Consider the following 71481-nt stretch of genomic DNA (forward strand, 5'->3'; position numbering starts at 1 on the left):
GCCGCACTAGGGAACCGTGCCTGACCTTGGGCTCTGCTGGGCTCTGCTCGCAAAGGGGCGAAGGGGGGCTACCTGGGCTGGCTGGGACAACCCAGGCCAAGCAGGGTTTCACTCACAGCCTCTCTACCCAAGAGACTTTCAAAAAGTACTTCTTTCCCCTTGCTGAAGTGTTAAGCCCTGAGTTAACAAGTCCAGTAAAGGGTAGGGCAGAGGAGAGGGTTCCAATGTGTTCCCAGACGGGTTATGGGAGAACAGGACACCCTCAACTCCATCATCGGCACAGGCCACGAGCCCATTCACCACTGCCTTGCGCTGCCACAGGGACCCTGACCAATTTTGCATTTCTCTTTCTTCCAGTCGAGATCTTGTTTCTGTCAAGATGAACTATTTATCTGTGTTGCATGAAATGTCACAGACTGTAGGCAACACCAAGACAAACCCACACACAAGAAATAACCCTCTGGGGGTGCGCACACACGACTCCCCAAATCTGGAGAGGCTGCGAGTGATGACTTTTCTCAGCCGTGAACTTACTCTTGACGAGTACTTAACCCAAAAGGTGTTTGACAGCCCACACCCCTAGGGGCCTCAGTTTGTCAGAGCAACTCATTCTCGAGCTGATTTGCCAAGTGAATCCGTGGACATGCACGGCCCCTCCCCCAGAGGCCGGGCAAAGGTGTAAAGGGTAACAGGGGGTTCTAAGTTTCACCTGGTGGCCTTAGACGACGTTTAATCAAGCTACGAAATGCTCAAAGCATCCAGTGTTTAAGGACTCTTCTGCTCATGTGTGTGTATGTGAACTAAAACTTCAAAGCTATTTGGTTTTTTATGTAAGATTAGTCATCATGCAAAACTCACTGGTCAAGCAGTTAATAAAATACATGTATCCCACGGGAGGGTTTTGTACATTTCAGTCCTTACAGAAAACAAAGCAATTATAAATCCTGCACGGTCCTGAAAGGGAAGGAGTTCCTTCGCCTCTGAAAGCCGCCAGTCCTGCCAGCCCCTCGGGGCTCATGTGTTGTAAATTCTCGAAGCCCTTTTAGCAGCAGTTTGGGCGTCCGTGGCATCTTCTTCCTCTTCCTCAGTTCGCTTGTGTTTCAAAAACAAGTCAGACTTCAAGAAGCGGCTGTAGCTGTCATACTTCATGAGGTTGAAGATCTAAAGGAGGAAAGGAAAAAGGAATCTAAGGTTGAGAGGCTAATCGGACCATGAGTCATTCTCTCAAATGTGTATCAAATTCCTATCATGTGCCAAAGAGGGCAGCTACGTGAAAAACCCACAAAGCAAGTAAGTCTGGTGCCGGGCAAGGAAGATTTCCTGGGTGGTTTTGATCATTAGGAGACAGACTCAGCAGAATATAATAGTTAGCCACACGAACGAATCTAACTCTATCTTCCTTGGAAGTACAAATGCACACAGCACTGATTCACACCCTTGTATCAAGAGGTCCGTTACGAATCTCCACTCTGTTTGGTTAGATAACGCAGATAGATAACAAATAGGGATGTATTTCTCCAGAAACTTGAGTTGGCAGAACAGGAACCATTCCTGAAGAAGGGGCGGTGACTGGAAAGGTCACTGTCATCTCAGATGATGCCAACTTTGTTAAGAACCCCCACCCCAGAAGTCTGGCATCCAAAATCTCAAATTTGCCTGTTATGATGCCAAGAAACAAAATGGGGCTATTTGAAGGCAGGCCGGGGAGTGAAATGACGGTGTTAGCAAGGAGAGGCTCCGGGAACAGGCCCTAATTAAAGCAAGCAGCCGCTGGCTGTGGCAGGCGGACCCTGGCACGCTCACACAGCCCAGGAGCACAGCTCTGGGGAAGCGAGGACTCTCAGATACGAAGGGAGGACCCCTCACGGAGCCTAATTCTCCTGGATTATCAGGCTGCGTCCTGCCCCGCAGGTCCTCAGAGAACTGCCCCCTCTTCTTAGCCATGGTCCCTGTTCCCAGCATCCCCTCCCCTCCACTCCCACCCGATCCTTTGCCCCCCTCCTCCCTTGCCCTACGAAATCGGTGGAAAAAAAGTGAAGCATTTTCCGGCTGTTGCAGAATACGGTCTCTTGAGAAATCTTCCTCCTGTTTCTCTCTCTCAAACCTTTCAACTGAATTTTCAGGACCTTCTGCAGAAGAAAAATCCACACCGTGCACCCCGGTGTCTTTGCTTCCTGCACTGCAATGGGCTCAACAAGTGGGAAGTTCCAGGGCTGTCTAGAATGTCGCTCACTGCCAGGCGGGGTTATCAAGTGGGTGGTAAGACCCTGACATCTTTTAAATTCAACCTCTCCCAACACACACGCAAACTATTTTGAAAACTGAATGTCGAATAGAGTTGAAGAACTCAGAACATCTGCCTGGGGGACGGGAGACCTGGAACCTTCTGCCTTTATACCGTCCTTTTCCTGAGACGGCTTCACCCACAGGAGAAGCGCCTGAATCTCTCTGCTGCCGTCTGAGTCCACTGCTCAGGGAAAGATTTAGGACTTTGTGTTTTCCTTAAACTCTTGCACTATGGCCTGCCCATCCCCAGGTGCCCTCCAGCCCTGCCTCGGATCTGCAGCTGTTCAGGAAGGACACGCCCCCGTGAGTCCCCACCTTGTGCCTCTCAAGACCGTCACCTTTTATAGCAATCTTGCAATCTGAGCCTGATGGGCTGACATTTGGAGAAATCATTCACTTTAAAACAACAACAACAAAAAACAAAAACCCTCCCAGAAAACACAAAAATCAGAGCCAAGGGCAAGGCGAGGGATGAGGAATGCCATTATCGCTTGGCGGCCTCCCACGAGTGTGCCGTGCAGGTGGGACCGCCCCGAGGCACCTGCGTGATTCCGCTCCCCCCTGGGCACAGAGCTCCTAGGGGGCCTCCCTGACGTGCCTGCCCTGGTGGTCTGGTGCGAGGCTCAGAGTGTCTCACGAACACCGCCTCGTGAGGACCCCTCCTGGCACCCAGCCCTGCACCCCCCCCCTCCCACTCTAGGTCCGCAGCAGATGGGACCCAGCACTGCCAGCAGGATGCGGTTGGACCCAAGTGTCTCGTCTGAAGTCTCCGTGTGTGGGAGGACAGCATCCTGTTTGCCTGCCGTGCTCGGAGGCTCACACTTCAGAGAAGAGAAGAAAAAGGCCCCCAGGGACGGAGCAGGCAGGGGACAGAGGGGGTCGCTTCAGCTGAGGGGGGCTGCTCCAGGGCAGGCAGGACTCAGCCTCCAGGAGATCCCCAGAGGCCACAGGCTCTCGGCACTCCAGGGTGCCAGTGAACGCAAGGGGACAGGGCTGCAAACTATTTAACAGGAGCATAAGGGCCACTCCCTGCCATGGGCAGGTGTGAAATGCCCAGGAAGGCTTTTGGGCTCGGGTTCCCTCTGCCAGGAGCCTTCACCCGCCTCCTGGAGCTATGCAGTCACCAGGCAGTGACCGCGGCCATGAGACCCCTGTAGGAGAAGGAACAAGGAAAGAACCACATTTTCCGGGGCTGCAAGCTGCTTAACAGCTCATCCCTGCCCCCAGCAAAGGGTCTCCTGGGCACTGGCCTCGGAGTGCACGGAACAGGGGGCTTGAGCCCCAGGGACCCCCATGGGGCTGCTGAGTGAAAACAGCTGGAGGATAGAGAATGCTCCTAAAAATCCCTTCCCAGAAAGTGCCCAAAGGCAGTGTCTCCAGCTGTGGACCCCAGGCCACAGCCTCACTGGTCACAGAGCAAGTGGCCGTGACTGGGGTCCTGTAAATCCTCGCCCAGTGAATGAACAGAAACCATCCAATGTGCAGCAACAGAGGGCTGACAACATGCGGGGGGGGCGGGGGGGCAGGTACCATCCCCGCCGAGGGCACTTTCCAGCCCAGCACCAGGCCACGCACGGAGCATCCTCTCTGTCGAACCCTCACTGAGACCCTATGACACCTGCTTGCAGAGAGAAGAGACAAGGCCTCAGAGACTCGGGGCTTTGCCCCACAGGTGGCATGTCCATCTGCTGGGGCTGCCATGAGACGTAACCCAGACTGTGGGGCTCAAACAACAGAAAGTTCTTTCTCACGGTGCTGGAGGCTGGGTCTCTAAACCGAAGAAGTTGGCAGGGCGGGCGTCTTAGGAGGCTTCTCTCCCGGGCTTCACATGGCCCCAACTTAGGGTGGCTCGACTTACAATTTTTTGACTTTATACAACACACATTCAGTAGAAGGCGTACTTGGAACATTGAACTTGGATCTTTCCCCAGGCAAGCGATAGGTGGTCTGACCTCTCTGGTGATGCGGACCTGCCACCATGGGCGCCAACAGCTCACGCTGACAGCCATCCTACCTCCATACAGCTGCTCTGTTTCCACTTCCAGTACAGTATTCCATAAACGACGTGAGATATCCAACACTTCGTCTGTGAAATAGGCTTTGCGTTGGATGACTTCACCCAACTGTGGGCTAATGTGAGTGTTGGGAGCACGTTCAAGGGGGCTAGGCTGAGCCGTGAGGTTCGGTAGGTTAGATGTGTTTAATATCCTCTTTAACTTGCAGTATTTTCCACTTACTGTCAGGTTGTAGCTCCATATTGAGCTGAGGAAGATGTGCACATGGCTGTCTTCCCCCTGTGTCCTTACTCGGTCTTCCCTCTGTGTCTATGTCCTAAACACCTCTTCTTAGAAAGAGACCAGTCATACTGGATTAGGGCCCACCCCCAATGACCTCATTTTACATTCATTATCTCCTAAAAGGCCTTATCTTTAAACACAGTCCTGAGGTCCTGGGGCTTGGGACTCCAACACCAGGTTTTGGAGAGGACACGGTCGGCAGAAACCCAAGAGAGATGGGTGGGATGCGGATGCTGGCCACCTTGCCCCGAGCCCGTACTCGGAACTGCTAGGCTGTCCCACCGCTCACCTGGCAGACCAGGAGGCAGTCACTGAAAATGAAGTCTGCAACAGGAGTTAGACGTGGAAAGAATGCAACATGTGAATGTTACATGTCTAAGCACTCAGTTTTAAAAATGTGCTGAAATGAAAAACAATGATCCCAAACGTGTTTCTCAAGAGTGTATCTGTGTAGGGGCGCCTGGGTGGCTCAGTGGGTTAAGCCTCTGCCTTGGGCTCAGGTCATGATCTCAGGGTCCTGGGATCGAGCCCTGCATTGGGCTCTCTGCTCAGCAGGGAGCCTACTTCCTCCTCTCTCTCTGCCTGCCTCTCTGCCTACTTGTGATCTCTCTCTCTGTCAAATAAATAAATAAAACCTTTAAAAAAAAAAAAAAGAGTGTATCTGTGGGGGCACCTATTTGGCTCAGTCAGAAGAGCGTGTGACTCTTGATCTCACGGTCATGAGCTTGAGCCCCGTGTTGAGTGAAGAGATTACGTTAAAAAAAATTTTTTTTAAATGTATTTGTATGTGTAATGGGAACAAATATCCCTAAAAGTCACTGTAGTGGGTTGAATGGGGGGCCCGCAAAGTGTACGTCCACCGGGAACCTCAGAACGTGACCTTAGCTGGAATAGGGTTAGTTGAGGATCTCGCGATGAGAACGTCTTCCAAGGAGCGGTGTCCTCCTGAGACGAGGAGAGGAGACACGGAGGGACACAGAGAGACGAGGTCCCATGAAGGCAGAAGCCGTGATCAGAGCAAAGCAACCACCAGCTAAGGAACACTGGGACACCAGCCCCCACCAGAAACCAGGAGGGAGCAGGGAAGCATTCCTCCGTAGAGCCCGCGGGAGGGGTACAGCCTTGCCAAAACCTCGATTTCAGACTTCTGGCCTCCTGAACTGAGAGAATAGATTTCTGTTGTTTTAAGCAACTCCGTTTAGAACCATTTGTTAAGACAGCCCTTGGAAACCAACAGTCGACTTCTTGATTTCCGCTCACTCCTACTTGAGCGCAGAAAATGGGATGGCCCTCGGTATTCCAGAAGGTCCCTCTCTGATGGGGAGAACTGGCCTCACGGGGCCTGAATGGAGAGTATCACCTTCCAACACACCTCAAGTTGTCCGCGGGAGAGAGAAAGCAGGAGATGGAGACAAATCGGGGCTGGGGATGGGGCTCCAGTGGGCAGACAGCATCCAAGCAGAGCGACGCGGCAGACAGACTGTCCTCCTGAGAGACAGGCAGTGGGTGGAGACAGGCTGCAGGCTCTGGTGGCCCCACATCTGTCTGCGGCCTGCCTCGACGGTAAACTACTCAGCACCGCTGTGTTGGGCCCACGCCTGCAGGCAGCTGGAGGGGAAACTCTCCGTGATCCGGGCAAAGGGAGCCCTCCTGCCCACGGGCATCGGTGGGCCAGGTCGCGCCACCCAACCAAGGTCCCTCCGTCCCCAGGTTCCAGGGTGCTACTGATTAGGCTTGGCCTTTCTTCGAGGGACAACATCCACAAGGTGCTCCAACTGGAGGCTGTTCCAAATCTGCCGTTCCGAGAAAGGACGCCCTTCCAGAAGCACCTTCGTCCGTGGAGAAGGCAGGACACTTCACCAGGCTTGAAGGCCCCTCGGTGGGGATTTCATCTCTGTCTTCAGAAGCGTGTTTCAAACCTAATCGTTGAACGCCTCTGAGACAGCAGGGACATGGAAAGACCTCCGTGCGCATCCCCCCTCCTCTCCACACCCCTCTGCCATGTTACTTCAGCTGGATGCAAGGGGGAAATAAAGCCTTTAATGCAGCAGGAAGTTCTCATGAGATTTCGTATTTGCTTCAAGAACCGGGGTCTTGAAAGAAGGCAGCAAGCGCCATGCCTAACTGCACCTTCTGGAACGTGCTCTCTGCCCACACACGCAGACCACACACATGCTTTCCTACCCACGGGTACCGACAGAAAGCATGAAGACAGCAAGCTCCCTCCCTCTAGCCCTCAGGCCATGGAATGACCAGAGGCCGTGAGGCAGGGCACATACAGGGATGTCCCCACCGTACAAGTTCAAGACCGCCTCCCTGTCTTCTGAGTGGGGTGCCACTCAGAAGGTCTGAGGGCGGCCGGCAGAGAGCAGCTCAGCTCAGCTCAGCTCTTGTCCCAACCAGCCAGGCTGTGGAAGTTTCTCTTCTGCTTCCCAGACAGGCTGCCAGAGACAGACGCCATGCCGGGTAAGATTGAAGCTCCAGAAAGAAGGTGGGCATGGACCGAGAAGGACTGCTCCCTGCTAGAGGGCGATACCCCTCACAGGCCCATGGTTCTGGTGCTGTCCCATGGAGCAGGGAGCACTTGGTCCACTTTTTCCTGGAGTCCATCACACTCAAATCCCAAGCCCAAATGATGTGCTTTCTACGTGGAGAGAAAGTATTTTCTTTTGCTTTCTGCCAAGGAAGAGACTTAAAAGTTATTCTAGCATTGCCCAACCTTCTTTCCCTAAATACCTTTCTAAAGGTATATAAAAAAAAAAATCTCAAAGTATTTCAAAGGCTGTCTTTCCTGCCCTCCTGAGGAAAACAGCTGTGGGAGATGCAGGGAGCCAACTTTTCTTCCATTTGAATGAAAACCCACAACCTGCCCTTTCGGGCTTTGCTCACTGGAAAATGCCAATTTCGGGACTGGATTTAATCCAGGGGCAGGTGTCAGCTGGCACCCACGAGACAGAGGCGCCCAGAATCCCCAGGCCCAGCCATCACTGTGGACTCGGAGATCCAGGGCATGGGGGAGGGTGTGGACCCCGACCTGCCCCCGGAAGCATGGCAGCTCCTCACCCACCGGCCCACCCCTTCGTCTTGATGTCTAAAAAGGAAGTGTTTCTCTCTTCTTGGGTTCTGGGGAAATTCAAAGTAAAGACACTGCCAACAAGGGGCCGGACGCATGGTTCCTTTCTCTGTCAAGGATGTGGCTGGGAGCACTGACATCTCACTAAAGTCTTTTCTACTTTTTTTTTTTTTTCCTTTTAAGCATCAGAGATTGAGAACTTCCTCTCCGGTGGAGAAGGCTGCCTCCCTCCTGCTTTCCCCAGACTAGACTTAGCACCAAACCTGGGCGAGAGGGTCCTGGCAGCACTCGAAACCTGCTTTAGGTATAGGCACTGGCTCCCTCGGGAACATTCTCTTTCATGGCCCCAGAAAACAATGATTTCAAGGTGCCACGTGCAATGAACTTGACCCTCCCGTCGCCTCCAGTCTCCTCGCTGGCCCAGGGGGAACCGACCTGGCTATTCTGTGGAATTCAAACCAGAGGCTTCGGGGCGAGAAAGGTGTGTAAAATGGTGTGGAGACACTTCTAGGAGCAAAGTTGTGTTTTAAATCTTTTGACATGGCATGATCTCAAGTCACTGAGCAGATTTCAAGGCATGCCATTCTTACCCCTTCAGGGAAGGGTCTGGAAGGATACGAAACACATGGGCATTACTGCTAGGAGGGAGAGGGAAGGCACAGCCTAAGGGGTTTTAACGCTTTAGTTCAGACCCTCCTGGGTTATGTGAATTTTCTTTTCTTCTCAACAACAAACATGTAGTTATTTATCTACTAAAAATCATTTTCAGGGGCGCCCAGGAGGCTCGGTTGGTTAAGTGTCTGACTCCTGGTTTCAGCTCAGGTCATGATCTCAGGATCGTAAGATGGAGCCCCATGTCGGGCTCTGCGCTCAACACAGAGTCTGCTTGAGATTCTCTCCCTCTGGTGCCCCCAGCCCCACTTGTGCTCTTTCTAAATTAATTAATTAATTAATTAAAATCTTTTTTAAAATTAATTTTTGAAATTAACCTGCTCAGGGGCACCTGGGTGGCTCAGTCGTTAAGCGTCTGCCTTTGGCTCAGGTCATGATCCCAGGGTCCTAGAATAGAGCCCCGCATCGGGCTCCTTGCTCAGGGGGCATCTGATTCTCCCTCTCCCACTCCCCCTGCTTGTGTTCCCTCTCTCGCTGTGTCTCTGTCGAGTAAATAAGTAAAATCTTTAAAAATTAAATTAAATGAACCTGCTCAGAATCTTAGGTGACACAGTAAGGGGTTGTGCTCATGGCTCTTGCTGGCCAAATGGGCCCCTGGGCCAGCCTTCCTCCCTGGAGCTCCCAGCCATGTGTCCAGCCCGCCGAGCCGACAAGGCCAGCAGGGACGGACGCTGTCATGTCTCGTACAAAGGAAAGCATGTTAGGCTGCTGTGACCAATTTGATCCCTTCGTGTTGTAGCTGACTTGGTGCCTGAGGGACTGACAGGAATGTTCTAGAATCAGCTAGGTCAGCGGGACAGAAGAGCCTGGCGGGGCCGGGGAGAGGGATGTGGGAAAGGAGAAGGCAAGAGCCCTGGCAGGTCTTTCAGGGCCAAAGACGGGGCTGCTGTGAGGCGCGCGTGAAAGGAAGGTGGCGGCCCAGGCCGGGAGGAGGAGGGCAGGGCCAGGCGGTAGGGCGGAGGGTCAGGAGGACGGCCTGGCCGTGCAGGAAGCCCCACGCCCACATGGGTTCCCCTCTCCCAGCGTGGAGACCTCGGGCTAGTCGGGTCACCTGCCCCTGGGGTGAAATTTCTCACTTGAGAGCGAAGGCTCCAGGTCCGGCTCCAGCTGCTTTCAGGTGTGGATCTGAGGCTCGGGGAGGGTGAGGCACGGCCACTCTGCCACGGATCTGGAAGTCCCATCAAGCCGGGGTTTCTCAACCTCAGCACCGTGGCCATTTGGGGCTGGATAATTCTGGGTAGTGCGGGGCTGTCCCATGTGTCCCATTTAGCAGCATCCTGGCTTCCACCCAAAGAGCCCGGTGGTACCCTCCACCCACCCCCGTTGTGACAGCCAGAAAGCTCTCTCCAGACAGTGCCTAGGATCCCCTGCAAGGGGGGAGGCAGAGGGGAGCCAAGTCGTCCCCGGTTAAGAACTACTACACGAAGTTAAAGTTTATCTTCATGTGACATTCTAAAGGACACGCACAGCCCCACCCACGGAGGGTCCTGAGTAAACACACCGGGGATAACGAATGCATTTCGCCTCCCAAGTGTCTTATCATAACCTCCATTTCACAAAACAGGAATCTTAGGTGACGCCCAGAGAGGGACTGCATCTTACCCAAAGTCTCCCAGCTACCAAATTCTAAAGTCAAAGGAAAGGGGGAAATGTTGGGTCTAAGGAAAAAAGGATGTGGCTGGCAGGGAGCGACTTTGTAACATCAGGGCACTGACTTTGTAGACGGCGTCACCGGGCAGGTCCGAGGGGCAGCAGAGCTGGCCAAAAGCCCCATGGTACAGAGGTGGACACAGAGGTCACACTAAGAAAAGGGGCTCACTAAGAAAAGGGAAGGCCGGACTGGAACAAGAGCCCCCACGTCCCCCTCCCAGCTAACCTGACATGCAGAGAAAATGACGGGAAGTCTGAGCTCAGCATCCAGGAAGTGATGGGCAGTGCGGGAGGGAAAGAAGGCAGGTGTCAGGCCATCTGGGTACGAATGATGAGCCATGGTCAGGAGGCTGTAGGGTCACAGCTTGAATAGAGATGGCTCTGCACCGAGTCATCACCATCCTCTTGCACAGCTCGAGGCCCAAACCTTATTAGCCCGACTGGCACATTCTATAAATAGTTACCAATCAAAATCCTTGGAAGTAAACTGCTTACCACAGCTTCAAGGCCTAACCCCAGCCAGTCCCTCCTGACTTAGTTTCTACCATCTTCCTCACTGACTATATAGTCCAGCCATACTGACCTCCTCTAGTAGATCCCCACCCCAGGGCCTTTGCACTTCCTGTTGCCTCTCCCTGAAAGGTCTTACCTGGCTTCCCCTTGCCACTCAAGTCTCAGTCACCTCCTCAGGGAGCCCTCCTTGACCACAGGACCCATAGTAGGCCCCTCCCAGTCACTCTTAGCCAACCACCTGCTGTATTTACTTCATAGCATTTATCTTTTTCTGTCTTTGTGGTTGAATGGCAGCTGATTTCCTCTCTGCACACACAGCTCCTAGCATGGTCCCTGGTACATAGTAGGCTCTCCATCAAATGGTAACATAAGGGAATGAGTGAAAGAACAAATACCAGCAAACCAACCAGAATGGAAATAGACCTGCCAGCAGAGGGTTTTTTAAGGGGGGGGGGGAGAAAAGACACTGCAGGAAATTGCAGTTCATTAAAAAAAACAGTTCTTTGTAGGGTCGCCTCCTCCTTCCTGCTTCCCACAACTTAAATTTGTCCTTTGATTCTAGGCTAAGGTTCCAAGGAAACAGCCACAGTCCAACACCAACCCCCACCCCCATGCCTGCCGCCTGCTCCTGGCCTTCCCAGCATTGTGTTGAGCACACAATGTTTGCATGAACTGAGCTAAATCAGAGAATGATCTCTCTACTTCCATAAGTTTTCAAAGGGATGGAGTTTTAAGCCCCCAAACTTCTCTTAAGATGTCAAAATGTTGGGGCACCTGGTTGGATCAGTGGGTTAAAGCCTCTGCCTTCGGCTCAGGTCATGATCCCGGGGTCCTGGGATCGAGCCCTGTATCGGGCTCTCTACTCAGTGGGGAGCCTTCTTCCTCCTCCCACTCTGCCTGCTTCTCTGCCTGCTTGTGATCTCTGTCTGTCAAATAAATAAAATCTTTAAAAAAAATGTCAAAATGTTGGGGTGCCTGGGTGGCTCAGTCATTGGGTGTCTGCTTTGGCTCGGGTCATGATCCCAGGGTCCTGGGATCAAGCCCCACATCGGGCTCCCTGCTCAGTGGGAAGCCTGCTTCTCCCTTTCCCACTTCCCTTGCTTGTGTTCCCTCTCTCACTGTGTCTCTCTGTCAAATAAATAAATAAATAATCTTAATTAAAAAAAAAAAAAAGATGTCAAAATGTCTAACACATCCTTCACAGAACACGCCGACCACAATTTCAGCCTGATGCTTTGGGGGATCAGGATCACAAATGGTGTCACCGTCCCACGGCACAGGGATGCCCTCGGTGTGGTGCGTGGGGCTCGGGGCCCCCTCGGTGGCTCCAGATATCACTGCGGTTTCATGTTTAGTTTCATTTTTCTGCCTCCGCTCTGCCTGTCACTTGTCACTTCTTGCTGCCCATCCCTGCACGGCCTCCACCAGCATTTCCAGCCCGCCGTGACCTGAGACGCCGAGACTGCTGGAACCGCATGTACAGCAAGAATAAACAGGACTTGGATGAAGACCCAAGAAGCCCTGCTTCAGATCAGACGCACGGACAAGTGGTCTTCTAATTTACTGCTCATGGAGGATCTTCCCACCCTTCTAGGCTCTGGCTGTGACCTAATGTCCTGCCCCCCCCACCCCAGGAGGGCTGAGGCTCCCTGATGTCTCCCTGCTGGACGGGGAGCGGAAGCAGGAGGCTGGACAAAGCCAGAGCCACCGAGTGGGGCAGAGCTTGAGTTAGGTGAATTCTCCTGGTTCTACGTAGGTTCCTCCTGGCTTCAAACTCCTGCACTTAGAAAAACAGCGTCCTCCAGGGGGGTCTTTTGGAAGCAGAGAGCCACAAGCCGTGCTGAGCACACATTTTGATGGTCACCAGCAAGGCTTTTGATGGGCAGAGTTTTCCCGAAGTGGAACAGAACGCAGAAGCCCTCCCCAGGGGCTCCCTGTGTTATCAGCTCAGATTCCAAATACCTTGTTTCCACCCTGTTGTGCCTTTGGAAGATGGTGCCTCTTTCTCCCTCTCAAATAAGTGAATTTTTAGCAACAGGAGACACAAGTGCTTTCTTCACATTAAGCACTTTGAACTGCACTGTGGCACATGTATACTTACAAGAAAGAGAAGGATGGAAAATCTAGAAGTCAAACATTATCTATGGGTTTTTTTTCCAGGTATAGAATTATGAACTTTTTCATCTTTATATTTTGATTTTCCAAGCTTCTTTTGTTAAGCATGTATGACTTTTTATAGTTAAATAAGGGTAATTTAAAAAATATTTTTCTTTGGGGGCACCTGGGTGATTCAGCCAGTTAAGCATTTGCCTTCGGCTCAGGTCACGATCTTGGGGTCCTGGGATCGAGACCCGCATTGGGCTCTCTGCTCAGCAGCGATCTTCTTCTCCCTCCCCCTCTGCATCTGCCCCTGCTTATGCTCTCTCTGTCTGTCTCCCTCTCCCTCTCTCTCTCGAATGAATAAATAAAATCTTTTAAAAATATTTTTTTCTTTGTCATTTAAAAAAAGATTGGCCTCTGTCCCTTGTGTTTCCTCCTTTCCGTCCCAGCAAAAACTCCCAGCATCTGCAGCAAGTGGAGTGTGGCTGGTCACAGGGGTCCAGCTCCACCTTGAGACGTGCTTCAGGCCTAACTGCAGGACATCTGGGTCCTTGGGAGCCTGAGGTCCCAGTGAGTGGAGTGACGTCAACCTACTGCATTCCTCCCTACTATCTTGGCTTCTGTGGCCCTGGAAGATGGGGTGGCCGGTATTCTCCGGGCCTTTCCAGTCCCTCTGCTCCAGCTGCTTTGAAGAGCCATGAGGGGCCCCCACGTATCCAGGCTGTGGGCGTGGCAGAGTGTGTGGTCTTTGAAGGCAGGTGGACGAGAACACATCTGGCCTCCAGCACCTCCTGCTACCTGTGTAACTCTGTACTAACAAACCAGTAAGTCTCCTTGAACGTTGCTTTTTGCATCACCAAAATGGGAGTAATAATAATGCATGCAGAAGATTAATGAGATGGGACAAGCCAAGTAGCCATGAGACGCTGAAGGTACCCCTGAACAATAAACACTGCTCTTAGTGAAAATATCCAGGACACAGGGGGTTCAGTCCAGGTTCTCAACCCTGCCTGTACTTTCAAGTTCCCTGGGAAGCTTTAAAAGACTCTGAGGTCCATCAGGCACCTCGGTGGCTCAGTCGGTTGGGCATCTGACTCATTGGTTCGGCTCAGGTCATGACCTCATGGGTCATGAGATCGAGCCCTGCGTGGGGCTCCACACTTGGCAGGGAATCTGCTTCTCCTTCTCCCTCTGCCTTTCCCCCCAGCTCGATCTCTCTCTCTCTCTCTCTCTCTCTCTCAAATAAATGAATAAATCTTTAGAAGAAAAAAAAAAAGACTCAGCAGTCCAGGTGGGGGCAGAGATTCTCATGCAGCTATGGACACAAGAAGTGCCTTTTCACCATACATTCTACTTCCTTTCCAGCCACAAGTCCATGTCCATGGCATCCTTCCCATTGGCTCAAAACCACCGCCTCCAGGAAGCCCTCACCAAGTCACCCACACCCACTGGAATTCCTTCAACACCTAAACTTGGTTCAGGATTCAATTCACACGGAGTTTGCACTGCGTGCCCTATTGCCACCATGTCAACTTGAAAACATTCTCAAACCACTTTTCACCTTTGTATTTGCTACCAATATACTTGTTTCCTAACCTGACACTGAGCAAAGATGGATGTTGTGGATGCCGGCACAGGCTCTGGGCTCTCTACTCCAGACGATCCAAAAAAGGCCAACTGAGGCACTGTACCAGTTCCCAGAGTGTGGTGCCAGGACCTGAAGCAGCAACGTCACCTGGGAGCTTGTTAGGAAGGCAAAGTCTCAGGCCACCTGGGAACCATTGCACTGGCAGGTTAATTCTGGGGGTGAGGCCCAGCGTCTGTCTGATCAAGCCCTCCAGATGGGTCTGGGCTTGCTCACCTTGGAGGGCTGCTGAATGAAGCTAAAAGCTAATTTCCCCCTGGGAGTCAAGGAAGGCCTTTGCTCCCTCGCCCCAGAAGGCGCCAGCAGAAGTTCGATATTGGTCCGTGTTCCCTCGTCGACAAGTGTATAGGTAACATTTCGTAAGCACACTCTGAAGAGTCACATCTGCAAACTCATGTCTAAAATCTCTGGAGTGCAGTTTCGTCCCTTTTCCTATTACCACTGGCATAGCTCATAAAAAAGCTTGCCAGAAAACTAATGTACCCCTTAGAGGTCCATTTCTTAAACTCAATTTGTCCTGCTTTAAGTGGAATAGAGTGCCCAACATTAACCTTTTCCTTAAAACTCAGGAGCCTCACTGTGAACTCACTCACAGCCTAGGGCCCCCAGAAGTGGGTGGCTGTGCTTAGATATTGGCACAAAAACAGCCCCAGGGTGTCTACCACTGTGAGTCCTTGTGCTTACTTTCTAGATTTTTCTCTCTGTTTCTACCTTCAGCAACTACATGTTTCTTCCTCAGTGTGAGTCCCTCGAATAGCTCCAGCCTTCCTTCTAATCTGGGTTAAGAAGAAAGATAACCCTGCTGGTTCAAACTGTGTGTAGACCAAAAATAGGCAGGCCTGAGGGAGCCTCCTACGGGTCAAATCCCAAGCCTGGCATTCCAGTCCCCTCTCGTTCACCAACCACAGCCCTTCAGTGCGCCTCAACTTGCCCAGCCGGAGAGATAGCTTCTGGGGAACCTAACATTCTTCCAGCCTGGGAATAAGTGTCACATCCAGGGGCAGGGAGGCAGTCAGATTACCTGGTCCTGGAGTTTCTGGAACATCAATGGGTGCGGTTCTTCTAGTATCTTCTCATTGAGCCGGGATTGCCCCTCGACATTGACTTGTGACGAGGCCTTACTGGACAGAAAGGTCATGTAGATCTCTTTTGCCTTTTCCTGCATCTGGAGGAGACACGGGGAGCCTGTTATCTGGGAGCCCAGCCCTTCCCGCCTGAGCCCAGTTCTCTACACCACCAGACCCAGAAGCTGCGGGAAAAGCAGCCCCGTAGCCCTTTGGGGCTCTGGCTGCCATCCCGGGGCTAAGCGCTATGTGGGAGGGCTCGTGCTGGGCCCAGCCCCTGCCCCCATCCCTGCCACACATCTGAAGCCACTTGTCCTGTCAGGAAACTTCGACATTATCCATTCAGAAATGAAGACAGAAAGCATCCCGGCCCAGAGTGGATGGTAGTCTGCGCCATTCAGGACCATCCTAGGAGGTCCCCAAATGAAGGAGAAAGAAGCCCGGCCCTAAAGGCCCCACACTGCATGGCTCTATTCCCATGAAATATCCAGAAGAGGCGGATCCACAGAGACAGAAAGCTGAGGGGTAGCCCCGGGTTGGGGGAGGGGCGAGGAGGAGTGACTACAAACGGGTAAGGGGTTTCTCTGCAGGGCAGTAAAAGATTTCTGGAACTGGATTGTGTGAAGGTACCTTATGCCGCTGAACTGTGTACTTTAAAATGATTTAAAACGGTAAAGCTGAGAGCCCTAAAAAAATGGTTAAGGGGTAAGATTTGTGCTATGTGCAATTAAAAAAAGTCAAGTTTGGGGCGCCTGGGTGGCATGGTCAGTTAAGGGTCCAACTCCCGATTTCAGCTCAGGTCATGATCTCAGGCTCAGGAGGTGGAGACCCATATTGGGCTCTACCTTGGGTGTGGAGTCTTAAGATTCTCTCTCCCACTGCCCCTCCCCCCTCTAAAAAAGTAAAATTAAAATTAAACATAGAAATAAACATAAAAAAACATCAAGTTAAACCATGCACAGTATGCCAACCAGTCTTCGAGAACCTACTATGCCCTTTACAGCCATGACCCCATTTCCCTGATCCCCTGAGCATCCAGCAAAGGGCCATTTCCTGGTGACGCCACTTCCCTGATGAGGACACAGAGGAAAGGTGATGTGGCTTATTCCAGTCTTGACTACCCACCCCCACCTCGTCCCTGTTCCACACCCGTGAGATACATCATCCCCTCCAGGGGTCCAGTCGGTCCACATTCCAGGACAGGGAATGTTTTGGTGCCAGGATATGAGTCTAAGCAAAGGGGAGAAGGCTTGCTGCTGCCCTGAGTCCCGAGTGCAGTCCTGCTGGAAAGCATCAGTCCTAAGTGGAGACAGGCCCTTAAAATGCTTCTACGCACAGTTGGGAAAGATACGCCCACGTGCACTCAGGTTGCTGCAAAACCCTGGAGCAGAAACACTTCGCGTCCGAGCTCGGTCTCAAAAACAGCACGTCTGCTTGCAGCAGCTGTGGAAGGCCGCCTGGTCCTCCAGGGCACCCCCAGAGGGTTCTGTTTCCTCCTAGAGAAAGGAGGCACCTCACTGGCGACGAAGATGGGGGTCGGTTCTCTGAACATCACACACTTACCCAGTACCTCGCCCCACACCAAGTCGGGAGACAAATGCTTCTGACCTGCAGCCACGGAGCCATGACCGGTTGGGGGCGGGGGCAGGGAGGCTTCCTGAGGCTCAGAAAAGTGCCATTGTCTTCAGAGAGCCCACCTGGGACCCCTCACAGGCTGCCGAGCTCGGCTCAGGGAAGCCCAAGCTCTGGAAACTTTCAGACTACTAGAAACCACCGGAAGACTCCAAAGGAGCCTTGAAAGGAGGGGAGTTTAACTGATTTTGGTTTCAGGGACTAGTTGATAAAAGACGCCATGACAGTCCTACCCCCCAGAAAGAAAGTCTTGACAGTATGGGGTCAACGTCTCAGGCCACAGTGTCATTTCTGGATCAACTATTGCCAAGAACTGGCAATAATTGATGTCCAACTCAACAACACAGGAGCCTCTCGGGGCTTCTCCAAGGGGCAAGTCTTGAGGCCATCGCAGAGATCCAAGCGCTCTGGAGCTTCTTGCCTTTCCAAGGCCCATCACCACTCCATGAAGTCATGAGCCTCACTCCCACCACCCCTTCTGTCCGCGAGGAGCAGTTTTGGAAACCACTTCCTGTCTTAACAATACTTCATGAAAATACAATTTCAGCTAGTCTGATCAGCAAACTCCATGCAGAGCTCTGGAAATAGAAATCACTCTGGGGCTCCCTTCCCCCTTGAACATTCACACAGACACACACACACACAGACACACATGTTTTCCAGATGAATCCAGGCTATCTTGGGTGGTTCTGCAAAGGAGAAGTGTAATGAGTAGCTTGAGGCTTGGAGGTGGGGGGCAGGGCAGGAGGAAAGGAAGCAGGTTGGGGGCCTGAAGGTATGCTAGCCTCTGGGGTGCTAAGCCTCACTCACCCTGAGGTCCCCAGCCACCCCCCCTGAGTCTGTCTGGAAAGATTGTGGGGTCCTCGAGGCACACAGTCTGGGGCCAACCTGGTCCATGGCTTCCCCCACCCCTGGCTGAACACACAGAGGGGACTGGCTTCAGCCCCAGAGCTTATCTGGGCTGGAATAGGAAGCGTGACTGAAAAGGGAAACCCTTAGACTGGAAACCCTTAGACTGCAGACCACAAGCCAGTCACGGGAAGGCCTGATGCCCATGCCGAGAACTCTTAACAAAAAAGAAGAACCGGGTCTCTTGAGTTATTTTGGTGGAGTTTCCATAGCTTTGTTAACCCTATTCTAGCTCCCGCCGGGACGGGAACAGAAAGTGGTGGAGCGGCCCAGGGCTACAGTTCCAGGTATGAGCTGGAAGGATGGCTTCCCTTCCCCAGCCCTGCCAGCCTCCAGCAGGGCACCTGCTCCATGGAGAGCAGACTGGCCCAGCGTCCGACCCTGCCCAACCAGAAGGTGCTGGAAAAGGATCCCCGCCCCCGGGGCGCAGGTGATGACTCCTGGCATCAACCTGAGGCCCGTCTGTGGGAGCGTTTGCCCCCAGATGAGCTTCTCCCAGACGCTGCTTGAATCTGGGGCTTTCCTTCCTGCCTGGTGATGCGTCAGCCCTAACAAGACTCAGGCAGAAGTCAGTGCTCAAACGCTGCTCCCTCAGCAGATGCGTGTTGAGAAGCAAATCCGCTTGAGTATCGGCCCTAGACACAGCAATCAACTCAGGACAACAGAAGCATCAGCATTCCAGAGCTCAGAAGAGGGTTGTTTTGACTGCCCTCGCTCCTCTCCCCCATCCATTAAGGGCACTGAAGCTTTTTCCATGGGGAAAAGAAAACCTTCCACTCCATGTGCCCTTATCGCTAATGACCTCCCCACCCCCTGACTTCTTCCTGACACATCTCAAAGGAAAAGAGTGCACTTTCCATCTCCATCATCTCCGTGCCCCCCTCCTTGGCCTCCTCAGTCTGGCTTCCACACTCCCCCTGCCCACCCCCACCGCCGGCTCAGCCTCCCAGCAGCTCCCAGACGTGTGCTGGTGCCTCAGTCCCTCAGACCTTCTTCTGGTCTGCTCTCTGGCCCCTGCCTGCTCTCTCAGCATCCTCCAACACCTTCCTGTTTCTGTCTCCTCTGTAGGTTCCTCTCTCTCTGTTCCCCCATGATTTCTGGGGTCCCCAGTCCGCTGTCCTAGCGGGGATGCTTTCCTAACCACGGGCTCTCCCAAGATTTTAGCCCAACCCTCTCTCCCCAAGCTACTAACCATGGAGATTTCTAGAAATGTGGGCTTGGATGTCCCACAGACACCTCCAACTTAACACCAAAAAGCAAAGGGGCCCCTCCTGGCCAGTGCCGTCTCTACTCCGGGAAGCTGGAAGGCACCGGTTCTCAACACCGGTCTCACCCCAAAACTGCGCCTGTCACCGAGATCTGTGCACCAGGTTCACCCGGCCTCCCGCACACGCCTGCACAGCCGGTCCCCGTCCACTCCTGCCCCTCAGCCAGAGATGGACTGCAGGAGAGGACACAGGAGAAAGTTTAAGGATGGAGCCACTACCTTTACTCATATCAGCTTCAGAAAAAAGAAGGAGGCAAAGAAAATATCAAGTAGACGATGCAAGAATAGTTCTGAGAACTGGCTCAGGAAATGGAAAGCAGTTGGAGGGACGGCGGACGGTTCTGCCAAGAGCAGAGACAACAAAGGTGCACCTGCAGGGGTGGGGAGGGCGTGCCAATGGGAGCGTCTGCAAACAGCAGGAACTTGGGGGTGTCAGGTGCCCCAGACGGAAGGGACGAGGAGGGCCACAGAAAGAAGCCATGAGACCTCCCCAGAGCCCCGATGCCCCCCAACCCAGAGCAGTTATCCCCCTCCCTTCTCTATGGGAGACTAGAGTTTTCTCCACTAAAGAAACCGACTCAGGGAAGCCGCCAAACAGAGGCACGAGGAGGGCAAGGATGAGACAGCAAATGGTTAAGCGGAACCCTACCAAGGACCGGACCCCCAACAAAATCCTCCCAGCCCCGCACGCTGGATGTCCGTGTGGTTTGTATGCATATCAGGTTTGCGGCCATCGCAGAGAGACGATGGGGCCCCAGTCTAGAGAAAACAAAAGCAGAAAAAAATTCCACAGAAGGATGTGGAAATAAAGTTGAAATCTCCAAAGGAGAAGTAGGAACCAAAAGCCAAAGAGATGAGCAAAGTAAGAGGGAAACAAGGTAAAAGTGAAGGTCTCGCTCCATCCAGGAGAGCAGGGCCGTCCCTGGGAAAGTGGCCAGAGAAAACAGACGGAAAGGAGTGACCAAAAGTCATGACAATCCTAACACCCTAACATTGCCCAGAACTCTACATTTCCGGATTAGAAGGCTCCACAAAACGCCCACACAGGGGATGAACCCCAATCCCCAGAGCTTCTGCCTCTACAGCTGTAGAATATTTGTGATGAAAAGAAGAGCGTACGCTCTTCCAGAGGAAAAGAGCAAATGAAACAGAGTTTACATATAAAATACTAATTCTTAACACAAATGGAAGACAATGGGGCAGTGGGTTCAAAGGTCTAAGGCAGTGTCAACCTAGAATTCAATTCCGTTCCATCACAGTATCAGTAAAGTGGGAGAGTAGGGAAAAAATAACATTTTCACTCAACCAGATCTTTAAATGTCCACAGGCCATGTCCTCTTCCTCAGGAGGCTACTGCTGGCTGTGCTGCCCCAGCACGAGGGAGCGACTTGGGACGGGGGATGTCCTGGGTCCCCGAAGCAGGCGAGGGGCCGAGGGAAGGCCTGTGGGGGCCGAGGAAGGCCTGGGGACGCCCCGGTGGCAACTGCGGTCAGAGCGCCCCAGGCAGGTCCCCGGGGGAGCCCCAGCTGCACAGGCGAACCGAGAGGCCTGAGCCCACGCGACACCGTGTTGGGAGGCGTTTCAGAGGCCGCTGGAGGTTGGAAGAATAAGAAAAGCACAAGAGGGGCGCCTGGATGGCTCAGTGGGTTAAGCCTCTGCCTTCGGCTCAGGTCATGATCTCAGGGTCCTGGGATCAAGCCCCGCATCGGGCTCTCTGCTCAGCAGGGAGCCTGCTTCCCCCTCTCTCTCTCTGCCTGCCTCTCTGCCTACTTGTGATCTCTGTCTGTCAAATAAATAAATAAATAAAATCTTAAAAAAAAAAAAAAAGAAAGGAAGGAAGAGAGAAACCTGCACTGCCCCACCACTTCCCCACCCCCATTCCTGGCTTGGTTTTTATAAATCTGTACAAACTGCCATGTCCCTCTCCACACTGTCACAGAGTGAACAAGCCCAGTATGCCATGCAGCTGAATGAATGAATGAATGAATGAATGAATCAGGGATACCCAAAACCTTGTTGGAGCTTGTCCTGAGGTTTTATCACTCATAAACACCACTCGGTTTGAGAAGATAGATCCATCTCTCATTCTAATTCATGGGGAAGGCACTTTACAGGAAAATTTCAAGCCATAAAGAAACTGGGAATGGAGAGAAGTGCTTTGAAAGCTGCCTGCTGGGTATGAACCCCCTGAAAGGTACAACCACCGCAAGAGCCCCAAGGAGGGCGGGGGTGCGGGGTGTCGCCCTTCCCAACTTCCTGAAAGCCGGATCCCTGTCAAGACCTTCTCCCTCCCTTGGCAAAGCACGGGCCAGGGCAGGCAGCAGGGGCACAGCGTGGGTCCACTGTTTGGAGCTTCTGAGAAACATGTCTGTCCCTAGGGCCATCACCGTGGCAGGAGGGGAGGGGGCCAGGACCCACCCCAGTGGGTCCTCAGGTGTCTGCTGACCTGAGTGGGGAGAACAGGAAGTAAATGACATCAGGCTGCTCTAGGCACTTGGATACAGTGGGGAGAAGACCAAGATCTCAGACCCCCAGAGCCTGCATGGTAGAGGGAAGACAAGACAGTACAGAGAGGAAATAAAGAAACTCTACCCAGAAGAGGTCAGATAAATTGGTAAGGACTCTGGAGAGATGCAGCGCGATAATCCTAGTAAAAGAATGAAAAAACAAGCCAGCACAGGGCCTCTTTGAAATAACAAATGGACACCTGGGTGACTCAGTCGGTTAAGTGTCCGACTCTTGGTGGTGATCTCGGGGTCGCGGGATGGAGCCCTACGTCAGGCTCCATGCTCAGCATGGGGTCTGCTTGAGAGTCTCTCTCTCCTTCTCCCTCTGCCGCCCCCCCCCAACTCGTGCTCTCTCTCTAAAACAAATAAATCTTTTTTCAAAAAATAAAGTAATGGAGGCAGCATGAGGTTCACACCGATCCCTCCACTGCCTCCGTTCACTGTAGAGGCCCACCCTCGACAGACTCTCCACCGGACCAGACGAGGCGCGTCTTATTGTGAAACTCGGTTGGACTCACTTCTCCTGCCTCTGTCCTCCTCCACTTTTTAAAATTAGTGTTTCAGAGCTTACTCCTGGTTTTACTTCCCCTATAGCCAGACCCACCAGAGAACACACAGACTCTGCAGTCTGAGCCCCGGGTCTGTGCTCTGGCCCCGACAGCACCGAGCCAGGCAGCGTAGGCAAAGCTGTTACGTGTTCTCCCAAACCCCAGCCCACACCTCTGGAAGGACGGGGGCGGTCATGAGGCTGAGCGCGATAACCCAGACCGAGATCAGGGCCCCACAGGCCCCACGGAGGCTTGCTTCCTTCCCAGCACTGCTGTCTTCTCAGGCGGCTGGGGGGTGAGGCCCTCACTTCACATTCTAGGCTTCAAGACACGAACCTTCACAGGGTCATATGCTGGGTGTCAGGGGTGGGGGTACAGCGAGGGGTTCTCAGATTCTGGAAACACTGTCTGTGGGATGAGGATGGGCCAGTATAACCCAGCCCTGTAGCCTTGTAGTGTTCACCTGGACTCAGGTTCTCTGGGTCTGACCTCACCTCCCTCCCAGCCTCAAGCCCAGCAGAGCTGGCCTGTGCCTCAAGCGCCACTCTCCCACCACCTGGCCTTCCTTTGGCTCTTCTCTCCAGGTTGTCCTCTCCCCATGCTGTCCCCACACCCAAACTCCCCTTCAGGTGTCTGCTTCCCCACCGACCCCCGCCTGGGCTTCCAGAGAACCCCCACTTTGCATTTCTCTGCTCAGCACACTTGCAAAAGCTTGATTAAAAAGCTGCTTTCCTTCTCGATGCCTGTTCCTTAAAGAAGCTCATCTGTCTTGTCCCCGCGTGTCTCCCACACTCGTTACAAGGCCTGGCCCTGAGCAGGCCCTCCACAGGGATCTGGTGGACTCTGCTGAACCCAAGAACACATGAGCCTGGTGTGCAGGGAGAGCACCCAGGTGACCTCGGAATGCTGGTCCAAGTCCCAGCTCAGCTGTGGGGGCCTCAGCTTCCATGGTGGCGGAGTGGTGGAGGGAGAGACGCCGACCCGTAGGCCCCTCTCACCCTTGACACACAAAGAATATAGCAGAAGAACGGATATCAGTTTGCCTGCTCGGCTTTCACCTAGGGTTTTAGCCCGAGGCTGGACAAATCAAATTGCATAGTCCAGAATTTCCGGACAGTGGCCCCCAAGCCCTGCCCTGAGTGCTGGGGCCAAAGGAAAACAATGAGCACTTCTGTCCATAGGGCGGGATCCCAGCTTTCCAGGACTGGCGGACCCACCCACTCGCTTTACCCTAGAGGCCATTCACTGCCCAGGAGGCTCAAACAAAGTCATCCAGGGACGAGAAGCCTGAAGGAATCAAATACCAAGGGTCTTCCCTGGAAGCCTTTCTAGGCTGACCTAGGAAATTTGAGCTAAAAGAAATCTATCTTAGCATCCATCCTTGCCCCCACAGAGAGGAAGGCGGTAGAAGGAAGGTTCCCTGCTCCATCTTGGGGGAAGTGTGTCTGAGTCAGGAAAAGACTCTGAACAAATCAATGATGAACATTTTCCAAGCTGTTGTCTACAAACATGTAACGGCCGCTGGCTTCGCAGAGTCCAGGTTTAGAGATAGAGGCTCAAAAGCTGGCAGGCCATGAGCTACATCTGCCCATGGATATGTTTTGTTTGGCAGGCAAGGTTTTACGTTTTCTACAAATTAGTTCCAACATTTATAAAATCTAATGGTTTCCTAAGAATCCAAACATCCAGCTTCTCTGGATAACCAGGCAGCACTGGGCGGAAGATGCCTTAAGAAGAGTCCAGTCCCTTAGGGTTCTGGGGGGCAAGGGTGGGCAAGCGACTAAGTGGGCAGAACTCAAAGCACAGAAAGACCAGACAGCCACAGGCCGCAAAGTGTTGACTGCCAAAGTCAGCTACAGAATCAGCCACAGCTCCTGGAGGCGGGGCCGGCTATCCACAATGGCCCCAGTCCCCACCACTCCTTATAGCCTCACACCAAAAGCTTCACGGATTCGTGTTTACTCACTGGCCCTTATAGGCATGTAGCTGGTAGCCTCTTAGAAATACACATGCATAGACCTCATAAACACACCCAACCCACAGGCCTTCTTCCCCATAATCTCCTCTACCTCCCCTTTGCACCCAACCTTTAAGGACAGAAAATTTGCTGACATCAGAATTAAAGGCTACCTCCTGCAAAGAGCACACATTTACCCAGGAGAACAGTCAGAAACTTTCTATGCGGGACGCCTGCCAACTACAGGATGTTTTGTAAGATACGTTGAATAATTGACAATCTATCTGATTCGAGTTGCACTTTTATCGCCACACATCTGTTTATCGTTTTACTACATCCGTACAAAATGCCGACATGTCAAACTCTGGGGAAGCATCCTCATAACTTATTCATGAAGAAAAAAAATCATGTGCAATGATAAACTTGAAATGACAGAAATCGTTATTTTTACTTTAACTATTTGTCCATTGGAACAGCTCCATTTAAAAATTAACACACTTTGGGATGTCTGGGTGGCTCAGTCAGTTAAGTGTCAGCCTTCGGCTCAGGTTGTGATCTCAGGGTTCTGGGATCAAGTCCCGCATCAGGCTCCCTGCTCAGCAAGGAGTCTGCTTCTCCCTCTGCCCCTCCCCCCAGCCCGTATGCGCGCTCTCTCTCTCTCTCTCTCTCTCAAAAATAGATAAAATCTTTAAAAAATTTAAAATTAACACTTTGAAAAATTATTAATATTTGATCAATGCATAATTTGAAGCTTCAGTCTTCCCCAAATCCAATATGGTTCAGATTTCTTGAGGCAATTTCAAAGTCTGTTGGAAAGGCAGTTGTAACTTCATAATGAGAGAGAAAAAAATGATCAAGAACTTGAAGAACTCAAGAACTGATTACAGACTCGAAGACATACCTGCTTCTTATCCTGTGTTTTCTTAAAATCTTCGCAGGCTAGCCAAAATAAAACATTTTCTTCACTGAATTCCTTTTTTAAAAATTCCTATGGATAAAAAGAGGAAAAAATATCAAGCAGTGTTCTACTTTAAGGAAAGAAAATAACAAGTAATTTCCTTCAAGGGCCAGTTTGGCAAAATGGGACTAATGAATATGGTTCTGTCACCCTTCGAAAACTCCATCCTGAAAAACAAAGCGTATGTTTAACGTTAAAGCTAGAATTTCATATGCATTTGAATTTACTGACTCGGACATCGTCAGGAAGACTAAAAATGAAACAAGAATTTACTCAGAAGTCTAAGATGACAATAAATTACCAAAGAGTAAATTTAAGTGGGAGATATATTAGTTCCTTCCAGACAGTGTTTAAACAAAGTACATTCCTCTAAAATCAGCCCCATTTTTTTTTTAAACAAAAGAAAAGAAACAAATTAAGCATGTCTAAAAATGCCACAATGAAAACTATGTTAAGCTGGAGGTGTGTTTTCTTTGGGCAGGAGTGGGGGTGAGCAGCACGGCCTGCCATCCCACTGGGTGCAGAATGGGGTCCTCCCTGAGATCTAGACGGTGCCCCCAGGGGCCAGATGTCCAGGAATGTTAGGAGCCCAGCCCCCCACCCCCTCCCCCGGTGCTGCAACAGGGACCAACAGCATCAGGGCTAACGCTGACCTGAGCCAAAACTTAAAGGCAGAAGGCGGTGGGACTCGATCAGATATAGGGCCCTCTTGAAATTCACATGTGGTTCTTCTAACCGACCCCTGGGGTTTCTGCCAGCCAGTGGGTTCTTTCTAGGCAGCGCCGACACGCCCCATCCATCAGCCCTCCTCTCGGAGTTCAACTTCACTTCTCCAGCCGTTGTCCTCCTTTCTCACCGGGTCCATAATGAATCCCGAGAATCCCAGAGAACCAACCTTCACATCAGAGACCCAGACCACCCCCTCCCAGGGGTCACAGAGCTGGAAAGGCTTTGGGGATTCTGCCAATAAGCAAAGCACCTCTTTGCCCATCACCCCCTCTCCCTCCCATCCAACTACAGAAAAACCAGAAACAGCCTGTGCGTGCCCCTCCGCTCTGGCCCCAGGCTATCTGGGAGAGAGTCTCTCCCTTGGCCATAACAAGTGAGAAGTCCTTATTCTCAGGCTGGAACACACAGAGGGAAAAACCAGCCTGTGTTCCCCCCAACAGGTGTCTACCCTTCTTCACAGGCTGCACCGATCCCAGTAAACAATGAAAAAGGCAAACCCTAAATCTTTTCACGCCTTCTGGGTCTTCGAGCAGATTCTCCAGAGAGGCTGCCCATTTGGCTGTGCTCTTGGGGTTCTGTTGGCTGCTGCTGGGACTCCCATCGCTGCCGTGGATGTCTGCAAAGCAAAGTTCAGACTGTGTATTTGGCCCAAAGATACTTTCACGTAAAAATATATGCAAGTAATGGTCACCGTCATCACCATTGTGGCTAATACAGGTTACGTGCCAGAATCTATGGCAGGCACTTAACACGGGGAACCCATTCTAGTTCCCATGACAACCTTAGGAAGGAGGCACTGCCATTTCCTCCATCTTACATGTGAGGGAAACTGAGGCTCAGAGCGATGACAAGGGGGCCTTGTCCTTTCCCACCACTCTCCATCCATCCTTCCCCCACCCACGTGTCCTCTGGCCAGCCCTCAAGCCTCCCAAGGACTTCCTCCCAAGAACCCTGCCACAATGGTGGCTGCTTCCCCATTATGCTTTGGGCACAGTCTGGTAATTATCGCGCTGTCTTGTGATGATTTGCGTGACTGACGCACTAGTCCAAAAGCTTCTGTGTTATCTTTATGTTGTATCCGCAACACATGTAGCTCATTGCCCGGCACATAAATAAAAGTGTGCACTGGGGTTGGGCCAAGGGTGGGAAAAGGGAGACACTGGCTGCAGGTACATGATTTTAGGGGGTTGCTAAAAAACTCAGGCATCAAGATAAATGGTATTTTCATGCAAGATTTTGAAAAATCAAAATATGCAAAGAATTCCTTAATGTGGGGCACCTGGGTGGCTCGGTTGGTTAAGCATCTGCCTTTGGCTCATGTCATGATCCTGGGGTCCTGGGATCAAGCCCCATGTTGGGCTCCCTGCTCAGTGGGGAGCCTGCTTCTCCCTCTCCTTCTGCCTTTCCCCCTGGTTATGCTCTCTCACTCCATCAAATACATAAATAAAATCTTAAAAAAAGAAAAAGAATTCTTTAACAAACAAAATACCCAAATTGTGAATAAAAACAGGATTGGTATTACTGATTTTTTCCTTTGTCTCCAATACGGTTCAGCATCACACCATTACTACGTGTATAGATTGGATGGATGAATGACTCTCTACCTGCACACCTGCTGCCTTCTCTTCCTCAAGAGCAGAAAAGTCTCTTGACTATAGGAAAGGGGACAGGGGACTTCCAACTAACACACTTTGACTACTTGCCTGAGAGGAAGTGACAACACAAACATGCCTCATTTTACAGAATTTGGTCACTTCCTGGAGTCAAGGGGGAAAACAAAAACATGGAATGTAACTTCGGATGGGCCCAGGTTCCAAACCCAATTCGGCCAATTCAGACTGTGTGGTAAGGGGCAAAATTCTGTGTGCAAGATAATCTTCCTGTCTCGCTGGTTATCCAAAATACTAAAACGGGAAGCCCATCGGGCATCTAGAAGCTCACAGAGGACCCTCACAAATGTTAATTCCTCTCCCCTCTTCCCTAAAATAATGATGTATCAAGTGAACTCTTTTTATAGCTAATACTTCTCTCCATTGCCTTTTCTCATTCGAAGTGGATGCCTATTTCTTTTTTTTTTTTTTTCTAAGATTTTATTTATTTGACAGAGCTCACAAGTAGGCAGAGAGGCAGGCGGGGTGGGGGGGAAGCAGGTTCCCCACTGAGCAGAGAGCCTGATGTGGGGCTCGATCCCAGGACCCTGAGATCATGACCTGAGCCGAAGGCAGAGGCTTTAACCCACTGAGCCACCTAGGTGTCCTGTAGATGCCTATTTCTATAAAGAAAAGTTTGAATGTAGGAGAAAATACGCTTTTAATTTAAAAAATCAGCAAAGCAGACCATTTGAAAAGGACAAATGAGAAAAGTCCTATGAATATTAATTGTTGCAAACCACTAGGACGCCGTACAGTTTTAAACGTTTTTGGAAGAAAGTTGTATCCGGATACATTGGCCTTCACAGTAACTCAGCTGCCATGATCTTTCCTGTTCTATTGGGCCAATCCACGTGTTAATTTCTCCAGCGGCTGAGACTCTGTCCCCCAGCATCTGGGAGAACCACCTAGATTGTAGACATTCGCTGGCTGACTGGGGCTGAAAAGCAGAAGCCAGAAGCCCGCCAGGGAGTGGGGACTGTGTTTCAATGCTCACTGGTGATAGAGCACATAAGAGAATTTTCGAGACCGATCTATTCCTTTCACAGAGAAGCAAACTCACTCAAACACAGCACAAATGGACCTGATTCTTCTTTAAAGTGAATCTTCAGTCCGTGGATATTACATTAGTTCCCCTGCTCTCTTCGAAAATGCTAGAACGGCAAGCCTCCAAACACAATGAACACTGGGTTTCTTCCCGACAAAGTAAAAATCGAATCAAGAGATCACCATTATAAAAAAGTTCTGCAAGAGGGTTCATTCGGCCAAGCATTTCACCAACTTATTCCTGCTCGTGAGTACAGCCTCACAACTTGCTACCCTCCCTCAGGATATCGTCTCTGAAGTAAATACACGCAGAGACACAAGTGGGCTGCTCCCGGGAGCAGTCTTAGGCAGCCAGAAATTTCTCCTGCTGTCACACAACACCTATTCTGCCCGTAAGTTTCCAACCTTGGTCTGAAAGGGTTTTAAAGGTCCTGACATTCTTTTCAACAATAAACCAGATCACATCTTAGTGTTTGCTGCCACACTATCTTGCAAATAAATACACTCAGTGGATTCCCATTTAAAAATCCAAAAGAGTGCTCCTTGGTTAAATAGGAGATAAGCTTTCTGACCCCACCATTTGATAACTGCCACCTCCCCCAACCCTTAATTTATACTCAAATTACTTTGCATATTAAATTTCTGTGCCAACTTTCACTTGATCGAAAACTCTTATAACTCAATACGCACTAGTCTGGTCTAGTCCCTGTATTTTATAGACTGAGAAATAGAGGTTCAGAGGGTAAAATGACCTACCCAAGGTGACCCAACTGAAGAACAGCTCGGTGGAACCAGTATTGGGACTTCGGTGTGAAAGTGACCATCCCCCCAAACCAGGGCCACCCACGCAGAACCCCAGGTCTGCTCCAGAACACAGCACCTGGCAAATAAATGGCCCTTTCTCTTGGTTCTTGACTGGGCTATCCTCTCCCTGCCATCGAAAGTCATGAATTGCATTGGCCCCGACACGGTTACAGAAGGGCACAGAATTTCCAGGGCTGGCTCAGGAAGTCCACCGAGATGCAGCTACTCTCCACAACCACGGCCACTGGAGTCTGGCTCTGGTGCCCTGGATAAGACAAATTCCTTCTTGCCTTTTTGTCCACCTTCTGCCCCCCCACCCGTACTGTGGGAATCCACCCGCACTCTGTCTGATGTGTGTTTTTGCTTTTCCCAGGAGTATAGGTTAGAATTTTTCCAAGACTTCCCGACTGCCTTTCAGTAAGAGCTTTTGCCTACGCCTTTTTTCCTTAATCTTTCTTGATTGGTATCAGTATAGGTAGATAGCTCTAAATAGAACCACATTTGCAAACTCCACTCATTTAACGGTGCATCTCTTTTCCAAGTTATGCTCCTGACCACCAGTGAGACTGAGCAGAGCACCCCCCACCCCCCGCCATCTGGCACTGCCCTAGAGATCATCCCTCAACGCGGGCCATTTCTATTACCTCAGGAGACTTTCCCTACTTCCCAATGCATGTAAGTAAAGGCTCCTAAGACAAGTTCACCTGAAATGTTACAGTCAGTCCAGCAATTGTAAGAAAAAGGAATAACCTTTCTCTATAAAAAGGTTTACTTCTTGAACTTAATAAAGCAAAGCCAAGAGTTCCCAGCTTCCCAACTCCTGGCACCTGGAGCCATAAAGGTATAATACTATTCTTTGCTTTTTTGTTGACAAAAGTTGCCATTTTAGATGGATTACACAAGAAGTTAAACTTGGAAGGCACAGGTGGAAAAAAAGTCAAACATACTTTTCTAGCAGCTTTAAGATCACTCAAGCTAGTAAGGAGTTATCGCTGATGACTTTTGTTTCAATTTTGTCCAGCTCTGTTTATCTTGTCTTGTTGTTTAGTTTACCTATTAAAATATTTTTGCAATGAAAAAAAATTTTTTTAACCTCCTGCAGTCTTTAAAACATTTTAGATCAGATTTTTGTAGGCACAATACTTATTTTTCTTTTTTTAAAAAAAGATATTATTTATATATTTATTTGAAAAAGAGAGACTGAGATAGCAAGAGAGAGCCGAGCAGGGAGGAGAGGGAGAAACAGTCTCCCCACTGAGCAGGGAGCCCAATGCAGGGCTCGATCCCAGGACTCTGGGATCATGACCTGAGCTGAAGGCAGACGCTTAACCCACTGAGCCACCCAGGAGCCCTCACAATACTTGTTTTTCAATAGATTTATGCTCAGAGCAATCTATCATTAGCTAGTAACAAGAAGGGATACTGACACATTGTTTGTAGTATGCTGGGGACTGCTTCAAGCTTTTTCTGTGGGTTCGATCATTCACACCTCACAGTGAGCCTGTGGTGTGCTTAATATCCCCACTTCCGATGGGGAAGCACAGACGAGGCACAGAAACTTGTAAGCGTCGCCCAGCTAACAGAGGGGAGACCACGCTCCGAGCCCAGCTCCAGAGCCCATGCACTTTATCGTAAGGTTCTACTGCCATTTTTGTTTTTAATATAGCCGATCTCCACACTCACAAAGGCCAGAACATAACGGCCTTGAAGAGGAAGACAACTGCACCGTGGGAAAAGACTGAGAAAACCAAGAGGGAATTCAGCACAGACAAAAACCCACACCAGACCGGGCCAGAACCATCTAGCATGCAAACACAATGTACATACGCTTTCCATTTACATTTATGCTGTTCTGTGTGGTTTCTGACTTCAGCAAAAGCCATTATTTCACAGATACAGATGGCTGAGGCTGGTGGCTTGCAGCATATTTCGTAATGCATTATTTATAGATGCTATGATGTCATATCTACCAGAGACTTTCTCCAGACATTAATTCCTTGGAAATCCATACTCAAAAGACATCTGTAACACTCATCGGAGCTGAAGGCTTAGAGCGAGGATTCCTGCTATTAGTCTGCAGGAAGGTCTAGGTTAATGATCCTGCATAGACAATTTTCCCAAGTCAAATAATGTCCTAGTAAAATCTCAACACCCACCTTCCTCAAAGCAGAATCAGGGTACATCATCAAAGAGCCTATCCTAAGTACCCCCAAAACTTCTAGCATTATTAAAGAAAACGTATGAAATATTCAAGCCCAGGAAGAGGCAGAAATGTTCATTCCCAATTCTAAAGCAGTCTGGTGCAACACACACACACACACACACACACACACACACACACCGAAACTCCCGTAAACATTCAAGGAAAAGTGCACACCCCAAGAACCTTATGTAAAACCTCACATCAGGGGCGCCTGGGTGGCTCAGTCAGTTAAGCGTCTGACTCTTGGTATCAGTTCAAGTCACGATCTCAGGGTTATGAGATCGAGCCCCGTGTCGGGCTCCGCACTCAGCACAGAATCTGCTTGAGGTTCTCTCCCTCTCCCTCCACCTCTGCCCCTCCCCTCATTCTCTCTCTCACAAATAAATAAAATCTTTAAAACCTCATATCAACAATTCCGCATCAAACATATTACTTTTTTTTTTTTTAAAGTCATCCAAACTTAGAAGCAGAGAATCAGTTGGTTACAACTGGAGATGTATGTAGGGCTCTGGAGAAAGTGGGTCACAGAAACACTCTATCTAAACGTTACTTAAGTGTTTACTGGCTCCAGCATCTAAGGTCGGAGAATGACCACCCTTCGAGCACGCAGTTCCCTTGGTGGGGAGGTTTGCGTGAAGTGCAACGAGCAGAATATAATAATAAAAATTGGAAAAGTTTTTAAAATAATCATAATAGCAAGCATCAAAGACCAGAGAAGGCGAGCAGGCTACAGAGGGTTGGCTGGACTCAGGAAAGGCTTCATGGCGTTTTTTAATAAGAAGCCAGAGACCTCAGAGAAAGTCAAGGGCTGGGGCGGTGCCTCCCGGGGCACCGGTGCACCTTTAAGCGGAGGACATCTGCCAAAGTGGGGTGGGGGCTGCTCCTTACGTTCCATGCTCTGGGGTCCACCTGAGGAGTCTCACGAAGCCCAGAAACCCACTGCTTTCTCAGAGACGTTTCGTGGGAGACAGGCCGGGGGCTGTGGGGCTCCTGAGCACCCTTGGGTCTGGAGGAAAAACAAGACTCCACATCCTCTTTTGAGTGGACTAAACAACAGATGGCCACTGGCTTCCAGTTTCTACCAGAGGGAAGGAAATCAGAACGCCAGACTGTTATTTGTAGCCTCCCTAGATCTCTACTTTCTAGGCAAAGGCCCAGAAAAAATAAAAATTACCCAGGAGCCCTACTCTGGGGGTGAAAACGAAGACCCTGTCCTCATTTCCCTCACTTTCCAGAAGCCCTGTGCCGCCGCCCCCCTCCCCCGGGGGGCCTGACACTCACGCACAAATGTGCCCTCACTCCCCCCGGGGCCCCCACGGCTGGGCGAGTAAGTGATATTCTCCCTCCAGCGTCCGAGAGGCTGTGCGTTTCTTGAGGAGGAGCTGAGTCCCCCCGGGGGTCCGCCGTGTCTGGCGCTCATGTTCACGTTTACGTTGATGGATGTTTTCTGATAGATTGGGGGCGAGACAGCGAGCAGGACGGCTGTAAAAATAGCTCCGGACTGAGCACTTGCTATAGATCTGGTCTCCATGTCACAGCGACCCTCTGAGGTTGGGCTCGTAAGGGGCCCATTTTACAGACGTGGAAACTGAGGCACGGTGAGGTTAAGTAATGTGCTCCAAGGAGAAAGCAAAGAAGTGGATGAGGTGGGGCTCAGCCCCAAGTCCTCGGGCTGCAGAGCCTGCAAAGGCAAGAAGGACAGTGACAGACGCAATAAGTGAAAGGCGAGGCCCTTTTTCTCACGGAACTTAAAATTAATTGAGAAGACGAGACCAGGAGTTCCCAGATGGCTGTCTGCCCACAATGCCACAGGATGGCATAAAGTTTTTTTCACCAGTTCATGAAGAAATGAAAATAAGGGGGTGCCTGGGTGGCTCAGTGGGTTAAAGCCTCTGCCTTCAGCTCAGGTCATGATCCCAGGGTCCTGGGATGGAGCACTGCGTCGGGATCTCTGCTCTGCGGGGACCCTGCTTCCTCCTTTCTCCCTCTCTGCCTGCCTCTCTACCTACTTGTGATCTCTGTCAAATAAATAAAATCTAAAAAAAAAAAAAAAAAAAAGAAATGAAAATAAGGATAAAGAAATATTTACCACGTAAGCTGTCTTGATATGGTCAAGGCGGTCCTGGGTTGTTTTTAGGAAAGAGATCATTATATTTATTTACATGGTACAAAATTCAAGAGACAGTGGGAGCACAGGGGAGCACGACTTCCTGTCAGCTCTGTCCCTCAGTCACCCAGTGCCTCTCCCTGGACACAACAACCTCTAGAAGATTCCGTGGATCAGGATATTTCCTTACATGAAATTCTGTCTTTACTCTCTTGGGTATTCAAATGCCCTTTCATTTATGGAATGATAAAGATGGTTGATGATGGCATTGTTTTTAATGTCCTGACAAGAGAAAGGAAGAAAGGGGAGGAAGGGAAGAAGGAGGCAGGAGAAGTGGAAAGAGAAAAGCTGTCAGCTCCATATTCATTTACATATTTTAACTCTAAATATATTTTAACAAGATGACTAAATGGACATTGTGTGAACTCATGCAGGTAGCTCTGGGCTTGGGTCAGAAATTTGAGTTCTCTGGTCTGTCCCTTCTGAAATGGGTGGTGGCTCCAGAAAAGACCCTGCCCCTTGGCCTCTGTGGCTGTCCACAGAGAGACAAAACAGCCTGCATTTCAGGGGCAGAGAGAGAGGGAGGCAGGAGTCTGGGGAGAGAGGCCCTGCTGGGGCAGGGGGAGACCCATCTTTGGAAGAAGACTCAGGACATAGGACACCCCTAGGAAGCAAAGGGGCAGAAGCGGGAATGCACAGCCCCCCACGGGCAGAGTGAGAGCAGGGGGAATGGGCCTGGGGCAGAAGGCAGGCCCGAGGAGGGGTCCCAGAACACCGTGCAGAGGGAACAGCACAGCTGACCCACAGGCACTCTGCAAAGCCCTGGAGGGATGGGAACCGGCTTAGAAGGGAAATGAGTCCCCGGAAGTCTGCAAGGGGCTGTTCCCCCCACAGGGGATGCCTCCTGATGGCTCTTATCGGGTAGCTGCTGCTGCTGTCGCCTGCCCTGGGGCCCCTCGGCCCCCACCACCCCTCTTGGGGCTGCTCCAGAGGAAAGCTATCTGGGGGAAGCAGAAGACAACCAGTGAGAGTAAATTTAGTACAATTTAAACAGCAACTTTCTAAGCCCAGCGCCCCAGGCCGAGGGGATTACTCAAGCACAGCAGGACGTGTGCCTCAGTCTACCCAGGAAGCCCCAGGAAACGGCCTGCCTGGCACCTGCCAGGGTTCCCCAAATTTCTAACAGTGCAAGAAGGAGACATCGGTCATGTGCAAAGCCAATGAAGAAGGCAGAGCTGCAGCAGGACCTGATTGCCGCTGGTCTACAGGCTGCCCTTGGTGGCATTCGGAGCTAGTGGCATTCGAAGCTGACATCCCAGACACAGCCGGCTTGTAGGCTAACCATACCAGTCTAAAACAACACCCCTTGGCCCAGCCCGGCTTCCCTGTCCCCAAACTGCTCTCCCTGAAGCCACAGGCCAACAGGGCCCATGATGTTCCCCAGGGAAAATTTTCCCAGAGGCCAAGACTGCTGACTGCGGGGTTGTTAAAACAAAGACCTTAAGTTGCTATGTTGACTGTCATCTTTAAATAAAAACTTGGGCCCAGCAATAAATCAAAAACTGGTCCCAAGGGTTTAATGGGCTAGTGTACAACCGGCCCCCGGGGGGAGAGCCAAGCCTGCCTGGCAGGATGGGGATTCCCCCCACGGATCGCCCCTTGATCTGCTCGCAGAGGGAAAACTGTGGCTTCGGCTTTGCTTTCCGGGGGAGCAGCACCACAACTACCACCGACGGTGTGAGTCCGTGTGGGGGGCGAGGGGGTGGACAGACAGACTTCAGTGGCACAAGAATCAACTAAGGCATTTGTTGAAAATGCAGCTTATTCTCCCCCCACCTCGGGTCCCCAAGGTGGAATCAGTGGGTCCAGGGTGTGGCCTGGAAAGCTGCATTTTATCCACGGCCTTCGCATCCCCGGCGGGTTCACGAACATACTTTGAGAAATCCCCTTAAGGAAAATAAGGGAGTCCCACTTTGAACCTTGGAATTAGGGGTTAGGAACTCCAAACTCAGAGCTTGAAGACATGGTCTCCGGTAAGTTTTTGCTGAAAAGCAGGAAAAGCCTATACAATAGAAGGTTCTGGGAGCCAGGACTGAAACTGGGTCTGTATCAGGGGACTGCAGGGCTGGATCCAGCACTTGTGGGGCTGGAAGCTTATACAATTTGGAGAGCCAGTTTAAGGAAAATAATTCAAAGTTACCAAGTCAAAATGCAGTACAGGGTCCCACGGATCTCTTGGCAAGCTTCCCAGTACCTCTGCCTCGGGGCCCACATGCCCTTTCTCACTTGACTCCTTCTTGTCGCACTGCTGTATGGTGATGCCCAAAGGGCAGGGCCTCATTTGCCCTTTCCCATCAGTGGGGTACACTCTAAACCTAAAGATCCATTGTTGTTTGGGTTCTCAGCGGCCAGGCACCCCATGCCAATCCATGGTGCTTAACTACTAATCTTTCTATCTGTCACCTAATCTCATGTTGTAAGGCTGAAAAATGATGGCCGCAAAAGAGGTACGCTCCACTAGTGTCTCTAAATTGCCCCAGTCTTTCTGGGGTACAACCCTCATCCCTATAACACCCCCCAAACCAGGGATACCCCCAAATGATGCGAAGCAATGAATACCCAGGCAGAGGTGTTCAGAACAGCTCTGTTTATAACATGAAAGGGGGGAAACTGATCATTATTCCTCACGTATTACATGCCAGACATTGTACTAGAGACCTCGTATGTTGTGTGTTTAATCCCAAGACTCTATGAAACCCACTTTACAGATGGGAAAACAGATGCAGAGGTGTGCCAGGAAACCAGCTCTCCTAGATAAAAAAAAGGTTTAATCTGCAGTCTTTGCCCATTTCCATGGTAAAAGTATCCACCAACAGCCAATTTCAAGCTATCTGTGATTTGGCACCCAGTTCTCAAATTTCCCAATAATTTAGCAATTGGCTCAGAGGTCAAGTAACTTGCTCAGGTCACTGAATGATAGAGTCAAGGTGGGAACCAGGAGCTGAGCTGGAGTCCAGGCTCTGCCTACTGCACCACAGGCCTGTGCAGAAGCACCAACAGGGAACAGCTAAAAGGAACATCCCCAAAGGAATCCTTGGACCCACAGACAACCCAGAAAGAAGTACAAGCCCACTGACACCCATACGAACTCTTTACAATAACCCTGTGAAGTCCTACTTTACTAAGGGTGTCCTGAATATTAAATGCAATGATTTGCATAAGGTAATGGACAGGAAACCAGCTCCGTTCAAGGGCTCAAAGAGGGATAGCTGTTTTATTCCCACTCTGCAGAACCTCATTTGCACGCGACACGAAGTTTTTACAACAGTGGAGGTGGGATTTGGTCCCAGGGGTCTGGTTCACCCGCCCACCCAGTCCCTCCTCTTAACTGCACTGTCCCTCATAAAATAGGATATTCAGTGAAAACAGGACCCACCAACATGTTCAGACTCTTAGCACTAAAGCAGCCACCGTCAGAGTGGGAGGTAGCAGAAAAGCCTCTGAACTCCAGTCGGGCCAACCTGGCTTTCAAAGGTTCTCCATCCCCCCTAACTGGTTACCTAACAGCTCCTAGCTTCGGTTCCCTCTTCTGGAAAGTAGCCTTAACAGTACCTGTTTCACAAGGGCGCCCCTAAGGGTGGAGAGAGAACGCAGAACTGGGTGAACAGAGACCTGCGCCCACATTAAGAGCTCAAAGGAGCACAGCCGTAACTGTGAACGAAAAGGGTAAGGCGGTTGGCATCAAAGGCATGGTCTCATTTTCACCGTGGATTCTCTGTCCTATCAAATCCCTGCAAACTGTGGCTCAGTCTGGTCCACTGTGGCAGCCAGGGCAAGTCCACGGTAATGTCAGCGCTCCCCTGGAGCGAACTACAGCCTTCTCTCCACCATAGTGTTCACCCTCCTCGGCGGCCCCACATTTCGGCTCCGCAGCGCAGAAATGAAGGCGCTGGGCAGCCCGGGTCCCGCTGCCAGTCCGATGCTTGGGGTCCAGCCCTGCCACCTCCGGGTGCCTCGCGGGCATCATTCGCACCAACGCCCGCAGCGGAGAGAGACGGAGAACTCCCCAAGGGAAGGGACCCGTGCGACTTTCCGCTTTCGGATCTGGAGCCCATACTCCCTCCAAAGTTTGGGGGTGCATGGGATCTCCTTTCTTTTCCCAGACCATCACTAAAAAGAAAACTGCTGTTGTTCTTCCTTTTGTCCAAACTTCCTCCCCGCAGCGCCGCTCGGGGATCTGCGCTCCCGCCGCCGCTGCGACCGCAGGGACGCTGGACGGAGCAACGAGCAGTGGCGCGGTCGGCGGGGACCCTCGTCGGGTGGCATCGCCGAGCCGCGCCCGAACCCAGGAGGGAGGGAAGGATGCCCGGGACCCTGGGCGGGCAGCGTCGGCCGAGGTGGCTCCTCCGGGCGCCCCGATCCCCAGCCCGCGTGCCGGGGAGCCGCTTACCTGACGGCGGCCGCTTCCTGCTGAGCCGGCTCACGGCGCGGTTAAACATCGCCGCGGTCGCCCGGGGAGGAAGGAGGAGCAGCGGGGCAGCAGAGCAGGAGAACGGAGAGGAGGGGGAGGCCGAAGAGGAGGAGCCCGCTCAGCACCGCCCCGGCGCGCCCGCCCCCGCCCCGCCCAGCCGCCCTCCCCACCGCCAGGCGCCGCGTGGCGCGCTCGGTGCCCACTGCCCGCCAGCCCCGACACGGGCCCAGCACTCCAGCCTCGGGGGCCTGGGTGGCCCAGGGCGGCCGCGAGTGACCAAACGCCGAGGCCCAGCCCCGCGCCCGGGATGGCGTGCACTGGCCTGGAAGGAGCGCGCACTGCTGCCTGTGGCTTAGGAGCCCTGCCCGGGCGCCCGCGCGCCCCGGGGGCCCCGCCGCCCAGCGGAGCTCGCCCAAGCAGCCGCCCCGGGCCCCGCCCCACCCGCCCGCCTTGCTGCTCTCCGACCATCCCGGGCTCCCGCCCTCTTCCTGCAGCCGAGAGAAACGGGTACGGCGCCGCGGGCGCAGCGCTCTCGGTGGCTCAGTGCGCCTTCGCGAGGCGGCAGGCGGGGGTCCCCTCCCGCTACACGGACTGGGAAGCCGAGGCCTCGAGGTTCTGCAAACCCAGGGTGAGGCCCATGGCCTTCGCCTCCTCGCCCCCGGGATCCAGGATCCCCACAGGCCCCGGCCTGCCCGCCCCGCGACTCCGGGGCTGCCCGGCCCTCCCATGGCGGCGAAAGCTGGTGGGGCGTCGCCAGGGTCCCGGCCGCGGGGAGCGAGCCGAGCTGCGCTGCGTGGGTGAACTTGGGCGCCTTCTCCCCAAGGCCTGGAGGCTCCAGGGGCGGGCTTAGGTGCAGTTCTGCGGGAACCCTTCGGGTTCCACTGCCGAGAGATGCCTCTGTCCCTCACAGAGACTGGTTGGGGACACTTCTCTAACTTTGGGGACACGTGGTGCAGCTTCCGGCAGGGCCTTTAGCTCAACTCTTCGGAGTCACTCAGGTCCACTTTGCGCTCCGGGCTCGATTTCTCCTCTCCCGCCACCAGTCACCTACTCGGCCCGCCGCGCCCCCCTCTATCTATTGTCTCATTTCTGAGCAAACCAGCCCCCAAAGGGGTGTCATTAGCCTCATTTTCTTGAGCTTTCGGTTTGCGAAGAATTGTCTTTCTGGCGAGTCTTATTTTTCTCCTTGTGTATCCGGCTTTGTCTCCAAATTGGTCTTTATTTTTAGCTGTGCTAATTGCTATTTTTCTAAACCGCTCCCCAGTCGTCGGGCCCTGCCACCCTCCTTTTGCAGTGTTTTCACTAGCTGGCACTTTCTTTTATATCTTCTATTCTGAGCTGCCCGTTCTGCTCATTTTTCCTCCCTTGTTCTACCCACCCGCTCAGTCCCAATTCCACCTCATCTCTGGATTTCCATGGTTGCTTCTCAGTGCTGCCCCTACCCTTGCCCTCTGAAACCCACTTTTCTCCCAGTATTTCAGAGCCTGCACTCTCCCCTTCTGCCAGGAGAGGTTTTCCTGGCTCCTGAAGATGGTGAAGAGCGTGGGGTTTTGAGCTGCGCTGCAGGACGGTCACTATGGGGACCGGGAACAAGCTCAGAACCCAGCTCAAAAGCTCAGTTTAAAAACACCTCTTCCTGTCCTGGGCCCACTCTGGGGGTGGGCTCCCCACCTGCTTCCACACCCTTGTGACCTACTGCAACCACAGGCAGCAGCTGCCCCCGCTGTAGGAGCGGGACTTGGAAACTCAGGCAGAGTCCTGGATCCAAATGAGATCGCTACTTTCTCAAAGCAATGCCAAGAGTGTCTGTGCAGCACTTCTCCCCAGAAAACCGTTCTGGAGACCAAATTACAGGTAATCCTAACACAGGAAACCAGGAGACTGGCACAGTGGGGAAGCATCAGGCATAGCTAAATATGCCAGTTGCCAGGTCCAGCCCCACAGTGTCCTGAAATGCCCTGGTGTGGCCTAAGACATACCCATGAATGCCTCCGGAGCTAAGGCAGCCAGGCTTCTCTAAAATGAGGGGAAAATAGCAGAGCTTCAAGCCACTCTCGCAGTCTTCTTAGCATATCAGATAGTGAGTTCAAAAATAAAGACCAGGGTCAAGGTTTAATGTACACAGTTTAAAATTTCTGCTTCAGAACGTTAAGAGACTGTCTCAGTAAAGTTGCTTTAAATATCTAAGTGTCTCAAGATCCAAAAGCCAGTTTTCAACAGGCACTGTGTAAAAGACCAAATATACAAATATAGAGCTTCATGGTTTCTAAAGTTTGCCAAAAGAAAACACGCACACGCACAAGCACACACACACACACACACACACACACGATTAAGTTCTGCCTGGGGTTTGCATGTGGGCTACAATGCCCACCATCCAGGCAGCATCACTCACTCTGTGTGGCTCATCTCAGGCCTTCTCAAATGATAATAACTAACCTGGACAGGGAGAGGACAGACAGGTTGGCCTCTTCCTACCCCTGTTGGTTCCATCTTTTGTTGAAAAATCTGTATTCACCCAGACCAGGAGAAAGAGCCTAGGATATCAGAGGGATCATTGACTTCAAAGTTCAATATTTTTTGTTCTACTCAAAACTTCTAAAAATTAGTGAGCTCTGAATATATTATAGAATTTCTTACACTTTATTATATATATTGTATTTTAGAGTCATTCATAAAGAATATTCTAGGCCAGTGTAAGATACAGAAGTGCCTGACTTGGAGTCAAGAGACCTGGGTACCAGTCCTGGGCATAGAGCAGCCCAGCCGAGTGTCTTCAAACAGCCTTACGGGACTGGACAAGGAAAGGACGCTGCCCACATTCTAAGGGTGTGGTGTTTGCCAGCAATAAACATGAAAGCCACCTGGCAAGGTGCCCTGCACATGTAGGCTCACAAAAATTTACTGGAATCTGAATTGCTCTTGTGCCCCCTTACAGTGCTGCTTAAATAAACTTTATCCTATGTGCAGTGAGAAGTGGCATTTTTAAAAGAAAATATGAGGAATCTGCAGGGGGTTGGGAACAGTGACGCAACTGACAGGCACAGAGAAAGGAAGAAAGTAAATTGTTACAACCTCTTCAGAAGGCAAGAGAGGCAGGTATGTTAAGATACATTTTTGGCAACATGTATAAAAGCTTTCAAAATGTTTATACCCACCTGACCAGTGAATACTTCCACAACTAGTAATTTATCCCAAAGAAAGACTAAGAGAGGCAAACATTTCTGGGTACTGTTGAACATCCTAACTCTTCTTTCATGGGTGCTGTTTATAATTCTATACGTACTCATTAATGGAGTGACTAAGGGACAAAATATTCCTATGATGGGATATTTACAGTTGTAAGAACTGATTTTTTTTTTCTTTGAAAAAAGTCAGGATACAGATATACAGAAATTTTTCAGTGGGCAAGGAGAGGAAATATAGTTGATTTATGTATAGAAATCTTGCAGAAAACTATACCAAAATGTTACTAGCATTTGTGTCTAGATGGGATAAGCGGTGGTTTTAATTTTCATTATTACATTTTCCAGTTTTGCAAAATTTCTGTGGTGTATATACTCTTAAATCAGTGGGAAAAAATCAGTGGTTGGAAACTGGTCAAAATCTCTATGGGGTTTAATCTACCAATATATATTTTTTAAGATTTTATTTATTTATTTGACAGACAGAAATCACAAGTAGGCAGAGAGAGAGGAGGAAGCAGACTCCCGCTGAGCAGAAAGCCCAATGTGGGGCTCGATCCCAGGACTCTGGGATCATGACCTGAGCCGAAAGCAGAGGCTTTAACCCACTGAGCCACCCAGGTGCCCCTAACCTACCAATATTTAAACCCACATTTTTACAACATGAGTTTTGCTGTCTTTAAACTCTGCATTTCCATGGAGGGAGCAAGCAGACACCAATGGACTTTCCCATCTTTGATCTCCCTTGCACTTCAATTCACACATTCATGGCATAGCACAGCCAGAGGTCAGCAGTACCCTGCAGAGGAGGAGACAGGCCTGGGACGCCTGGGTGGCTCAGTCAGTTAAGCATCTGCCTTCAGCTCAGGTCATGATCCCAGGGTCCTGGGATGGAGCCCCGAATGGAAGCAGGGCTCCCTGCTCTGTGGGGAGCCTGCTTCTCCCTCTCCCTTTGCCTGCCACCCTCCTCCCCCACCCCAACCCTCTGTGTGCTCTCTTTCTCTGTCAAATAAATAATTTTTTTTTTTTAAAGAAAGAAAGAAAAGAAACTGAGGCCCAGAGAACTTTGGAGACAATGTGCTACTAGGTCTCCTGAGATATTTGAGCCCGTTCTCCACCCGCCCCCTGCCGCCTCTTGAACCCCTCTCTTAGTTTTCTTTCTGCCACATTTGCTACCCCCCCCAACCCCTTCTTCATACAAGTGAGCACTGCACACTCAGTCTTTGGAGCTCTTCTTTTGCACACTTACTCCCCTGACCATCTCAAGTCTAATGACTTTTTATACCATTTTTAAAAAATAGACTTTTTAAAAATTTTTATTTATTTGACAGCGAGAGAAATCACAAGTAGGCAGAGAGAGGAGGAAGCAGGCTCCCTGCTGAGCAGAGAGTCCAATGCGGGGCTTGATCCCAGGGTCCTGGGATCATGACCTGAGCCAAAGGCAGAGGCTTTAACCCACTGAGCCACCTAGGCGCCCCAAAAATAGACTTTTTTTGAGCAGTTTTAGGTTTATAGTAAAATTAAACAGAACATACAGAAGAATTCCCATGTGCTTCTTGTCCCCCAACATGCACAGCCCCCCACAGCCATCTCCCCCCAGAGGGGTACGTTTGTTACAACTGGTGGACCTATATGACACAACAGTCCCCCAAGTCCATATGAAATCCCATCTTGACACTGCAGAACACGCTTCCTTCTCCAGCCGGGACTGGCCTGCCTGCCATCTTCTCTCGGATGCCTGGTGGCACCTTCGAACTGAGCGTGTCCGGAGCGGAGCCTCCGCGGCTGGCCCATGCCGGCTCCCTCCAGCCTTCTCCTCTGTTCCGGGCGGCTCCACGTCTCAGCGGCTTAGACTAATCATCTGGGAGTCGTTTCTGATCATTGTTTTCCTCGTACCTCCCATCTCCTCCTTCGAGGCATCCTGCAGTTTGGACCTGAACGCGGAGGTCTGCGCTCACCGTTTCCATCCCGTCCACGGCATCACCCGCAGCCTGGCCTAGGGCGGCAGCTTCTCACACGGCCCCCGGCCTCTGCCTCCCCATGGTCTGTTGGAAACCCAGCACCGGGAGGGGTCACTGAAACAAGGGACGTCTCCGCATATCAACCCTCTGCTCGGATTGCGCTGGGGCCCCCCGTGGTCCCAGGAGAAAGCCCACAGGATAAAGACGGAGCAGGCCCCACGTGACCAAGACCTCCAGTCCCCTCTGAACCCCTTTCCGGGTCTTTCTCTGCCTCGCAACTCATCTGCTCCCACCTCACCTCCTTATCCCGCAAACACCCCCACAGCTCCCACCTCATGACTTCTGCACTGACTATTCCCTCTGTCTGGAACCTGGAACACCGCCCCCCCTTTCACCCCCGCCCCCCGCCCCCCGCCCCCCGCCCCGTGTGTGCATAGCACACTCCCTCGGTGGCTTCAGGTCTTTATCCAGAAGTTACTTCACCCGTGTTTAAGCTGGCAAGCCCACCTCCTGTACTTCCACGTCTCCTTTCCTCCATCCCAGCAGTGGGGTTCCACGGAACATGTAGCACCTTCTAGCACAGGGCATTTTAGTTGTTATGTTTGCTGTTTCTCCACAGGGTCCCCGCATTCCCCCTACCTTCCATTCTCCCTGGAGTCCCAGCTCCTGAACGGGGGCCTGTCACACAAGGATCACTCAATGAAATGTGTTGATGACCCAAAAGAATCCTTTTTTTTTTTTTTTTAAGATTTTATTTATTTATTTGTCAGAGATAGAGAAGACAAGCACAGGAAAAGGTAAGCAGAGGGGAAGCAGGCTCCCTGCTGAGCAAGGAGCCCGATGTGGGACTCAATCCTGGACCCCGGGATCATGACCTGAGCTGAAGGCAGATGCTTAACCACTGAGCCACCCAGGTGTCCCGACCCAAGAGAATCCTTACCCCCCTCTCCCAAATCCCCAGCCAGATGACAGAGAAGCTGCTAAACACAAGGTATATTTTTATAGTAAGGTACACACCCACCTGGACAAGGCGTATGGGAAAGGAAGCAATAATGGAAGAGAGATTTCAACCAACCTGACAGCTGATGGGAATGCAGAAACCATTAACTCAGAAATTCTACTTCTTACATATCTTACACTCAGAAGAAATGTGTCCACACTAAAACTTGTACCTGAATGTTCATGGCAACATTATTTTTTTTTTATTTTTATTTATTTATTTGAGAGGAGAAAGAAAGAGCATGAGAGGGGGTAGGAGCAGAGGGAAAAGGAGAAGCAGACTCCCCACTGAGCAGGGAGCCCGATGCGGGGCTCTATCCCAGGGCCTGAGATCATGACCTGAGCCGAAGGCAGATGCTCAACTGACCGAGCCACCCGGGCGCCCTCATAGCAACATGATCGATAATAGCCCCAAAGTGGAAACAACCCAAATGCACATCAACTGACAAATGGATAAACTGTGCCATATCCTTACACTTGAATATTATTTGGCAATAAAAAGGAATTACATTCTAACGTGTGCTACAACACAGATGAACCAAAAATATATATATATATATATCACACTGGGTGAAAGAACCATCACAGAATAGCATACATCATACAATCCCATTTATATAAAGTCTAAAATAGGCACATTGGTAGAGACGGAAAGCAGATTAGTGGTTACCTAAACCCAAAGCAAGGAGAGAGTGGGCAGGGACTGCTGATAAGCACAAGCTTGCTTTTGGGGGATGATGAAAAAGTCCTAAAATTAGATTAGGGTTATGGTTGCACAACTCTGTAAATATAGCAAAAATCATTTAATTGTATGTTCAATTAGGTGAACTCTATGTATACAAATAATATCTCAACAAAATTGTTTAATTTTTTTTTAATTTAGAAAGATCCAAAACAGATCACATACAAAAGTTCAGAACTTGAACAGTCATCGGACTCCTTGGAAAGCTACTGGAAGATATGCTGCACCAAAGACGGGACTTCATGGGTTAAAAAGCACATTCACACATATTTTCATTCAATCTTGACTAACACGGTGATAGGGGAGTTGATAGATGTAGAAACTGTGTCCAAGAGGTCTGGAGAACAGCTCGATGACCTAGGTACAGGTGCAAGTGGAGGGTTGGACTTCAGGTCTCTTGGCTTCTAGTGCTCTTTGCACGACTGCCTCTCACCCAGGAAAAAAGGATTTAAAAAAAAATCCCTGTTCCAGGTGTCTATTTTGGAACACTGTACCCGGGTGTTATTTTTAAATGTTAAAGAATCCAGAGTTCTTAACCTGGACCTTCCTTCCAATCTAGATTCAAAAACGTCCTCTGAAAAGCAAACAATAGAAACAACAAAAGTGCGTGGGTGCACACCTACACACACTCATGTAAGGTGTGACCGGACCATAATACTGTTCTGGGGTTCCTGAACAATCGCACTGCCAACACACTACCCATTCAGTGTGATCACAGACACCCTGCAGAGGCGACTGGGTAGCCGTCCCTGCTGAGATCTTTTCAAAAACTTCTCCTTTGGGATGTCATATTCTGCTGGGTATTTCTAATCGTGAACACTATCTTGTGGACCTATCTTGCAATTGTGGGAAATGGCCAAAAGCTATGTGGTGAAGACCTGTGGACTGGGGCGTGTGAGATGATAGTGAGGGGCCAAAGTGCGGACAGGAGACAGAGCTGTAAGATCGCTGGGCAACTGACCAGTGTGCCTTATAAGCCAAGCCCCAAAATGACTTCAAAAGGACCAGAATTTGGGGAAGAGAATTCCAGCTGACCCCTTTTAATGACAAACACATATTTCACATCTTGGATATATAAAATCTGGCATGGTTAAAAGAGATTCACTTTACAAAAGCAAAAAGTAGCATTAGTAAATTTTGTGGCCATCATATAATATACCTACAAATATTCCTTACTACTCAATGAAAACAATGGATACTTTGTGAACTAATCAGCCCCATAAGACAGAATTCAATAAAAAAAATTTTTTAAATCATTTTAAACCCAAGCCTAATTGCTATTTTAAAAATGCAGAAGTTTTAATGATTTTTATTCTGTATTCTGGTTATTCATCTATGCTTATAAATTAATCTCTAAAACTCTTTAAAATGCTTTTTTAAATCATAAAACCCAACCAAGGTAGTTAGAAAGCAATCTTCAAAAGATAGATCACTTGTTAAACTGCTCCCATTTGCGATTTCCTAGTACCTTTTGCCCAACCACCAAGTTTGACCGGAAAGCTACTTAATAACTGCTTTATATGTGGCTGTAGAAAATACATCAAAAAAAGGTAGTAAATATGTAAGAAAACCATCTGACAAAAACACAGGGACTATAAATCATATTGTTCTTGCTTAAATTTTAGCTCGATGGGAACTTTCTTGAATCACTGCTTTCTAGATAATACATTCACCAAGTTCTCCGGAATTGTTGACCATGTTGACCAGGCTCACAAACTTGATATTTTTTACGGTGTTACAGAGCATTACATGTGAATTTTTGCACACTGGAGGAAAAAAAGCTGAAATAATATACAAAGCCATAACTCAAGATTTTTAATATATTGGGGTGGAAAATACGTTTGTGTGTATATAGGTGTGTAAACATGTATGAATATGTATGTGCACATACATGTATGCATATATACATACTTAAATGGGCTGTAAGCAAGCTGAAAAGCAGTGAGGTTTGTTGGCACAGCTGCTAAATGCGTTTTTTAAAGTTGTTTTTTTTTTTAATCAATCTCTTACAATCGAAGTGGGTCTCGAACTCGTGACCCTGAGATCAAGCGTTTCATACTCTCCCACCTGAGACAGCAACCCACAGCTAAATGCATTTTAGAGACCTCTGTATAGCTTTCATCTCTCAAGAGCAGGCATTAATTCCACACAGAGGTCTGGCAATCATCAGACCCAAAGTTTAAGCCCAAAGATCTTTCCATAAGGAGTTACCTGTATGGGGAGGCAAATACCACAAATTTCTGGTTCTTAGCATCATTAGATAGTCAGTATTGACAAAAAAAAAAACACAAGAGAATCCATTAATGGTACTTCGTTTCATATGCTTCCAGTCATAAATACCAAAACACTTTCTTTAATAACTCTAAGTCCCACACATTTACATAATAGGCTATAAAAGTGCCATTTTGGATCCAGTCCATATTTTGAAGGGATTTATAGATACAGGTAAAATTTGTTGCCAGGCATCATTTACAACCTCGCACGATCTTTTCCAGCTGAGGCCAAGTCTGTTCTCAGCTACCACTACCCTCAACCTTTTTTAGTCATGGTCATCAGAGAGTTTTTTCACCCTTAACATAAACAGCAGTAAATTCTCCAAGTGCAAACATACCATTCATGACTTTACAGGCTAAACAGATACAGGGCAGTTGAGGAATAAAGATTGTTATCTGGTACATTTTGCAGACATTTGGAACTTCCTGGTAATGGACCCACCTCTTTCTTCAGGTCTAGTGTTTTCGATATATTATTTTTTAGATATGGATATATTTTAGATTAAAAATGCCAGATTAAAACCACCATAAGGCAATTTAAGAGGAAATCCACTAATAAGCTGGTGACTAGCTGAGATCATAACTCTCCTTAATGTCAAATGTCTAAATTCTGTCATATAAAATGGGCAGTTAATATAAAGACAAAGATGTGGAAGAGTAGTGTTTCTCAAGAGGAAAAATATCTAAGAACAGTCACCTAACAAAAGGAAAGTTGAATAAATTTTGCATGGAGACCCAGATGTGGTGAGCAGTGGACGAACCTGAAAGATAAGTAAGTAACTAGCCACAGGCGGGAGTTGTTTTCCGGCTTATTACTTTTAAATGTGATCTATACAATTTAAAAATCATGTACTTCTACTGTGGTGAAAATACACAACATAAAATTTACCATTGCAGCCATTTTTTTAATAAAGATTTTATTTATTTGAGAGAGAGAGAGAGAGAGAGAGAGAGAGAGAGAGAGCACGAGAGGGGAGAAGGTCAGAGGGTGAAGCAGACTCCCCATGGAGCCAGGAGCCCCATGCGAAACTCGATCCCAGGACTCTGGGATCATGACCTGAGCTGAAGGCAGACGCTTAACCAACTGAGCCACCCAGGCGCCCCATCGTGGCTATTTCTAAGTATACAGTTCAGCATAATTGTATATGCTGCCCGTTCCCATGGTTGTGAAACAGATCTCCAGAACAATTCATCCTGCCAATCAGAAACGACACCCCCGAAACAATTCCCTCTTCCCTTCAGCCCCAGGTAACCACCATTCTATGATTTTTCTGAATTTGACTACCTTAGAAACCTCGTGTAAGTGGTATCGTTCAGTGTTTGTCTTTTTAAAGTGAGTGGCTTGGGATGCTTGGGTGGCTCAGTGGGTTAAAGCCTCTGCCTTCAGCTCAGGTCATGATCCCAGAGTCCTGGGATCGAGCCCCGCATAGCGCTCTCTGCTCAGCGGGGAGCCTGTTCCCCCCCCCCCCGCCCTCTGCCTGCCTCTCTGCCCATCAAATAAATAAATAAAATCTTAAAAAAAAGGTAGAGTGGCTTACTTCATTTAGCCAAGGTCTTCAAGGTTCATGCAGGTCATAGGGAGTCAGAAGTCCCTGCCATTCCAGGCTGAGAGCTGGCCCGTGTGTGGATATATATTCTCTGTCTCCATTCACGCGGCGATGTACACGAGGAGCTTCTCCATCTTGGCTATTGTGAATAGCGCAGCTATAAACATAGATATACAACTCTATCTCCAAAAATCTGCCCTTTTTTGGACATACACCCAGACATAAAATTGCTGGATCTTACGGTAATTCTAGGTTTAATTTTTGACAACATTCCATGCTATTTCCCTCAGTGGCCGCGCCCTTGTTATATCCCCAACAGCACACAAGGTTCTACTTTCTCCACAGTGTCACCAACACCTGTTAGTTTGGGGGATGGGGTTCCCTTTACAGTAACACACACACACACACACACACACACACAGATATACTTTTTGCATCCATGGAAAAGTTTTTGGTTTCAGTTACTGAATGTTGAAAGAACTTGGAAACAGTTGTCCAAAACTTTTCAAATATTTAAAAGTGCACATCATTGATTGAATTCATTGTTCCCAGAACTATTAAAAATTCTAACTTCAAAATCTTTTTTTTTAAGATTTTATTAATTTGACAGAGAGAGATCACAAGTAGGCAGAGAGGCAGGCAGAGAGAGAGGAAGGGAAGCAGGCTTCCTGCTGAGCAGAGAGCCCGATGTGGGACTCGATCCCAGGACCCTGAGATCATGACCTGAGCCGAAGGCAGCGGCTTAACCCACTGAGCCACCCAGGCGCCCCCAAAATCTTTTTCTTAATTCTAGACTTCAACTTCTCTTGAACCCCTGCTTTATTCTAGTCCATCGGGAAGATAAGGAAGGGCCCATTCACCAGTGAACACAGGGAGGGCTGCCAGTGGCAGAACAGGGCAGAAGGGAAGGTGTTGTCCCACACTGGCCACCCTCAGCGATTTCCCTCCCAGTCACTGGCACCAGCACCTTCGGGAACAGCAATGGGAGCTCTCAGGAAGAAGGGGACCTGCCTGTTCCCTGGAACAGCTAAGAACTGGGGCCCCCACCACCAGCAGCAGCCTCCTAGATGCCAGTGGCCCCCTAGACTTTGGGAGATTCCTAAGCAGCAGGTGGGAGGCACAGGAACTATGTCTTGGAAAATAGAATGGCCTGTACTGCTTCATTTATTCTAACCATCACACTGCTACTCCAAATGTACACAAGCACCTATCTCCCTCCTGTCCCAGTCCTACTTTATTATTTGCCATTAAGCCCTTCGTATTAGTTTACAAATTAACCTCCTATAAACCCATTTATTCACTCAACAACTATTCATTAAGCACATAGACACCAGGTAAATGAGATAAAATCTCTACCCCTGTGGAATTTATAACCTAGTGGAATACCATTAATCAAATAATCACATAAATACATGTCTAGAGTCTCAAGGATCATAAAGAAAAAAATACAGGGATAATGAAAGCAAAAATGAGGGACCCTTAAATTACATGTAGGGCTCAGGCATAGTCAGAGACTTCTGAGAACGACAGCTGATGTAAACAGCCAGGTGGGTGGTGGTAGACGCACCTTCTAGGTTAAGAAGGTATATGCAAGGGCCCTGAGGTGGGAGTGCTCCGTGAATAGAGGAAGTGAAAGATAGGCAGGGTGACTGGAGCTTGCTAGCAGAGAGGAGGGTGGAGGGGTGGCGGAAGCTGGATGGATAGGCAGGCAGCTGGTCCTGCAGAGCTGGGAAGCCTGTTAAGCACTTGGTATTTCATGCTAAGTGCAATGGGAGGTTACGGAGGCATTTTCAAGATTCATGTTGATAGGTGTTTTAAAAAAAATAATAATGCAACTGTTATAGAATAAGCTCTAAGATTTGTTATGTGAATAAAGAAAGGTGCAGAACAGTGTATACAACATGTTATTGTTTCTGGAGGAAGGGGAAAATTAACGTTAATATATAAATGGGTATCTCTAGAAAAATACCAGAGACCAGTAACACTAGTGCTTCTTGAAATGGGAACTAGATAGTATGGCTAGGAGAGAGGAGCAGAAGTTTTTACTGTATATCTTTTTGTATCTTTTGAAATAGGTATCATGCTTAAGAATTACCTACATAACAGTAGACTAAATTAAAAATTAAAAAGTCACGCTGGCTGTTGTGACTGGCTGTTCTTAGGAAAGAAGGAAAAAAACCCCAAACTTAGGAAAGATACCAGAACAGTTAAAAACCGATGTTATGTACTGTTGGCAACGTGGGGATTAAGTGGAATTTTCATACACTGCACCCAAGTGCAAACTGATGTAACCATTTTGGGAGATGTGGGGCAGCATCTTCTGAAACCCATCAGACACACACGGTAGAAGCCCAAATTTCATCCCTAGGTATATGCTCAACAGAAATGAGTACCTCTGTTCGCCAAGACATTTATAAAAATTCATTACAGCACTATACATAAATACCAAATGGAAAGCCAAGTGTTTAATGAAGAGTAAAATGGATAGCTTGTGGCACCCACTCACACAATACTACATACAGCATTGAAAACCGGGCGTGCAACAACTCAGAGCATTAAGTAAATCAGATACAAAAGGATATAAACTGCTTAACTTTGTATTTATATAGTTTGAAAAAAAGCAAACTAATCTATGGTCACAGAAATCAGGCTACCAGTTTTGTCAGGGAAGGAGTGGTGTTAGCCAGAAGAGCAGGCAGGCTTCTGGGTGCTGGCAACATTGTTGCCCGGTCTCCTGCCACGGTGTGATGGGAGTTCACTTTGTGAGAGTGGAGCTGGGCACACAGGTGTACTCCTCTGCGGAATGCTCGGATACAGTGCTCGGATACAATGCTCGGATACATATTCGGTCTATGCGGTAGGAGCTCCTGCAGGGTTGCAGATGAAGGGCGGTAGCCGGACTGGGCGGGCGGTGGGGGAGGACAGGGATGGGTAGAGACAAGAACTATAAACTGACCAGCTTTTTGTTATTTCCATTTTTGCATTCTGTCATCAGCCTATTAAGTCTAACAAAATCATCAGCAAATCTAACGTCAAAACAAAGCATTTGCTTGAAAAAGGTAATAGACTGGAGTGAGACTGTAAGTATCTGTGAGTAAATGGAATTTCCAGATATGAATATTTAAAACCTTTCTCTTTGACAGAAGAGCTAGATTCAGAGAACATTTAAGAGTTAACCAAAGAATACAAAGTCTTCAATAAATATTCACGCTTCAGGACTGAAGGGCAAACCAAACTTTAACCAAGACACCATTTTGATTGTGCGCTCACGTGGCAGACACCATTCAGGTGACCTGTTTTCCAACACTGTACAAGTCTTTTGTAAGTTGCCTTCTCATCCTCACTTAACCAACAAAGAAACTGCCTTCTGCTCTAACCAGTTTAATCAGTAAATACACTGAGGCACACACTGACTTTAGATCTAGTCTATGTGCTATATATATAATTGCCACTTTAAGAATCTCATCTGTGTCACTTCCCATGGCTATTTCCAGGTTGTCTGTTACACTCCAATGGTGCCTGTCCAGAAACCCAATTCCTGCCTTGCTGATAGCCCCTCTTCCTAAAGAAGTAATCCTCCCTAAGCTATCTGGCACCACGGCCCAGTATCACTCACATTCCTGAAAGCGTGCTATGCAGGGGCAGCTAGGATTCCTACCTGGTGCACCCCAGGGCATTAGCAGAAGGGGTACATCCTCATCACTTTTCAAAGATGCTTATCAAGCTATAGTGGGTAGCAACTACAGAGATGATGCACTCCCCCCAAACCATTTTTTTTCTGGAAAACATGTGACCATGGCCAACAGGGTCTTCTTCTCTGGACAAGAGTTAGAAGAGGAAAAAAGGAAGCTGCACCAAATAACTTGATTTCAGATTACCTTCATCCACAACTATGGATCCTCAGAATCTGCATTTTGACAAGCACCCACTTGTGGTCAAGTTCTAGTCCAGCAGAACACCAGGTGGTGTTCTGCTTTTTATTATTTTTTTTAAGATTTTTAAATTTATTTGACAGAGATCACAAGTAGGCGGAGAGGCAGGCAGAGAGAGCCGAAAGCAGCCAGCCTCCTTGCTGAGCAGAGAGCCCAATGCGGGGCTTGATCCCGGGATTCTGGGACCATGACCTGAACCAAAGGCAGAGGCTTTAACCCCCTGAGCCACCCAGGTGCCTGGTGTTCTGCTTTTAAAAGGGAGACTAAGGGGCGCCTGGGTGGCTCAGGGGGTTAAAGCCTCTGCCTTCAGCTCAGGTCATGATCCCAGCGTCCTGGGATTGAGCCCCACATCGGGCTCTCTGCTTGGCCGGGAGCCTGCTTCCCTTCCTCTCTCTCTGCCTGCCTCTCTGCCTATCTGTCAAGTAAATAAATAAAATCTTTTAAAAAATAAATAAAAATAAAAGGAAGACTAAAATATGTTTACCTTCACTTCCTCCAACATAGTCATGAAATTCAACATTTACTTAACATCTAGCATGTGCCAAGCACTGTTCTGTAAGTCCTAGGCTTTGGGTCGTCACCAAAAGAAAATCCCTGCCCCCACGGAGCTTACATTCTAGTGGAGGATGACAGAACCAAAGATACAAAAGTAGCAAAGCAATCTGGAAATGCTGTCCATTTTTTAAAAATAAAAGATTCCTGGTTATAATAAACTAAATGTGGATTTTGAATCCTATCTTAATCCCATTTTACTGAAAATGCTCGAAGGCAGTATTTGGAACCACAGCATCTGCCCAACGTTCTAAGAGCCTTCTAGATACATTAATAGATACACATATTAAAGGAAACTGAAAAAAAAAAAACGATCAGGGTCAGTAAATAAGACAAAGGTGTTGGTAATATTTTATTCTCAAGGACCTGCTAAGTGTCCTAGTCTTCCTGGTAATAGGTGCACGTCGTCTTAAACAGAAACAGGAAGTATCAGCCCTGAAGCCCTGATCACCAGGGTTTGGTACACCTGCCTGAGGCTGTCTGTTCCCACGCCAACGACCTTTGCCCCCTTCTTTATCCTAGTCACCACCCCTTTCCCAGTCCAAATTCTCATTAAACAGATAACCAAGGCTGAGCAGGGCCACAGGCTAAAATATAACCTAGTCAAAGGAAACCAACGTTTTTACAAGTTTAGTCTTCTCCAAAATGAAGCAAACTAACATTAAATGGGCATTCTCCATTTTGTTTAGCTAGGTTAAGATTTATGAATTAGTTTTACTTCTGTGAGCAAAATCATATAAACCACATACCAAACAATTCAACTCACAACTCTTAACCAGTAAAATGAACTATGAAAATTTAAAACATATACAACATATCAACTCTCAGAACAGGCAGTGCTGCATATGGCTACATACTTCATATGCCCATTTTGTCCAGATGGTTTTGGACTTCTCTTCATTGGTATACCAAAACCCAAGGAAGAAGGAACAGAGGGGAAAAAAATCACAGTTGTGCAAGTTATGATTTCAAATGGTTTATAGCAAAATCTGGGTTACCTCAAAAATGCAATTTTCCAGTATCAGCTGGGAATTAGGCTCTTTGCAAATGCCCATCGGTTCACCAGAAAGAAGCAGAGTCAAAACAGGAGATCTGCAGGCAAGCTGAGTCCAGCTACAAGACCAAGTGGACAGCTCCACTGGGAGAGCTTACTTCCCAACGTGCTGCTTGCCTGCCCCTCTTCTAACAGCCGGCAGACAGCTCTCCAGCTACATTCGTCTGGTAGACTTTCCAAGCTGACTTCAAAATATTAGAATAATGGGATCACTTTCCCAGTGGAACACTCCAGCGCAACAATGCTTAGTGAATTGCAAAGAAAACAATCTGGAAAAGTTAAAATTCAGTATCTGTATTAAACTGAGTTAGAATATTAAGGAAATCATTTATTTGACACATACCTTTTGTCAGAAACTGTGACTTTCATTGACATTCTTGTTTAAAAACCAAACTATGAACGCTATGTGGATTAAGCTCTCTCTTCCCTCAAACAAAATCCTAACTAGATCACAAAGTCAATTACCAGTAGCGCCCTGACTCTTTTGCCCAAGATTACAAAAAAAAACCCCAACTATATATAATTCCCCACCCCTCCCCTATTTCCTAGATATAAACTGAACTTCTTTCACATTTAGGTTTTAAAAACCAAAAGTCATTCTTGCCCCCCAAAGAGGTATTTACACAAAGTAATAATTCACCTTGTGAATTCACCTTATGAATCAGTTTCTAGCCTCCATACTAATTGTCATAGCAGATCCATTTAAATAAACTGGAGCCTACATTTTCCTATCAACCTGTACTTACTAACACATTTGTTGAAGTTCTAATTATTCACATAATTTCCTTGTTTCAAAATAGAATAGATGGCAATCTAATTCATAGTAACCTATTTGGACACATAAGTAGGACACTTTATTACTATACACAGCAGAATTTGTATTTAACAAAACCTTCTCATTTGGACCACTTAACAGAAGGCTAAACTGAAGTCTAAATCATTTTGCAGCTTTCCAATGCATACTAAAAATGCAATTTCAAAGTTCAAAATGTTTTAAGTTGAAGTCCAAATGCTGATTTTTAACAAATAGGAAGATTTAATTTGGGCATACCAGCTAGAAAAGTCTCAGGATAAATTCTTTTCCTATTTTTTTCTGTTTGTTGAGTGCAAACTTTACTCACAGATACTACCAAAGATCAACCTAGCTGTGGTAAAACAACAGGTTTCCATTATCTGGGAACTCTAAATTAATGAAATTTTACTATATTAATATTCAGTAGAGCATACTTTTTTAGAAGCATGCAAATTTCTGCTGTTCCATATCCAGAAATTAAATTTTAATTAAAAAATTTTTTTAATTCAACAAAGCTAATGGACTTTTGACACACAGAACATAGCAACAGATCCTGAATAAATGTTTATTCCACATACCTTACTAATAAGACAAAATTGCTTATGTCATGGCAGCCTGGAAGGAATAAGTAATAAACGACAATAAGAAAAAACCACTTATCAGACAGTCTAGTCTTTATTGAAAGACTTACTTCAACTGTGGTTTACAGCTTTGGCTTACGTTGGCCAGTCATTTTAGCCTCTCACTGCCAGCAGACATAAAAATCACGTGGAAATGGTATGGGGGAAATACTAGTAAAGAGATTATTAGAGCAAAGATGGCAGTCAGAAACACATCACCAAAATAAATCTTGAAATATTAATAAGAAACATTTTCTCGTATGCCAAAGAATCTCTGCTGTTGTTTTAAATGAACATGGAAAAGGCAACGATTCTTAGGCTTAAATTGATCAAGATAGCACTGACTTCACTTTGTTATAAAATAGACTTGAGTCTGTGTTAGCTTGACAGTTGAATTTTAAAATGGTGCGTTTCATTTGGATAAGTAGCTTTGTATTTTAAAAACCATTTAATATGAAATAACTTCCATTAACTGAGCTGATCATGAAATCTTTGTTTCATATTGAGACGAAGGACACTTTAGAAATAGGTTTTCTATGGCGCTAGAACTAGCTTGGATCATTTTATGAAAACCTAGAACCACCAGGAAAACACCGCAGCTATAGTTCACTGCTCCCACAGTCAGCTACTTAATCTACTGGCAGACCAAAAAAGGCAAACTGAGAATATTGATATATTTAAAAAAAAAAAAAAAAAAAAAAAAAGTCTTTAGTTGTTCAAGTTTCACATATATTCAAGAAATTTTAAACGAGGAGGCATAATTGATTTAATTTGAGTGTTCTCCTTATAAAATATAAAGTAACTTTACCATAACATCCCCCAAGGACACTAGCCATAAACAAAGAAATAAGGGTAACTTTTATACAGAAGAGGATCACAGAGGACTCCTGTGGTTAAAACTAAAGTGCCGTAAAAAAAAATCTGGCCTGAAGATGAATTTCAGACCCCGCAAATATTCATGTTTAATACATCTGTTTTTCTAAATGGGGGAAGAATAATACCAAAATTATCGTAGTCCCCAATTTATAAACCCATCATTATTTTAAAGCTGATTGTAAGACCTTAGACGTTTAAAAAATAGTGCTTTGTGGGTATTAATTGCATCTTACTCTGGTAAGGGTTTTCTCATTTTGGTGCCCAGGCTTCAAAGCAACATTTCAAATACACTGCCCTAAACATTTGCACCCTCTAGCTGTCAGAATTCGAATACATAGGATTTTATCTTGTACATTCTTGTTAGGATAGAAATTTGAGGCAGATTTTATCCACACAGCCAGAAAAATACCTCTGAAGCAAACTTCCGTCTTCTACATCTACCCAATGGGTTCATTTACAAACTCTGCACACGTACAACTCAGCCTCTGATCAGGCTCGTCATCCCATGCACACTACCCACAAGAAAAAAAGTTAAATAAAAATAAAAGTCACAACTCTGTGTACTACTTAAGCTGAATATCCAATTATAAATTGGTACATCAAACTGTCTAAATAAGATGTTTTAGCAATCTTGTTAAAAAAATTCTCGGGCAAAATATATCTAATTTTAAAAAACACCCCAAGATTTTTTTTTTTTTTAAAAACACTTGTACTATACAACTTATAGGAACCCTGGAATAGGTTTACAAGGTTTTAATCAAGGTATTTACATACCAAGTGATGTAAAGAAAAAAAAAAAAGAAATCTGATTTCCAATGACATTTTAAAATGTACTAATGCATCAAAGATTTGTATGAAATTAAAATTAAGGCTTTTTCTGTATAGTAATTTGTATAATTTTAATTTTACATAGTAGCCAACCTTGGAAGTGTCAGTCTTAAACATTCTTATCAATCCACGGCATTCAATGCAGTGGAGTGTGTTAAGTGTTACTTCAAATAATTACATTGCTGCTACTTCTATGGTGAAGCATGCTTTTTAAACACTGTAGTTATTCAATATTTACAATGTATATCATTTAAACTTTCTGTAAAAGCACAAGTATGACTGTCTGACTTTAATACAAACACCATACTTGGAATTTCCCCCAAAATGAAATGTAATTTACTACAGTTTTAATAATCAACACTTTTTAAAGGTTTAAAAACATGTCTTAATGTGGACCACCAACATTCGCTCAAGTAACTCAGATAATGCTGTTCCTTATTTAGTTTGTAAAATTCCTTTATCAGTCTGGCTTCAGTTTCTTTAGGCATAAAGTTACTTCCTCCAAAGCGACTCCAAAATCATGCAATTTCTTCTCAGTATCACACTTTTTTCTGCTGACTTCAAATGTGGTCCACCTCAGGGGAAGGGAGGGGAGTATCAAGGTTCAGGATGAACTTATATGTGATTCCCAGTTTTCCACGATCCTCCCTTTTTTTGCTCTTTTAAAAACACAGTGAGTTAAAATACTGAACAGCAAGATAAAAATGGAATAGTATCTAAGAATCAAAATGTATTACCCATTTCTCCTATTATATCAAAATTTGTAGTCAGAATTGTCTTTATTGACTTTATTTTAGTTTTTGTACACAAAGAAAAATCATGTTCATATCCATCATGAACAAAAACTTAAAAAGGCAGAACTAGAAGACATGTGTCCTTCACCAAAGCAAAGCTGTGCTAAAGGTTCCAAACATTTCAATTTTTAAAATAAATATTTTCATTTTCCGATGTCTACTTTCATGTCTTCAGAGTGTCACAGGAAACTGAAGCTATCATGAATTACAATTTTGTTTAGAGTCCCAGCTCACTGTGTTTGGTAACTTGCCATACCATATCCAGCTTGGTTAGGAGGAGGTATTACAGGGGGAGGAGCTTGTCCTTGGGGAGGCTGAGCACCAAATCCACCCATCCAAGCAGCAGAAGGTGATTGACTTGGGGGAAAAAAAAAAATCTTGAGCAAACACGAAGAAAATATTATCCACCCATTTATACAAAAACAAGCAGAGCCCCATCATAGAATAGACAACAAGAAATCAACACACCCACAACAAAGAGCGAAGAAATAAATGACACGCATCCACACATGTACAATACATATCCCAACAGTAGTCTTAAATTTTTGGTTAACATAATCACAACTTAACACAATGACTTCTCTGAAGAACATCTCAAAACTGATTTTTAAAAAATGACAAATCACCTACCTATCATATATTATACACATGGTACATCAATATAAGAAATTTAAAAATCACAAAATCATGTTGGAAAGAGAAGGAAGAAGGACCCAGTAAAAATAAAGATCTGGGCTGGCCTGGGGAGAAACATGCAAAGGACCAACCCACTCTATGAACAAAGGAAAAAAACGCAAGCTACTTTGTACCACATAAATCTTGTAGACTTCTCCCACAAGCCAACAGACACAAATCATTAAATTTCTAAACATATCTAGACAAAGACCTCTTCCATGCAAAAATAAAGGAGATAAAATAGATTAGAAATGTAAATGAAATTCTACCAACAGCTTATAGAGACAGTAGAAAACATCAAATGTTACCGCAACCTCACCTTTCACCTAGGTAATAAAAAGCAAATTTTTAGCACTATAAATCACTTTTCATAAGGTTTCTATAACACCATGTTGAATAGCCTGATGAATTTACTTTAAATAAATTTCCCCATAGAAAAACACACTTTTGATTTCTTTTGTCAAAACTGTATCAGTTTCCACACTGGAAAAACCTAGACAACTTACTCTACTCCAAATCCTTGCTGGTTCCACGGTTGCCCGTATACTCCGTAAGGTGGTACTTGCCACCCGTTTGCCATATACTGTCCATACTGTTGTGGGTTTCCATAAACCTGGCTCCACTGCCCCCACTGACTATAGTCGACCTAGGAAAAAACAAATCACCGTTTTAGGGAATAAGTAAGAAACACAGTATTTGAAGAAAGTGGGAGACAAGGAAGAGAAAAACTAAGTAAGCACCCTTATGTGAATAGGACTCTGTTATTTATCATTGTCTAAGTTTATTGGGGTGGTGACACCTGTGGAAAGAAAGTATTAAGATTCAGTTAATACCGCAAAATAATCACTTTCGAAAAAGCATTAATAAAAATAAACTGAAAGCAGCTATATGCTTTATTTTCTGTTTATTTTACAGAGTTTCTAAAGCTTTTATGTAGATATGTAAGATGGAAACCTTAAAAAGTGCTGTGAAAAATCGAATTACCTGTTGGAAGTTTTTAGTCATATCAGGAGATTCTTTACCCCAATAGCATTTAACAACATGTCCTTCAATTGTAGTGCCATTCACCGAAACAATGGCATGGGCCGCACTCTCGTGGGTTGAAAATCTAGAAGGGGAAGATATGAGGGTTTTGTCTTTTTTTTTTTTTAAAGAACTTACACAATAAATAATAGAAACTCATTAGTTTATAACTGTCAACTTGGTGTTTTCCTGAAGTACATTATGCAGGTGGGCTAAAATTCTACATTGCAAAGAACTGCTAAAACAATGAAGGCGGATACCCGAGGGGATCAAATAATGTAACTGAAAAGAACGGGCCAAATAGCAGAGCAACCTGTAGACAGAATTTTACCTGACAAATGAATAGCCTTTCTCTGGAAAAACTCTTATTTCCATAATTTGTCCAAATGGTGAGAAAGTCTGTCTCATAAGCTGATCTGAGAAACAAAAACACACGAATAAAATGCTTAAGGCTCATGGCACTTACACCAAGAGGGACAAAGCCCCTCGGAGAAGGCAGGAGAAGACCACACACTGTACCTGTTAACCCAGAGGCAATTCCTCCACAGTACACAGTACAATTTTTTGGACTTGACTGGTTTACTACATCTTCAAATCTCAACTGCTTAGTGTTATCTATACACAGAAAGAAAACAAAAATGTTGATGATTGTACAGTCATATAAAACTGATTACTATGTACAACGATACACCTCATTGAGGGAGAAAATAGAGAATGTTTTTTCTTGATGCCATGATCTGATCTATAGAATCAGCTGGTTCACAGCCCCAACTATATTAATTATCAAAGCCCAATTATTATCAGACAATTAAATTCAAGATGAACTGAGCCTTACAAAGCTAATAAAATTTAAATTTCAAGAAATCAAGACACTACTTCATGATTTTGTGACATAGCCATAATTTTAACAAGATGCAGTAGACGTATCTTACTTTCTTGTGTACTTTTAGGTGCAGGTGGTTTACGTGTGGCCCAGTTAGTTCTGATCTGACGACCACCCAACCACTGACCTCCCATATGCACAATTGCATTTTCTGCATCCTGCAGATAAAAAAGAGAAAGAGCAATTACTAACACAGAAAAGAAAATTGTAGCATATAAGACCAATAAATGAAATAACATGCTGGCACCCCTGGATCCAAATCTTACCAGCACAGGGAATGAATTCAAACAAAACTGAACTATATCACAAAAATGATACTAACTATCCCTTGGTATCAACTCCAGTGATACATCAAAACTATATTTATTCACAGATTTCAAAATACTAGTACAACATTTAAGCATCAAGGGAAATTGACCATAATTCAAGTATGCAAGAAAAAATTATAACCCCACTCATTACCAAAAAGAGGGAAAGTAAGACTGCCACAAATATCTTAATTTGATGGCTGACTGAGGTGTAACTTTTACTGAAGAATATACAGAACCTCCCAACACTACGGTCTAAATCACCTACCCCAAAATCAACATTCTTGTAGCAAATGGATTACAACTGTGACACAAGATTAATAACTCACTTTAAGACAGAAGACTTCTGCATTAGGATTTAGAATGCTGCCAGTAAAAACGAGTTTATCACAACTAATGGGAATTTGCAATGAATTTAAGCAAAGAAAGAATACAGCTCCTAGTCTTTATCTTGCTACTTCAATAAAATGTAGGTAATTTAAGTTGCTAAAACTGGTCTAAAATGCTACCATCGAAGCCCACTTTATTATTGGATCTTACAGTTAATACAGATGCTTAAGACATTTTGGTACCTCTTTCTTTAAGAATATATGCAAAAATCATGATGAATTGTTTTAATTTTCGTTTATATACTTTGCTGTAGTCATTAATATCCTAAGTATGGATGATCATTTAAAAGTTAAAACTGAGATTTTCATGGTTCAGGCTAAATATTATTTAACTTCCCTCCAAATTCTGAGATGAGTTCATATGTCCTAATCTTGAGTTTGACTTCCAACACATCTTATCTTCACCAATGCATAAATGCAACCGTGATACACTTTCTTATAACCAGCCTTTTTCCAGCTATTTATTTCCAAGAAAACAATTACACTCTACTATTAAAACACACAAAATTACCTAAAAGGTGTTACAGGCAATATCTAAGAATATTCAAGATTCCGATTAACGACTAAATTTTGGATTAAATTTATATTGAGTTGAAAGAACATACCAGTTTGTTATAAAAAGATACAAAACCATAGCCTTTGGATTTTCCAGTTGCCATGTCTTTAACTACTCGGGCATCCCTGTGAAAAGAAGCACAGCTAAATGAGGGAAGTAAGAGTCATCCTCAAAATAAAAACTAAAAGGAACCACACACACTGTATTGTGAGCATTTTTTTAAATAAAATTCCAGTTAGCCCTAATTAACTACTGCCATTCCTGAACTCTCCCTAACGCTTCTTTACCTGTTAGAAAAAAGCAGTAGGACAAAAACATGTAATAAACATGCAACCTAATCAAATAGCCTGCACTTTCTAAACTAAATGCTCAAATTTGAAGATTAATAGGAACAATAGTTTCCTTTTCTAATATTCTATTGGCTAGTGTCCTCTAAGGTTTACTGGTCTATAAATTACTGTAACAATGCTAACTACTTTACCATGCAATCTCTAAATAGTTAAATGTCTTCTGCCTAGTGATACAAAATATATGAAATATTAAAAAATTGAAAAAGAGGTAAAAATAGGAATTAAAAAGGCATACATGGCCTGTTAACAGATTTCTTTATTTTTCTTGGTCAATTCTCTACCATCATTTTGGAGTTTGGGCAGCTGTAAATTTTGAAAAATTGACATTTTCAGAAATTTAAGAAAGGAGAATAAAAAACTAACAACAATGCTAAGCACACCAGTACGAAAACAACAAATTTACACAGAAATTTTAGTGAGTAAGTTAAGATGATTGGAAATATAGAACTCCACTGAATATAGAATGTTAAAATGTAAATACTAAAATATGTATATATAAATAATGTATAATAAGAATAAATAGAAATGAGAAAAAAATCTACAACTGAGTTCCAGTGTGCACAGTTCCTTGCAGTTAGCCTTCAAGATCCTGTCCATTCTTATGAGCAATTCTGCAAAATAACCAGAATGCTATTACTTTTAATTGTGACTTGGACTTTAGAAAAACTGCAGGTCTCAGGTATAAATAAAGATTGAAAAACAGCAACCTGTATTATTTTTTATACTGATTTTTAAAACAGTACTACTTACCACATTTAAAGATTAAAAAGCAAAGCAAATATCAAAATAGAAAATTAAGAATTAAATCTTTCTTTCAAATAAATCTACAGAACAACAAACTGTATACAGAAGAATATTGTTGTTCGTAGGTGAAACATACTCCTTTAAGTAGTACTACAACGTTTCATTTAAATCTACAGGAAGTACATAAAATATACGGATTTTAGTCAGAAAGATACATTGTAACAGATATTTTATAGAACTTATAAAACCACTTTCAATTTTCCAATATATTTGATTACATAACATACAATGAGATTTGAGCATAAGCTTTGTTAAAATCAAACCACATTTGGGCCCTAACTACCAGAATCAAATACCAATAACAAAAAAACATCTACTAATTAATCCCACATTTATGGCTCAGACAACAAAACATTTTAGTATTATAATAGACTACTTTCAGCTAAAATATCAAAACACATTTATCATTATAATTAAACATGTACATTTCCAATTTAACCACCATATACCCAAGGATTTACCTACTTTTCCCAATTTATAAACTCTTCCTATAAAATTTAATACACAGTATACATCACATTCACTTTTAGTTAACCACCAAATTTTGAAAACATCTGACAGAAAGTTGGACTTTATAATAGGCTTTACCACCCAAACATCTGCTTCAAAGATAACAAACAGAATCACTTAAAAAATTTTAACATATCATACACAGGATTAGATGAAAACAAGACCCCAGAACATTGAAATGACATTAACATTTTCAACAACATCTACTAATCAAAAAAAACAAAACAAAACAACAAACAAAAAAATCACACTAACTAGGGAAAGAAAATCTTAATTCCAGTACATGTTAATCATATACAATTTTGCCTATCACTACTGAGTATAGTATTGAGTATGATACTTACGATATTTTACCAAAGGGGGCAAATGCTGATTTGATATCTTCTGTTGTAATTTCTGGACTCAAATCCCCAACAAACACATGGAAGTGATCTGAAATCAAAGCATTTGGTAATCAAATACTTAAAGAGCCAGCTACTTAATAAGCCTTTTTCAGGCAACACTAAGGGAAGAAAAACCCTATTTAAGCTGGTAGCGCTGCCAGGATAATTTCAGAACTCTTCCACAGTAAAATGCAGCAGGAGTACTTACTGGAAGTATCTTTTTTCTGGCTACTTGGTGTTGTTGCCCAGTTTACTTTGACCTCCTAAAAATAAAGATTATATTTAATACAATTATTAGGCATGTCATTATGAACCATAACACTTACCACTTATTACATCATTTATCAAACAGGATAATTTTTGTAAAAACACTAGGCTGAATAAAAGCAAAACCACCACTCGGCACAGCTGAATATTTGTTTAAAAACTTGCTAAAAAGAACACAAGCTAAAACACACACACACACGCACACACAAGCTAATCTGACATGCAAAAATATATACTCATGAAGTGCCATCATTCTATTATCTTACCTTTCCCAAAATTTTTCTCCCATTCATAGCAGCTAATGCAGCAGCTGCATCTCTGTGTTCATAAAATTCCACAAAGCAATATGGGTCATTGCTTGTATGCTGCAAAACAGAAAATCCAACAGAAGAGTTGACCCTTCTGCTATCGGGTTGCTGAGAAGAAAATCCAGGAAAAAACATTACTGACAGCTAGGAATGTACAAGGTGAGATTGCATAAGCTTATGAAAGCCTAACACTTATAAAAATAAGATTTACAGCTACACCTGACTTTGCACCTCAGAATACTGTTGTACTCAAGCAGAACCATCAAAGCAGTATAGAATCATGACTATCAGTATTAAAGCAAAAAAAAAAAAAAAAAAAAAAAAAAGGGAATTCTGGTGAAATATGTTAAATGTAAAACAGAAGTTTATATTAGGCCAAACAAAACCTTAAGGACCACTCCTTACCACTGCTCTTCTCTCTCCCAACATTATTTTCAAAAGGATGAATTCTATTTACGCCTCATAATCCTTCATAAACTATATCCCATGATAAAAGAAAACACAGAAATGAACCAAGTTTACAAACTCTACTTATGATTGAAACTAGGGTGAGTACTGCATAGGAGGAGATGAGATTACGTATTCCTTTTCTGGATAAAGAATGAGAATAAAAACAGAAAAATTTTAAATGTTTAACCAGCTACTGAAATGAACCATCAAACTATCCTAACGAACAGGAGATGCTATATACTTTGAATTTAGTCTTCAAAGACCAGAAAAATATGCTAGTAATCAAGAAAAGAACTTCTGAATAAATATTCCCAGATAATGCTACAATTTTATGTCACAAAAAAATATAAGAAATCTTTATTAAATATATTCTAACAATATTACACTTGACAGGACTTGGCAAATAGACATTTATAAAGACAATTAGAAAGTACGACCGAAGTTATAGCAACTTTATAATCTAACAACCAAAATGGAAATAAATTTTATATAACTGCAACCTGTATCAAATAGCTACACAACCATACAAATACATTTTTTTTTGCATAAGGCTAAACACATCACTGTTCAGTGTAAAATGCCCTAAAACAAAACAAAACAAAAAAACTATTTTAAAATGTGGAATTCTAGTTGCACTTACAAGGGGTACAAAATACCAGATAAAATAAAGATCTTTTCAACAACCACTGTTTTTCATTCCAGGAAAGTTTTAGAAGAAAAATCCAAACTAAGACGTCTAAAACAATAGTGGCGAAGCAACCAGAAGGCATTTCCTTGAGGGAAAAAAAGTGTGATCATTAATACTGACAAGAAAACTATGGGCTCTCATACAAAAATCCTACTGTAGCCATGTGAATTCTGTTCTTAAGAGGTAGAGAAAGGAAATGGAGAAAAGAGTCCAAAGAAAAACATGCACTTAAATTCCTCTTGTTAAAGAGTTAACATTTACCAATAACGTTCATTTGTAGAAAGGATTTAAAGGTAAACAGCAACCTAAACTATGCTAGTCAATTTTTCATTTTACATCTATCTTTTCTGCCCTGATGGTCTCTACAGAACACAATGGTAATTAAATCAAGACATGCAGAGATCCAATGTAGATCCATAGTAACAAAAGGCTTTAGTAAACTACTCTAACTCATGCAGAATGACTCCAAGTTTACCTAACAGTAACAGGCTAACCCCATTCAATGTATGAACATGTGAATGTACACACACACACACACACACACACACACACACACACACACATTCACATTACACTGCATCTCATTTAAGACACCACTGATTTTTGTCCCAACCCAACTGCCAGAGAATTTTTTAGCCTAAAAACTGATAACATAATAGTATACAGAGAAAGCTAGAATCTAAGATAAACAGTATTTAAAATAAAAAATCACAAAGCTAAGGAAAAAAAGCATTTTTCATGTACTGAAGTGGAATTTATGGAAAAGAAAATAAACACCTAGATAGTTTGTACTAGAGTTCACGCTCTTGGGAAGCTTCCCATTTATGCCAAGGGACACTCTAAAAAGCAACCATGTCCTTACCTTAATAAGTACTGTCACCAATTTTTGTTGGATGACATAAATGTCAAGACAGAGAAATATGAGATTTTGCAGCTATATACAAGTTTGAATGTAGGAGTTGTAGAATATGGATGAATTAATTCATTTCAAATCCTTCTCCCCACAAATGGCTGATTGTGCACACAAGTTTTAAAAAGAATACTATTAAAATAAATATTTATCAAATGTTTCTCAAAAACTTTCTAGAGAACTCCTTCCACTTTCTCACATCCCATTCTCTCCTAAACCTACTCCGGCTGGCTTCCTACCCAACCGGGCCACTGAAAATTTGTGTTGAGCTCACCAGTGACCTCTCTGCCACCCCTGTGATCCTTTTTCTGTCCTCACCTTGACTCTGAAGCAGAATTCAAAACAGCTAATGACTCCTCCTCCTTTAAATATTCCATTTTAGATTCCACACAACCTCTTCGTTTTCTGGTTTTCTCACTGGAGGATCTTCCAGAAGGCAGCTCTTCCCCCTTTATTCAAACTCTAAACATCACCCTAAGTGTTGAAATGCTCCAGGGCTTAGACCCAGACCACCCTATTTCTATCAGCAATCTCTTTAGATCAAGGAACTAGATCTTATCTAGTCTCATAATTTAAATACCACCGCAAGCTGGTATCATCACCACTGTCTCTCAGTTTATCCAACTACTCACATATAATGTTCCTTCAGATGTCTAATGGACACCTTCAGTTTAACATTGCCAAAACAGAACTCCTGATTCCCACCATTCTCCCCATCCAGCCTACACCTCCCTTGGTCATGCCCATTTGAGCAAGTAAGTAGTATCAGCATCTACACAACTACAAACAAGACTCTTTCAAGATGTCTTTCCTAATGTCCTCCTTTCCCTTACGGCCTCCAGCCAATCCAGTCCTACTGATTCCACCTCTAAATTATATTTCAAACTTATCTATCTCTACACCTACCAATCTAAAAAACAAGCCCCCATCATCTCTTACCTAGACTAGTAAATTAAACCCAACTGCTTTCCCTCCTTCCACTCCTGCCCCCTTCAACCCATTCTCCATGACAGTCTCCAAATAATCTTAAAAATGCAAATGAGTGCCTCATTACTCCACTTAAAACTCCACCACAAACAAAATAAAATCCAATCTCTGTGTCATGGCCCACACTTCCCTAGGTGATTCTGAACTCTGCCTGCCTGCCTCTTTACACTCATTTTCCACCACTTCCCTCCACTCCCCAGGCTCCAGCCATCCTGCTCTTTGGTTCCGTGAATTCACCAAGCTCATTACCAATTCACAACCTTTGTATCTGCCATTCCCTCTGCCTCCAACTCTTAACATAGATGGCACCATCTTGTTATTCCTGTCTCAGATCAAAGAGGTGACGTCTTCCTTCACCACCTAGCCTACATAAACACCAACCCTCCAACCCCCCATCACAGAACTGCTTTATTCTCTCCACAGCTCTTTTCCCTATCTGCAATTACCTTGTTCACTTGTTTGTTAACAATATTCTCAATAGTATGTAAAACTCATGGGAGTCTCCTCCCTTTTGCTCTCCACTATATCCCCAGAGCTCTGAGCACAAAGTAAATTTTTGATGAATGAAAGAACGAATGAATGAGTAATCAAAGACAGGAAGGAAAGAAGAGGTACTGGAACAGAATAAGGACGATTATTAGTTAGGAAAGACAATCAAAAGGCCAATTTGCTTTATGGGTTTTTCATAGTTCCCCTCCCAGGGTATAACACGAACTCCTTAGCATAGCTTCCGGCCCCTGCCGAACACTCTTGCCTCACCTCCTGGCACCTTTTATGACTAACCCATTCAGAACACCAACCACGCTACGGTCTCTACCTTCCCACTTACTCTCATGAGCACCAGACTGGACCAACATTCTTCTCTCCCACGGAATCCCTTCTTCCTCAGATTCCACGGTTATCCTTCAGTTTCGGCCTAGACACTCACTCCTCCAATAAAGCCTCCCGGACCCAAGACGGTACTGGACCCCAGTGCTCCCACAGCACTTGGTGCTGCCTGCTTCCACGGCATTTCTCATCCTGTCATTAGTGCCTGGTAACTCCTCTGTCTCCTTCATCAGGTTGTAAAATTGTACAGTGCTAAGAACTGTCTTATTCGGCAGCAAATCTCTAGCACTTACCGGAACGGCTGGTAGACAGTAAACAGTCTAAGAAGTGTGCGGGAGAATCAAGAGAGAGAAGAGAACAAACTGAAACATGTCTTTGGGCACTGTGACGCAGTCTTAACCAGGAAAGTATAAAAAGGAAGTTTTCTTTGCAAAAAGGAAAATAAAATGATCGCCCTAACAGTCTGTGTAAAGCTGCTGTCATTAGTACTCACTAGAGGTACGCGAGGGGCACGGCGCTACACTGTGCACCTAAGAACCTGCCGTTCTTTTACTACACCGCTTCCGAAACTTTAAATGTGTATCACCTGAATCAGGAACATTCTTATGGGAATTGTACGAAACATTATCTAGCTTCTCAGCTCTCTAAGATAAGTGCTAACAATTTTTTACAAGCAGAATCACTTGAACATAACGATACCCTAAAGAATGACCATATGAGAGTAACGGCACACAAACTTTGTTCTTTCAAATAAAACTCCATCCTAAACCTCGTTTATCTGCCAGATCGAAGCAGTAAGTCAACACAACAAACATGAGCCTCTCCATCAGAATAACTTGAGGCTTAAAATGGTATTTTAAAATGATACTCATCAACTCATGGATGTCACAACGTTAAACATCACGCTGTCAGCACATGGAACTGGGAGATCTTACCTCTGTTATCATTTTACAGCTTTTACAGGGTCCGATCTGACTGAATAACTGAAGGATAAGGACTTCTGTCACATCTCTGGAGAGGTTACCTACGTATCTGTTCAAGGAAAAAAGGAATACATTATCAGCAATTTCCCTTCAGCTCTGGCTCTAATGCATTATCACTTAATACCTTTTATTTCATTTTAACTTCCTCTGTCTTCAATAAAATTTTTTCCAATTAAGTCTAGTCCAATGCAAGTAAGATTAACCCTCATTTAGGAAAGCAGCCCAAGTGTTCTAAGGTACTAAATTAGGCCACTAAAGTATCACTTCAAACATTTTCTAAAGAAATCAATGTGACCTTGCACACCCCAGAAGCATTATTATTCTATATCCTACATATCACTCTCATCTTATTTATTAGAATAAAAATAATAAAAAAATTTAAACCAGTCTCCACATAACTACAATTTCTGGATGTAAAACACAATTCAAAATAATGTGTGTACGTCTCTCTCTCTCTCTCTCTCTCACACACACACACACACACACACACACACAAATAGCACCAAAAATACTGATTAATTATAACACCTGATCAATAAAGAAGCATTAGACATAAGGTGAGTTTATCTTAGACCCCCAATAAAAACAATTACGTGAACAAAGACCAGAATTAGAGTAAAGTTAGCAAAACACAGAGATTAGAAGGTTTTGTTTTGCTAAACAAGATTTATCGATGACATATCTTCATTGTTTTGTTTTAGGAAAGCAGGGCAAAATGATAAAATTTCCTAGTCTAAAATATATGAGAGCAACAAAATACATCGTTATATAAATAAAAAAGCAAATATAAAGATTTCTTCAGAAATTCAGAGGAAATTTAAGACATGTAGGTATACTTTTCACTATGCCTATTTAAAGATCTGGGATTTTTTTTTTTTTTAATTACATATTGAATATACGTATCCTGTATTAAGAAATTCAGAATACAGATAAACTCAGAAAAAAATACCACCATCACCCAGAAATGACCACCTGGTTTCTCTTGTCACATGGATTTAATATTAATTTAGCTTAATAAATTGCCGAACTTTTAAGTCTTTCTGGTACTTGGTGTATAAATCCTAAAACTCACATTTGTTGTGAATAACCTAATGACCCAAACAATATTTATAAAATTTAACATAGCTTCTCCTGGAAATTAAAAAGATTTGTTTTATTTTCCTAATGATAATATATAACATCTGGAAACTGAGTACTGAGACCAAAATAAGCCTTGCATCTATGGTTACATATTAAATACATAACTGCTTTAAGCTAGAACATTCTGAAAGGGAAAAATAAAGCAAGAAAGGTAAAGTGTAAAAAAAATTATCTGATTAATAATGAGTAGCAATTTCCCAGTCAGGTAAGAATTTCACTACAATGGGTACTAATATCTACATTGTACTAAAATTGAACCACAAGTCCGATGTTACTTAACCACTAAACCAGTGACAAACAGCTTTAGGTCTACTATGCGATCTTTTTCTTATAATTAAAGTAGAGCAGACCCATTGGTAGGCCATGGAATGACACACTTTTTCCAGCAGTAGCAAAAGGTTATAGGATCATAAGCTCGCCAGACAACTGCCTGTCCCTTTTTAACTCAGAGGGATTTGTGAGCCTGTATCCAGGGAATAATTTCTTTTTGTACAAGGTAGAACTATCTATAAAGTAAATGAATAAGTAACCTTGGTCTCCTAAATGTTATATTCATTTAGCCTCAAGTGCTAGTTAGTTCATTTCTAAGAGAAAAAAAGAGGAATGGATAAAGCTGATTTTCACATATTGTCACTAAAAACAAAGTTAAAATAGATCACCACTTTTATATAATGAAATTTAAGTAAACTAAATAGTTTTAAATTTGCATTACTGCTTAAATATTGATTTGTTCAGAAAAAAGTTGCATGGGCATTAGTTACTTTCCACACCTAACAGGCACAATTAAAGGTCTTA

The 71481-nt window shown here is 46.0% G+C and overlaps 2 protein-coding genes across 9 annotated transcripts in view; both read right to left on the reverse strand.

The window, feature by feature from the left end:
* Nucleotides 1–702: 702 nt before the first annotated feature.
* On the reverse strand, nucleotides 703–38159 carry LOC111145203 (regulator of G protein signaling 10). Of its 2 annotated transcripts, none has more exons than XM_022499931.1 (5): nucleotides 38068–38159; nucleotides 26305–26423; nucleotides 25022–25108; nucleotides 15258–15401; nucleotides 703–1161 (listed from the first exon to the last, which is right to left on the reverse strand). In XM_022499931.1, exons 1-5 carry the CDS (start codon nucleotides 38114–38116, stop codon nucleotides 1015–1017), a joined length of 546 nt encoding a protein of 181 aa, XP_022355639.1. In that variant the 5' UTR covers nucleotides 38117–38159; the 3' UTR covers nucleotides 703–1014. The 2 variants fall into 2 exon arrangements, with proteins under 2 accessions (XP_022355639.1, XP_022355640.1); XM_022499932.1 differs by lacking the exon at nucleotides 38068–38159 and adding an exon at nucleotides 32399–32405.
* A 20064-nt stretch (nucleotides 38160–58223) lies between these two features.
* The window catches only part of LOC111144841 (TIA1 cytotoxic granule associated RNA binding protein like 1), an 18879-nt gene continuing 5621 nt past the window's right edge, over nucleotides 58224–71481 (reverse strand). For 2 of the 7 annotated variants that reach the window (XM_022499372.1, XM_022499375.1), the window contains exons 2-12: nucleotides 69499–69595; nucleotides 64659–64757; nucleotides 64334–64388; nucleotides 64087–64174; nucleotides 62128–62203; nucleotides 60875–60983; nucleotides 60462–60557; nucleotides 60274–60358; nucleotides 59904–60027; nucleotides 59426–59565; nucleotides 58224–58601 (exon numbers count right to left, since the gene is read on the reverse strand). In XM_022499372.1, the coding sequence (XP_022355080.1) occupies nucleotides 58475–58601; nucleotides 59426–59565; nucleotides 59904–60027; nucleotides 60274–60358; nucleotides 60462–60557; nucleotides 60875–60983; nucleotides 62128–62203; nucleotides 64087–64174; nucleotides 64334–64388; nucleotides 64659–64757; nucleotides 69499–69595 (1096 nt within the window). In that variant the 3' untranslated portion in view covers nucleotides 58224–58474. Of the gene's footprint in view, nucleotides 58602–59425; nucleotides 59566–59903; nucleotides 60028–60273; nucleotides 60359–60461; nucleotides 60558–60874; nucleotides 60984–62127; nucleotides 62204–62663; nucleotides 62732–62970; nucleotides 63040–64086; nucleotides 64175–64333; nucleotides 64389–64658; nucleotides 64809–69478; nucleotides 69596–71481 lie in introns of all 7 variants that reach the window. The other 5 variants (XR_002640436.1, XR_002640435.1, XM_022499373.1 and 2 more) reach the window with 5 other exon arrangements.

The sequence above is a fragment of the Enhydra lutris genome, unplaced genomic scaffold, assembly GCF_002288905.1.
Source record: "Enhydra lutris kenyoni isolate GAN:26980312 unplaced genomic scaffold, ASM228890v2 scaffoldscaffold12, whole genome shotgun sequence".
Taxonomy (NCBI): Eukaryota; Metazoa; Chordata; class Mammalia; order Carnivora; family Mustelidae; genus Enhydra; species Enhydra lutris.

Excerpts from the sequence above, each read along its gene's own strand:
- LOC111145203 (XM_022499931.1), bottom strand. The coding sequence starts at position 38,116 with ATGTTTAACCGCGCCGTGAGCCGGCTCAGCAGGAAGCGGCCGCCGTCA. Across the intron at positions 15,402-25,021 it reads AAACACAGGATAAGAAGCAG|ATGCAGGAAAAGGCAAAAGA; the intron begins GTATGTCTTCGA and ends TGTCTCCTCCAG. Across the intron at positions 1,162-15,257 it reads TCCAGAAACTCCAGGACCAG|ATCTTCAACCTCATGAAGTA; the intron begins GTAATCTGACTG and ends TTCCTCCTTTAG.